This window comes from Topomyia yanbarensis, chromosome 2 (genome assembly GCF_030247195.1).
Source record: "Topomyia yanbarensis strain Yona2022 chromosome 2, ASM3024719v1, whole genome shotgun sequence".
NCBI lineage: Eukaryota > Metazoa > Arthropoda > Insecta > Diptera > Culicidae > Topomyia > Topomyia yanbarensis.
Window position 1 is genome coordinate 380,626,131 of NC_080671.1, and position 72,089 is coordinate 380,698,219.

The 72,089-nt window shown below is 36.1% G+C and overlaps 1 protein-coding gene across 1 annotated transcript; it reads right to left on the bottom strand.

The window, feature by feature from the left end:
• Window positions 1–22,894: 22,894 nt before the first annotated feature.
• Window positions 22,895–23,692, bottom strand: LOC131680789 (uncharacterized). The gene has a single exon (XM_058961500.1). It carries the CDS (start codon window positions 23,690–23,692, stop codon window positions 22,895–22,897), a length of 798 nt encoding a protein of 265 aa, XP_058817483.1.
• Between the last annotated feature and the right edge of the window lie 48,397 nt (window positions 23,693–72,089).

Sequence of the window (72,089 nt, forward strand, 5' to 3'; positions counted from 1 at the left end):
TGTGTTGTGGTGGTGAAAAGTCTCCATCTGTCAAAACTTTTCCGAACCGCACATGTAGCATCATCTTCGGTCCTGCATTTGCTAAATTACAGAAGTGAGCCCCGTTGCCCAAATTGGGGACCATAATTAATAACTTGGCTCATTTGAGGGTTACCGAGTGTAGAGTTGAATGAAATGGTACCTAGTGATAGACGGGTTCTTGGAGAAGATTCTCATGCGATGAGCTGGGGTCTTCGTACTCTTAGGAAATGCCCGATAGAATTGGAATTTAGGTACATATTGTGGTTATCACTAATTTATACTTCGTCATCTAAAGTAATTTTCAGAAGGCTTATAACTACGCAAAAAAGGGTAAACGTAATAAGTTCTACGTTTGTGTCACAAATGTTTTATTTTTAGCTTTTTCTTTTTTATAAGCGTAAAATAAAAAAAAACGCATGGCAAAAGCAGTTTTTTATATCGTATATTATTATATCGTTTAAAGTAAACAGATGACAATGACGAACCTCGATGTCGCGGTGCGGCTACGGCTTTTAGAACGAAATTATCATGAAACACATTTTTCGCTCGGCAGCCCTTCGCTTCCCGCGCACTTTTTAATTCTTCGAAAGACAAAAATCTACATTGGGCAGAACCGCGGTGCTGTTACTAAAGGCATACCATATCCTATTGGAGGTGAACAAGAAAAAAAAAATCAATCTACTTTTCCAACGTGTTTCTTTTCACGGTTTCCCCCTTCACTTTTTTGTCATGACGATGCGAGCGTGTTTTTCCAGTGTCGGCGTTTATAATTTAAATATTTATCTTGTCCCAGAACAGATGAAACGAGCTCACCTCTCTTTGTGCTACCAAGAAGGAAGATAGCTTAGTTGCGAAAGCAGCCGACAAATCTTCAACCAGATCGGTCCGGGCGGTAGTTCAGATTTCACTGGAATTTGACAACTGAACTGTGGCACATCAGGTGGCCAAAAATAGTATAAAAGCGATTTCCTCTGATTTCAGTTTCTGTTAGCATTTCGCTAGAATGTCAGAGTACTTATTGTAGTTATTGACATTAAAAAGTACGTTGTATGAACTGTAGTTATATTCTAATGTATATTTTGAAATCTCACGCATAAAAATTCTTAAAAAATCAATGAACGAGAAATTCGTAATTTAAAATTAAAAACATTTAAGAGTGCAATTTGCATCACACACATCGGCAACTTGTGTGTCCCAACTTATCCCAGGCTGAAATCAATTTCGAAACAAAGCTTCAGGTGTATGTATTCTAACAAATTCCGAAGAAATTTGCTGATAATACTATTTCTTTCATTCCAGAGCGATTTGATTTTTTTAAACATCAAGAAAAAGTATCGTCCTATATTTATGTCCTTTTCAATAGTTGGCTTGAATAGGTTTTAATATCTCTAAAAATTCTTATAAAAGCAAACAAAAAATAAAAGCTACAAAATAATACGAAATACCAAAATTGGAAAGTTAAAATTCAGTTGTATTGTTGTATAAATTAATTGTATAGTTTCCACAATATTTTTTTACCGCCGGTATGTACGCCACCCGGCTATAGTGAAGCCACTGAAAATGAAAAATTGCAACGTCACTGCATCAAGTTCCCATCTGTTTATTGGTGATAGGCGTCGGTAACAATTGCTCTATTGGTATGAGGGATTGTATCACCAATGGGATCGTTTCAAGGCTTGGAATAAATTATTTAAAAATATATCAAAAGAGCATTATTCCAGGAAATATTCTAATCCGAGCGATCTTTTCGATACGCCAATATGTGCGAAGGCAGTTGAAAGATAATTCTCGCGCACTTTTTCAGATAGACGTATCCAACAATGAGAGATTCGTTTTGTGTACTCTTTCCTTCGATGTGTGCGGCGTCACTATAAATGTTTTCGCTACTTTTACAGCCCAAGTAACAATTCAGGTTTTATAGCACGCTACAAGTGCAATCTAAGTTTTATCAGTTGCTATAAAACTATCACAAATCCACAATTGTTACTAGGTAGTACATATGAGTTACTATAAAATACAGAAAAATATTCAGCTAAGCCTTCGGTTAAGCGCCTTTTAACTACTGCCATCAAATTCTATAGTCACCACATCCACTTTGTTCGCCCCCGCCAGTTTACTTAATCAGTTTTAGGACATGATTCATTCCTTTAAATCATTTTATCCAAATTATTATTAATTTAATACAATTTAATTTGTTTTGTTCTTGTAACTTTTATTAATGGTGTTTAATTTTTCTTTTTATTCATTTTATCCTGTTTAATTTTTCTTTTCTTAATTCATTTTATCAGTGAATAGATCGTGGTTTTCATACTATTCATTTTAATGATTTTGGTAATTTTATCCATATTATTTATTTGTTTTAATCTTTTTACCGGGTGTTTGGTTCATGGTTAAGAACCTCTCGAGGGATGATTGACTGTCATATTTGGATAAAAAATCGTTCTACATATGGGTGATGCGAAGTGATCAAGGCACGTGTAATCGACCTACACGGATTTGAACAAAATTTAGAGGAATTGTTCATCTAGGACCAATATATAAAAACCCAAATTTTTGTGACAATTGAACCACCCCTCGGGTCATGGGAGCACCCCACGTTTTGGCAAAATTGCCAAAACCCTTGATTTTCTTTTGATCATATCTCCGGTTCTATTTACTCTAGAATCAAACCATAAGATGGCTTTTGAAGAAAATTGTTCAAGGAGTCTATAAAAAATATTATTTTTTGCCGACAGTGTTGCCAACTATACTATACAAATAAATATTAAAAATTAATTTTTCTCTCAATACGTATATTTTAATTTTGAAAATTTTAATGCCATCGCGTTCTTCAGACATTTTTACATAAAAAACACTTATCAGCCCAATATAATATGAGCGCATCCTGAGATATACCGTTTTGAAGAGAAAAAACCGCAATTTCCCATATAACATCGAAAGCGCGCAACACCAAAAAACCAACTTGAGTATTCCGAGTTCAAACATAATTTTTCGTGAAGTAGACGAGAAATGATGAAAAACTACGTATATGGTTTGCTTCTAGCAGATCAGGGTCGATTTTTATGAGAGTTTGAAGAATTTCTCAATTTTGGTCAATAAAAATGGATTTTTATATGAGAAAATCTGAGTTTTTTCTTTCAAAACGGTATATCTCAGGATGCGCTCATATTTTATTGGGCTGATAAGTGTTTTTTATGTAAAAATGTCTGAGGAACGCGATGGCATTAAAATTTTCAAAATTAAAATATACGTATTGAGAGAAAAATTAACTTTTAATATTTAACTGAAAAAATTGCACAGTTGACAACACTGTCGACAAAAAATAATATTTTTTATAGACTCCTTGAACAATTTTCTTCAAAAGCCATCTTGTGGTTTGATTCTAGAGTAAATAGAACCGGAGATATGATCAAAAGAAAATCAAGGGTTTTGGCAATTTGCCAAAACGGGGGGTGCTCCCATGACCCGAGGGGTGGTTCAATTGACACAAAAATTTGGGTTTTTATATATTATCCCTAGATGAACAATTCCTCCAAATTTTGTTCAAATCCGTGAAGGTCGATTTCAAGTTTGCATCTTTTGTTGATCACTTCGCGTGGAATGACCCATATACCATCAAATCTCAACCGTTACTTAGTTATCGATTTTTTTTGTGTTAAAAACTTTGTTGTCTTAAAATAGCTCAAGCTCAAAAACTATGCTTTGTATTTCAAAACTTTTAGATTCATTCGATAGATGAGAAAATTTAACATTAAATGATGTCCTCACATGTTCCAGCTAATGAGGTTAAGTGACCTTTTCACAGTATTTTTTTTTAAATTAAAATCTTAATAGTTAACATCACCATTTTAATAATTCAGATTGTTAGGCTTCAAGAGCTGCGTAATTTGTTCTTTGACATGATACACTTATATTTTCTTGTTTTCATGTGTTTGGATTATGGAACTTGGATATTTTTATCTCATTTTCACTAATACTAGCTCTTATTGAAAAAGTATGGCACTTATTGTACCTTTTCTTACTTTCATTCGAAAGCCAGGGAAATTTTGCAGAGAAAAATGTATTGAAACCTTTCAGTGAAGTGAATTTGGTATTCTTTCAGAAGTTAATTAGTTTAAAGTCAGTGTTATTATTAGCATTTTCGATATCATCTCAAAATAGTAAATAATAAACATCTCCATTATTATCATGGAATTAATGCATTTCAGCAAGTTCTACAACTTTTGCTTTAACTCCATGCAATAATCTCTTTTAGTTTCAAAACAACGATTTCGAACCCACTACATTTGTGGTGATGTCATGCTGTGTTAAATTTTAAATTGCAGCGAAATGAAAAGCGATAGGAATAAAGCGTAAAATAACAAGTTATAGAGAATGTTAAGGGGCACCAAATTAACAATAGTAACGATAAATTTAGTTATATAATAAATAATTACAAAACTCTCCAAAACGCTAGTATTGAGTTATTTTACTAGTAAAAAGTCATTTAGTACACTTAGCTAAAAGATATTTGTACATACATCGAAGGCAAATTTTCTCAGCTTTCCAATGAAATCCTTGGAAATAATGATATTAAGCATATTTTTTTAAAATTAAAGTCTTTTAAGCACTTGCAAGTCGATTACAGGAAAAGTTTAGTAATTAAATTACAAAGAAACGAGAAGAGATAGGAATATGATGTTGAAGAACAAATTATGAATCGTTCTAAAACCCAACTTTCGAATAATAGATATTCCTATAATCATGATTCAATATTTTGAGAAAATTAACAAGAACCTCATAAAAACACCATCTTTTAACTACTTTACAACTAAAAGATAATTAAAACTATATAACTGAAAGATATGAGAACACCATTCAATAGGAAATTTTCTCACCTTTCTAATGGAACTGAAAGATTTAAAGAATAAAGTATACTTTTTAAGTTAGAGGTATTTTAAAATAAATAAGTTTTTTACACAAAAAGTTCAATAACTCTGTAACGGTTGAGATTTGATGGTATGTGTGGAACGATTTTTTTCTCCAAATATGACAGTCAATCAGCCCTCGAGAGGTTCTTAATCATGAACCAAACACCCTGTTTTCGTTTAATTTTGAATTTCATTTAATTTACTGATTTCATGCATTTAATTGATCTGATTCGTTTTATTAATTTTATCTATTTAATTTATTTCATCAATTTTATTCATTTCGTTTTTTTTTTGTTGCTTTATTTATTTTATTCAGTTGACCTATTTAATTAATTTAATTCATTTTATTACTTTGATTCACTTTATTCATGCTTATTCTTGTTGATTGAATCTATAAATTTCATTTAATTAAGTTTATCAATGTAATTTATTTAAAAATATAATTCATTTAACTAAACTGTTTAATTTGTTTAATTAAATTAATTTATTTAATTTCATTAATTAAATTAATTTATTTAATTTATTCCATTTCCTATTTGGTTTGAAATTTCGATTTTGTAATGAACACATTATGTAATACGTAATCATCGCCTTTATTAAAAGCCAGTGAAAAATTCGGTTTGAAATGACTTTGAGTTTGAAACTACTTTAAAATTGAAACTAGTTTTAATTTTCTTAACAAGTTGAAAATTTTCGGCGGGGTCCGGATCCCCCGGATTCTTCTCCTGGGTCCGCCTCTAGTTTCAAGTGTTTCAGCGACACATAGCTTCTAAAGTTCGTGGCTGTCGATCCATTGTATGTATGTGAATATTCAATATACATTTCCATCGTTATATTGAACAGCCATCGAATCGTAGTTTGGACAAATGAGAAAGGCACAGTTGCACCACTAGGCGGATTAAAACAGGTTTTCCATGCACTCTTTCACGTAAATTTCCCGGTTTATGGTGTTGGTTGCATTGAAAATGTCGTTTTTTACAGCTCAGGTGCAGCCTGCCAAATCAGATATTTCTGTGTGATCCTCGACAGCTTGCTAGAATGCTTAAAAATGCTACTTTTCCTATTGGGTTGCAATTACGCTGGTGACAGTTTGGCCACTTTTTTCGCTAACTCTGCTTGCAAGTAATTCGGATGTAGGTGATATGCGAGTGAAATGCGTCAAGTTCAAGTCGATCACATTTTGGTGGTAAACCTTTTTAAATCTCTAGGAAATTTTTAGTGGTTTTGAAAGGAACCGATTTATCAATAATTCAATGTTTATTCAGGTGTAGGTATTGCATGGATTCGTTCGGATCTGTGTCTGGTTTTACGTTGAGGAAAAAAATCAATGGAGGTAGAACTTAAAGAGAGAAAAAATGAACCAACAAGGAATAATAAATAGATAAAATGGAACAAAAAGAGAAAACTGAAAATGACGTTTGAAATAATCGAAAAAAAATAATAACATGCAAATAGTCAAAAACCTACCAATATCCAAAATAGAAAAAATGGACTTAATTAAAACAATAGAGAAGTTTAAATTTGAAAGCTTGTAAAAAAATTAGAAACGGCAGCATAAAATAGATTGAATAATTGAATCAATCAATTTAAACGGAAGAAATTTAAAAGGAAATTAGACAAAAATTGAAGAAATCGAAAAATATTGCAATTTTTTTTAAAATAATGAAAAATGAGTAAACGACAAAATGAAAAATAAAACATCATAAGCATAGAAAAAGGAAAAACAACAAAAGGAAGAAAAACGAACACAAACAGATAATGATTTTTATTTGCTACAAAAAGTTAACGAATATAGAACTAAAAAAATAGTCCGCTGAATTAGACGTAGAAATAACAGTAACACAAAATGATTAAACAATAAAACAAAACAAAGGAAATGTAAGGAATGAAAAAAGAAAAATGGAGAAAATGCTAAAAATCTTTCAATAATAAATATGGGCAAATTATTTTTAAATGAACTAATTTATAACTGAATAAGTGCAAAGGAAAATATAGAAATAAATTGGACGGAATTGATTGAAGAAGAAATAGAAGAATAAAAAGAAGAAATAGCCCAAAAACAGACAAAAGAGCAATCATAGAAAACATGTGAAATAAAAATAGTTTAAATGCGTAAAAATGAAAATGTTCCGCGAAAAGGGAAAAATAGGAATATGACAATAAAGGGAAAAATAGGAAAATTAAAAAATATATAGGTTCAATAAATAATCAACTCATATCAAGTAAACGCAGAAAAAATTTAAAATTTCATGCACAACATACAAAAAAAATGATGGGAAAAATGTTAAAAGGATAAAAGGAACAAAATAGAAAACTTGAAATTCAAAATTGTTTAAATGAGCAAAAAAGAAAAATGTGAAATGTAATGAAAATAAATACTAAAGAAAAATGAAAGGATAATAAAAAAAAAATCCATACAAAAGAAAAACACAAATTTTAAAAATTGTGAAGAGAAATTCACAATACGAAAAAGAACAAAACGAAATAAGTAAAGAAATGGTTTAATGAAAATGAGAGAGACCTAAATATGAAAAATATGAAAAAGAGCAGATTTTTTTTAATTCGTTTATTTGGCACGGCTCAAGGCGTTAGCTTCACGGAGCCGTGGGTCTTTTATATATTTACATGATGTTAACAATAAAAATTACAAACAATTAAGGCTAAGATCGATCCCATACGCGCGACTTGCCATTGCGCGCGGAGATCCGTTTTCGTGTCGGGGAAATCCTTGCATTCACGTCAACTATATCAAGGGGGTCATTTGTATCTTTGTCGTCTTCGAACATGTCCGGGTCATCATCGGGGTTACTGCCTTGATGTTCGTGATCAGATGTTGTTTCTAACTTCGCTAGTAGCTCCCTCGTTGCTAGAATTAGCTGTTGAGTTTGCGGTACTTGACGCGGCTTTCGCAGTTGTCATTATTGCTTGAACAGCAGCCACAAATTTGGCAACCGTTTGTGGCTCAGGGAATGATATTGGAGACTGACTGTTGATATTTCTTTCTGTAGATGAGTTTTTCTTAGCGGTTTCTGGGCAGGGTTGTCCGTAATGTGCCGTTTGTTCACAGAACTGGCACGTGTTAGTTTGTCCCTGATATGTACATAGAGTACGCTGTATAATGGTATCACCCCCTTCTGTTGTGTACTGCAGGGTAGGGTAGGAGGGAATGGGTTGGTCTACCCGCATTCTCACCACAAAAACACCTGGAAAGTAGTTCCTCCACGTATCCTTCGTGATTGATTCCACTTCTCCGAAATACGACATGAATCTTTTAATGGCCACTTTGCAAGTACGTGGTGCCAAATCATGTAATTTAACTTCCACGTTTCCGTTATCCATATACACAGGGATCTTGATTTTTGCGGTGTCACAATCCAGAACGTGTTTCAAGTTGTTTTGCGAAATTTGCGAAATGAATCTTTTTGCCTGGGCGAATTTGTTGAACGTTATCAGCACCGCGTGTCTGACGTGCTCCAACTGAATGAAACTGACGTCTAAAAACCGAAGCTGCATTTTCTCCTTCAGCAAATGTTCCACATCACCAATACTCGGTCTTATGCGGAAAGACCGGAAGTCAATGGCCACCGTGTTGACCCGAAGAATCACATTTTGTTGTCGAGACTCAGTCATCTTGATAGAATAATAGTAACGGTTCCCTTTGTTCTTCAGACAAAGCACACAAGAAAAAAGCAACTGCTTGCGCTGGCTTGGGTAGCAGCAGAGAGCACACTAGTATTGTGACTGATGCCTTTGGTGGTTGAGAATAGACTGATTAAAGAGCAGATTGAGAAATACTAATGAAAATGAAAAAATGAACAAATAAAACTATTGATAAAATGAAAAAAATTAACAAACCTTAAAAATAAAACGAATCCGGAAAAATCTAACAAATTTAAAAAACGTAGGACGAATTTAAAAAAATGCAGTAAAAATGATTAAAATAGAGAAAGGAAAATAAGGAGCAAAATATATAAAACAAATTGTAAAATAACCACAAATGGAGCAAAAAGAAAAAAATAAAAAACCTTGATGAAACGAAAAAAGAATCAATAAATTTTTTTGTATAGCCAAATATAATAAAATGTTATTCTTATTTATACGAAAACTTTGACGGACTCCTCAGAATGTAACATTTATGAAAAAATATAACTTTGCAAGTTTTAATAAGGGGGGAGGGGGAAAAGGGTTTTGGCACAAAAAAAACATTTTTGCGATTTTTTTTAAACTTTGCATGAAGCGAATTGATAAAAACTTTTGTACATTATAGTGCATCATTTCAATAACATGCTGTAATTTTTCCATGCAAAAATAACGACAAACGACTTGGTGACGAAGCTTATTGTAGAACGTCTCTGTAAAAATATGATTTGCGGTGGTACCTGCCATTCAAAAACTACTTAACCGATTTCTTTCCAACTTTGCATACACATATAAAAAATACCTAACCCCTACGCTGAGTTTTCGAGATAAATTTTCAATTAAGGCAAAATCTGTCCAAACTATGAAAAATTTGGCATCTGGGCTATATTGTGACACTTGTCACAATATGAAGGGAGGCTTTGAGAAACACAAAAAATCGCAATGCCCTACACTAACTTCGAAAGCTTTACTTTGAAAAAGTTACAAAATACTCCTAACTGAAAAATATTATTTGTTAATTTGGTAGAAAACATTCCCAGTTGGACGAACGCGAAAAAAATTCCTCCAAATTATTTTGGTTTGATGATGATAATTACATTCTATGGGTTGTTTTTAAATCTAAGTATTATTAGTTCATCTTTAAGATCTCCAAATTAATCAAAATTCACAGTTGAGAAAATGTCATCGAAAACTATTCATAATTCCACGATTGCGAAGAGGAACCGGGAGAAATGATGCATTTTTAATTGAATTGCGTTGCGTTGCGTAAGCACGGTATACTTCGTAGATTGCAGACTGATGACTCTCATTTCCAGCCAGACAACTTGAGGAGCGTTGTTTGGGAATAACAATTGAACCAGTCCAAGCGAGAGTTTCGCTTGAGAGCCACCATTGCGGACCACGACCATCTTTACCGTAACTTGGGATGAGAAAGGAAGTGTTGATGTGGTACTTACTTAACGGAAGGCCCCGAATCAGTGACACTTCCACAAGTACCACGGATTGGGTAGTGGGAGGATTGTTAGTCAGGATTCGATGCGACTGAGACTATGTTTTCGTGCATGTTTGAATAGTTTATTGACTGTAGGATACGTAAATCTTCTAGGCGTTTAAACTCTGGCTAATCGTTTATTGAGATTGTTTCATCGAAAACAACTTGAACTCCGGACAGCCGGCTGTCGGGAGTGTTGTCGACAATGTAAAATGCAATGTAAATGCGTTTAAAAGTGGCATGGTGGAACATTCAAAAATTATGTCACGCAAAGATTACCCAATACTAACTAGGCACAAATCCCCGACTATGTCCGGGGAACGTGCCATTTGAGCCAATATATTCTGATTCCAATACTAACTAACTCTCTGTCATATTACCACGTCATTTTTCTTCTTGGTCTAATACGAATCAAATTCTTTTAGTTTTGTAGTGGCACTTTTATGCCGCTACTCGCAAAAGTGTTCATGTTCTATGGAATTTCCTATATACATGGCGCAATCGTGCGTAAAACGGCCGTTTCCAAATAGTACGTACTTATTCTTAGCTCAGTATAATTGACTGATGAAATAATGGACTAAAAGTAAAGCATTAAATATGACCATAAAACATTTGTTCCTCGTGCTGAAATGATTGCCGCAAATTGGTAATTGGATTTGAATTGATCTTGCGAATTGTCAATTCTCCACCCTCATACATAATTCAAAAGTTATTCACTCAGACAAGACCATGCGTATTTCCCACCCGCATTAAAGACCTAGTGGATTCGTTTCCTAGTTGGTCAAATAAACACTAAACAAACAAATAAATTAGTTTGTTCAGTCCAAAGAAATGTCAGCTCGATTGGCATCAACCGGCGGATATGTGTTCCCTTACAGTGCCATCAAATGAAAGTACATTTAAAATTACATACGACAAAATAGGTGCAATTCAGAATATAACGAAATGAAGATTGAAGATGCGTTTTATGTATATAAAAAGGTTTGTTTGTAAATTTTTAGTTTGAAGTATAAAATAAATAGTTTTCAATATATGTCGGAAAATAATGGTGCCAAATTTAATTGGACACAGCTTAAAGATTTTATTTCTTGGTAACAGTATGTTTTATCATATTAGAATAACCAAAATGTAAAAAATCAAGTAGCAATAGGTCGAATGCAGATTATACTCGGATTTCTTTTCAAATCATTGTCAAATCTATGGAAATTAGGGCAATTAAAAGTTTATTATGTTTCTCTATTGTAGGGTAATAAGCAAAACTCGAACGTTCTGACAGAGAAATTTTCCTAATAATGACATTGCTGAGCATTCGTTCAGAAAATAAATCTAGTTGCGTCCTTCTCAAATGGTAAAAGTCGCAGTTTTAATTCACTTTTTAATGCAGACTGCAGACTTTATCAATTATTTTTTGAAGTGCGATTGCGGTAATAGCTCCCACACCGCATCCGCGGGAAAAAGTGTCTCACCACACCGCAGTCCTTGCGGTGCGGGTGCGGTAAATACCGCGCGGTAATTACCGCAACCGCGACGAACCCTACTATTGTCTATAATAGGCTAGTAGAGGCAAAGGTTTTTCGGTGTTGCGTTGAAAAGATCTCTTCAAAACAACTTATCGCAACTGATAATTTAACAATATTTCCCGAATGACTAATGACTTCACTTCGATCACTTAATATGTACGTATTAGCGCAAATTACACAATTTTGAAGGCACGGCGAAAAAAACACATCAGTCTCATACGATGGTAACCCGCTCTGAGGAGTCCCAGCCGGGCACGGGAGTTTCAGGTAGTAAATAACACGCTCCTTCACGGTGAGTGTTCGCACTTGCCTGGCGCTTAAGTGAAGGTTGCTAATATCCCTTTTTCCGTCCGCCACCCCTCCCGTTAAAGATAAGAATTTCCAACATGACGAAATGTTTCTATTTGAACCGTATAGCTTAAGCAAAACAATAAACCACTGTTTTTGAAACCCATCCACAGATGGCAAAGTTTCGATTTACACTGCGAAACAAAATAAAAACAAATGGCGGCAGCAGAACGAAAAAATTGGCGAAAGTTTGGGGTTTTTGCAAACATTTGGTGAAGAAATTTTCGGAAAAAAAGGAAAGGGGCTTCACAGTTTAAACCCGAAGTTTGTTCGGAGAACTAAGGTAACATTTTGTCAGATCTCGACGGTTCATGCATTTTGAAACCACATGGCATTAGTAATGCAGCATAACACAAAAAAATTCGATCTCCGAAATTTTTTCAAAAAATTCTGAGTCCTTGATACTAATTTTTTTTTTAAATTTGCTTTTAAAGGATTTCGTTGACACTAGATGCTGATATTTCATGTTATTTTGAGACGTATTTTGACGAAAAAAAAATTATTTTTTTTCGAATATTAAAAAATCAATGTTCGAACGGAGAACCCCATTAATGGTATCCGATTGAGCTAAAAAATTGCATAGATTCCTTTTTCGCTGTTGTAAGCATTCTATATAAAACCTAATTCGAGAATTTAAGACAAGTTTGCACATGTGTACAAAATTTCGTGCACGCGTTCAACATCAAACATGCTTTACTTTTATGTACAGGTTTGCCTCTAACATCGAACCCAAGCGAACGATGTGCAAAATTAGGTTTAAACATCGTGTGCGTACAACGGGAGCGTACACAAGAAAGATACACACAAAACAAAAACGAGATAACACTAATGATAATGAGTGAGAGAAAGAGAAAACTAGTATCAAAAACCTGTGTGTACGAACACCGCGTACGTACTTGGGGTTCGGCTGTACAGGCGAACAAGTGCACGTGTTTTTGTACGCATTAGCGTGTTCGAGTTTGCACACGAAATGCGGGTTTAAGATGAGCTCAGAACTAGAGCGAACATGGTGTTCAATGTTCTGGTTTTTATTGATATTTTTGTTATCTAGTTATCCATAAAAATTTTGTTTTTAAATTGTGAAGCTCCGTTCCATTTTTTTCAAAAAATTCTTTACAAGGGTTTCCTGGGTCTTCAAAGTTTTGCCATTTTTTTTCGTTCTGCTCCCCGATTTTCTGTTGCACAGTGTAATTGGACGAATTGTTTTGTTATAACAGGAAGGCCATGAGCTTCTTAAGGAAAATGCTTATTAACATAATATGCGGAATATCAATTGTCCCCATCAATTGTCAAGTACTAATACGCTTGCTTCCCGTATGCCTTGTACGAGATTTTTTATAGTATTAATCGTACCGACAAAGATTTTGGTTCGTAATGTTTATTATGAATTGATGCGTATTTTGGATTTATTGGTCGACAATCAAACTAGACATACTTTTTATAATACATCATTGAACACTGTTCACAGCATTGCCCGACATATGCGAAACCACAACGTCACTAACGAGACCAGGTAATATTCAAACAGATGGATATTCGATTTCGCCTAGGAGGTTTGTCCGGATTCTGCCCGGCACAGAAGACCTACAACACCGTGTCGCCTCCTGATAACGTGAACAAAATACCTTTTTCGATGATAAAGTTCAAACCTATTCTCTTATCATGTAGCAATAAAACCCCAGATCCAGACAGAATCAAATTAAACTTGTTGAATAATCTACCAGACTCTGCCAAAAGACGTTTGTTAAGTTTAATTAAAAAAAAAAATTGAGGAAAACGTTGTCCTATACGATTGGAAACAAGTGAGAGTCATTGTCATCCAAAAACCAGGAAAATCAGCCTCCTATCACAACTCGTATCGTCCGATTGTAATACTGTATTCGAAAATTTAACGATAAAATGATCCTATTCCATCTTGATAATTTCTGAAAGAAAAGAAGAAAATTTGATTTTTTTTTTGGTATGAAGAAATTATTTCATTACATCAAACCTATAACATTTTATGACACATTTGTCAGAGAAAAAACAAGCATTACTATTTTTTAAAAATAATAATATGTGTTGGAGTTATGGTGTTTCGCTCGAATTCTTTTTTCAATTTAAGCGGCTTGCAGTGATCACGATTCAAGTTCAGCTGATCAACCAAAATTCTAAAACTCAAAAAAATCCGTTAGTATATTAGTTTTTGCTCGCACCTTAATGATTATTTGAATAAATTATATTTATTTTAATTGCTATCAACACCTTCGCTTCGATCGTAAGAAACAGTTTTGTAACAGCTATAGCATGATACCGAAAATACCGATCCTTATTTTATTCTGTACCAGTAGTTCGGTACCAAGAAAGGGTCGGCATTCCCCGGTTATTTGATACCGGTATTATTGGTACCCCAACCCCAATAGACACAATACTTGTTTATTGCTTACAAAAATTCAAAATTTCTTTTGTTACCAAGTTTAATTAATTAGCTTTTATTTGGTTAAATAAAATGTTACAAAAAATAGACTGATTACTTCGTTGATAACTTTTGAAATAATAGTATAATGAAGTAGAAAAATGCATATATCTTCTTACCAAAACAGTTTCTGATCCAATAGAGGGGCACGTGCACCACCACCTGCCTCTCATGCCCCTCCATGCTACTCACCACAAAAAACGAATGCGGCTTGATTTTCATATTCCTATTCATTGCTTTTTGTCTTTTTCATGTATAAAGACTCCGGATTGACTCCCAACCAAATCCTAAGTAGGATTTAAAAAAACAGTGATTAAAAAACTATCGTCGTGCGGGGCTACTTTGGATATGTGGAGCTATTTTGCACACTTTAGTTTTTCAATATTTTCTAACAAACGCACTTTTATTAGTTTTATTATACTTTTGGCATTTGTAGAGCCATGTCTTTTAACGATGTTGCGTATGTCTTTTGTCATTTTTTCCATTTTTCTTAATACTGTTTACCAAAACAAACAAAACACTTCAAGGCTCGATAAAATAGAAAATCTTAAGTGTCCTGAGACCATATGCTGTTTTTCGGAAAGAAGATGAAAATTATGAAAAATGGCGTTTTCCGTTTGTTTCTAGTACGTCAGGATCGGACTTTACGAGCATTTGGTGATCTTCGTGTCTTCAAAACAGTTGTTTCAATATCATTTTCAACAGCTTCAACGACGATCTTCCCAAGTGTCTAAATGTTTTGAGTTCATTCTTCATTATTTCCAGGTGGATTAACCACCAAAATTATTTTTTTCAAGAGATGCTCTGTATTGTGGTTGTGAAATAATGTGATCATGGCCGTGAAAAATCTGGTTTCGAGCCTTTATTTCAGAATGCTTGATTTAAAAAGTGCATTACTTCAGAACGTGGCCTTGTGTACAAATTACGCTATCAATTTAGCACTCAAATGTACGTCATAAATAGCCCCTTATTTCACTTTCTTTATTTTGCGAAATGTTTAATCCCATCATGTGAATATTTTTATAATTGATAATACAAAAATCTTTAAATACTCTTAGAAACCAATTCTAACATACTAGAACTATTCGGAAAATGCCGTTATTAAATTAAAATGAATCCCTCATTTTAGAACATGCAATAAATGGGTGATGTTTTATTATTGAAAAAAAATCAATGATATCAGTATAAATTAATGATATTCCAATAAAAGTAAATGAAATTAATTAATTTTTATTTTATATCGAAATCAAGAAGATATGATCCATCGATTTTTAAAGGAGTTATAATTCGTCAAAATAGAGAAAAATGATAAAAAAGTGCGCAAAAAAGCCTCGCACTACGGTACTCTTCATTGGAATTGTGTTTCCTACAGCTCAATCCTTCCATATGTTGGTTTGGCCGGTAATAATCGACATCTCTGAGATAAAGACTAATCCCGATCATTGATTAATGACAGCAATCATAATCAATATTTCACAGCCAGTAACGAATAACTTGCAAACAGATGCTAGTGTGGCAACATTGTTTCTAGCTTACGATTCCTTTGTTATTGATGGCCAATAAATTTGCAATATTTTTCCTCCTCCTCCTCGCCTGTCTCTCTGGAAGAGGAAGCAACAATGGCAGTCCGTCACGATTCATTACACCTCGAGGGAGTTCCGACCGTATTCAAATACGATCCATTTTGCTCCGGGGAACTCTCTCGAGCCGACAACCCCGACTCTCCGGTACCCACCTCGGTGCCTCCGGTACCACGAGGCAGCTTCCCTTCGTACAACTTTCCACGCCGAACAGCAGCGCCAATAACTCATCAAAGCATATTTTCACAATGCCTTTGAACCTGCCAGACTCCTGTCTGTAATAACGATGCCGCGAACATTTTTCATTTTTCTGTCGTGACACTATGCTGGCTCTCTATCGCTCTGCTATGGTGTGGTGTCACCCCCTCGAGTACACGCCGGCCGTTCACTCGATGTTGACGTTCGACGTCTCACGACACAACAATGGCGAAAAAATGATGTCGCAATTGACTTTCTGTTTGCTTAAGTGTAGCATCGATCCCCGTTGTTCCGCTAGGGAATTGGGTTGCGTAGGGCTGCTGGAAGTAATGTCAATTTTTCAATATAATTAATATTTATAAAAGACGAAAAATACAGAATAGTCGGTGACATGTTGATCTAAGCAGCAGGATTCATGTCGATGGTAAGGAAATAATCGAATCAGCATAGAAAACATATCGCATTTCTGTCGGTACATAAATGGAGAACCCAATGAGGAATACAATGTGAACGTTGCGTTCGTGTTTTATCCAGCACTCAGCTTCCTTCGGAAACGCATCGATATGAAAATGATGTCAATTCTGGATTGAATCTGAAAGCCAATTATCGCGATATGGATTATTAATAGCTGCTAGCTTCGGGCATTGAAATCGATTTCTTATTTTTTTTTGTTCGGAACGTGCTGCTATTTCTCTTTCTTTGTTCTCAGTTATTGCATTTTTTAAGTGGGCAAATTTGAATAAAATTTTCCGAAGAGATAGGAAAATATAAAAATGAAATCATTAATTATTATTCGTAATTATTATATTAATAAATGTCCATTCGGTATCAATTTAACACACGACTGTTCGTATACGGTACTTTCAAGAAAGAATAAAGCAGCAAACATTTCATTGATAATTTGTTAGTATACATTTTATGGGCAACGAATCTATTTTCACTTTATTCATGTTGTCACCTTATATATAGAAAATCGCTGGATAAAAAAATACATTTTGAATTTGAGATTTAAATTTAAACCATCATTGTTCAACGAATTGGGTCATTGTAAATTAATTAACTCGATTCGAGTGTTCCTTTGGCTCAAACCAGGCCCGTTCTCAGAAAACTCTGAAGGAGGGGTTAGTTTTTTTCGTTACTTATAAAAGAAAGATATACAAACCCTCATCCTTTGAAGATTTTTTTTTTTCGAGGCCTGAATAGCCGAGTTTTGTGTATCAATCAACTCGGCTCAATAAACTAGGTCTACGCCTGTTATCAAAAAGAAATCTTTAACAGACACCACTGCTTGTTGGCTCGTGGTAGTGTCAGATTCTTGCTGTAGTGATTTGTGGCAATTCTACCGACTAACGGTAGACGGTGCTATTTTTATATTGTGTGAATCGTTCGTGTTTTTTTACATTACTGCTGTTTCCCGCTTGCTGACCAACCTTCGTGGTTAGATTGACTTGCTCAGGTCTGGCCGATCCAGAGGTGCTAACCGTAATGACTTACATCTCTGCACAACTACTTCCTTCTCGGCGCTACTAGTTCCTATTTATCTGCTAGCTGGTGCTGAGAGTTCCCAGGCGGCGGAATTTCTCCCGATACCAACGCCCGTTTTCGTGAGCCATTTATCTCTCAGCCACTCCGAAAGAGATATCAGAACCGACAGTGACAATTTTTTAAACAACGTTATTCGATTGACTCCGACTTATCTGCTGTTATTATCTCGCTGAGCGATCTTTGCTGTGCAACTGGTTTACTCACAATTATTGCCAATATCGAAACGTGCAACGATCCAGAGAGGCCAACCAACTTAATTTACATTCCTTTACAACGCCCTCGCCGGGTATTTTTCAACGACTTGTTTCTAGAGGGACCGAAATTAAATGACATTTTATGTGTCAAAACGTAAATATATTTTTTTCCTGATCAGGAAATTATGTTATTTTCAAAAGTAATTCAACTATCATAAGAGAGGTTTGAATCTCCAAAAGGCTGAGCCTTTGCGCACGGGCCTGACTCAAACACAAGTATTTCATAATGTTCTGGGTATATTGGTTAATGGGCGGTTATTACTCGCTTTGCGTTCGATGGAAATCGATTAACTCTGCTTGCTTAGATCCTGTGAAGCAGTATTCACAGGAATGGAGCAAACAGAATTATACCAACTTAATCGATTTCCATCGAATGCAGACCGAGTAATTATCGCACGTTTTATTTCAATTTGATCCCACCATTTTTTGTGTAACATATCGTCGTTGTGCCATTTTTGCAGAAGAAAAACTAACAAATAGAAAAGCATAAAAAATTCAAAAGGATTAAGAACGGAAAACAGCCTGGGGCTACATCTAAAAATATATCGATTGTTTTTGCGATGAGAATATGAAATAGTTCTAAAATAATTTACTCAATACAACGAGTAAAATTATTACAGTGAACATGATGGTATGATGTTAAATGCCGGAAATTGGTATCTGGTTTTCGATCCCTCTCGCGAATCGTCAATTCTCAACCCTAACCAACATAGACAATTCAATAATCATCCTTCCACTCAAACATGACCATGCGTATTTCCCACGCATATTTAATGCCCTGTCAATTAGTTCCCTACTTGGTCAAATAACACTAAACAAGCAAGTAGTTTGCTCAATCGACAGATATATTCACTGTCAAAGAACCCCATTAATGTCAAACAAGGACCTTTTTCTTTTTCCTAGTTGATGTAATGTACTATATAATCCAATGTATCTATTAGGCATTTGGTTTAAAGAATGAATTTCACATAGACTAGCGAAAATGTCGAAATTTGTAGAAGATGTCACTGATTCATTTTTTCCGTAGTGTGTTGACAAGGCAGTTTCAGTTAAAACCCGATAGGATTGACGTCCCTTGCAGAACTTCAGGCCAATTATATTTCCTAGGGCAATGTGTACAGAGGGCGAAGTACGTCGATGGAAAATTAACCCATTCATGCCCATGTTGTTTGTGGACAACAACGTTTTTAAACAGCTATAACTTTTGATTGAGGCAAGATTTGCTCACAAAAACAAGAAGGGCTAATAAATGTGACTATTGGCTTTCATTTGAGTATTAACGGTTACAAGGAACAGCTCTAGAACTGAAGTTATTGTAATTAGTCTGATTGAACTCCGATGGAGCAGTGCTGCCAGGGACCGTTTACGTTGACGACGGAAAATGAATTTTTCATATAACTTCTTTATGTTGCAATATTAGTGAAAATTGATAAAACTTATCAATTTAGACTATTTTTGGCTACGTTTTCCACGCAATTGGACTATTGTAAATATTCTAGGAGAATTGCAGTTTATTTATTTATTTATCGCACGCATCAACAGGCCGCACTCGGCCCCAATGATGGAAACTTAAATTAATTACATTTAAAAAACTGCAGGAATCGCTTTCTTAAAGTTATCCCAGACAAATGAAAGTCGAACAAGTGCGACACACGATTGAAGAGGCGTTGTAGTCCCGTGATAGCGGCATTAGCTGTTTGAATAGTTCGTCGAAACGGCACTCTCAGAAGAACGTTTCCGCGTAACGTTCTGGACCTTGCTTGGATGTTGACTCGCTCTAATAAATCTGGAGAATCGATGCGTCCTGACAGAAGATCAGAGATGAATAAGGCTCTTGCAGTTTCTCTACGGCGCTGAAGGGTATCGAGCTGGATGAGTTGACACCGACTCTCGTAGCTTGGTAGACGAAAAGGATCGCGCCAAGGCAGGCGTCGAAGAGCATACCGTATAAATTTTCGTTGAACGCCTTCAATTCGATCGCTGCTGTTCATGTAATTCGGGTTCCATACTGACGAACAATACTCCAGCGTGGAGCGCACTAAAGAGCAGTAGAGGCTTTTGAGACAATAAATGTCTGTGAAGGATTTAGCCGTACGGAAGATGAAGCCCAGGCTTCGCGATGCTTTACCAACAACATACGAAATGTGATTCTTAAATGTAAGTTTCGAATCTAACAGCACTCCAAGATCCTTAACGCAGCTCACCCGGGAAACAAGAGCTCCAGACAAGTTATATTCAAACTCAATGGGATCCTTTTTTCTGGAGAACGATATCACAGAACATTTCGCCGGATTCAGATTCATTCGGTTGTTTTCACACCATCTGCTGAAAGTGTCAAATTGCTGCTGCAAATAAAGTGCGTCCGTTCGGCTCTTAATTCTGTTGAAAATTTTCAGGTCATCTGCATACGACAACCGTGGCCCTTTCAGCTGATAGTTTACATCGTTGAAATAGAGAGTGAATATCAAAGGTCCGAGATGACTTCCTTGCGGAATTCCAGACGTTGCGGAGAATAGTTTGGAGTATGCATCACCTATGTTCACACTGAGTTGACGGCCAACGAGATAGGATTGGAACCATCGCAGGAGTGATCCACTGAAGCCAAGTTTTTCCAATTTAGCGATTGCGATATCGTGATTGATTTTGTCAAAAGCTGCAGATAAGTCAGTATGTATAACATCAGTTTGTTGACTCGCATCGAACCCTTCGGACACAAAAGAGGTTAGAGATAGTAGATTCGTCGACGTCGATCGATTCGGCATGAATCCATGTTGGTCTTTAGAAATATATTCCTTACAGTGAAAAAACACTGACTCCACCACGACTAACTCAAAGAGCTTGGAAATGGCACAGAGCGCAGAAATTCCTCTATAATTGTCAATGTTCCTCTTATCACCTTTTTTGTGGACAGGAAAGATGAAAGCTGCTTTCCACAATTGAGGAAAAATCGCGGTTGTCAGTGACATTTTGAATAGTTGACAGAGTGGTTCCACCAAACCAGATATACACTTTTTCAAAAACACAGCAGGGACACCATCTGGCCCGGGAGATGACGATGCTTTAAGCTTGGATGCTGCTGATACAATATCCGAGTGCTCTACACGAATCTCATTCACTGACCGTTCGAGTTGGGCCACGCCGCTAGCTGCAACGTCAATCTGCTGCGAGGACAATGTCTCACTGACGAACACACTCGCAAATTTAGAGGCAAACAATTTGCATATGGCTTGTGAATCATGACCAGCTTCGCCATTCAAAAACATTGCAGAAGGCAAGCCGGTTTCTTTCCGCTGGTCATTGACGTATCTCCAAAACGATTTAGGATCCGACTTAAGCTTACGTTGCATTTTTCGTTGATAGTTTGAAAAACAAAAACTGTTCAGTTTTTTAAAATCGTTATTGAGCCTTACATAATAAGCTCTCAGTGACAAGGTACGGCGTTTGGTAAACTTTCGTAATGCTGCTCTTTTCGCAGTTTTTAGCTGACGTAGCTCGGCTGTCTGCCAGGGGGATTGATCACTTCGTTGATTACACTTTGGGACATGACGATCGATAAGGTAGCTCATTATATGGCAGAACGTTTCAGCGGCGGAGTTCACATCATCCTTACTTAGCACAGAATCCCAGTTAATACTTTGTAAAATATTCAAAATGCTGCTATAGTCGGCCCGCTTATAATTGTAACACACGGTGGGCGCGTGGCTCGAAAACTTCATAGGCGGTACGTCCTGGAGTGTAAGATGAAGAGGCGGATGGTGGCGAACATACTTTACTAGCGGGGCGAGGGCGGTGGAAATATGCGGCGATTGATCTCTGGCATTAACGAAGCATAGATCTAAAATCCGGTCGTTCTCGTTCGTTGTGCTGTTAATCTGCAGAAGTGTAGCCGTGCTATAGCCATCCAGAAGAGTAATGCTGCCAGGATGAAAAACTGATTCGTCTGGGTCGGGTTGTAGAAATCCGTTATGAATGGAACGCCACTTTATTGTAGAAAGGTTGAAATCGCCGAGGATCATGATTTCGTCAGTGGGTTGCGCCATCGCAACAACAGAAGTCAATGATTCAGAATGAGAATCAACTAGTGCAGAGTCGCGAATTTTATCGGGAGGGAAATAAACCACACATATATATAATGTTCGATTTCCCAATTTTATCGCTGCCCATACTTGTTCGATGCTGCTCCAAGCATCATTTGTTATATGTTGAACTTTTAATCCACGACGCACAGCGAGCAAAACACCGCCTCCGGAGGATTTGTGGCTGTTGAGAGGATTCCGGTCACATCTGAGAACCTCGTAGTCAGAGCAAATCACCTGGCTGGAGAGGGTCTGCTCATTTAGCCATGTTTCTGTCAATGCGATAATGTCGTAACAGCAGTCCGAGGTAGCTAGGCGATAGGTATTTGCACAGGAATTCATGCCACCCACATTTTGATAGTATAAGTGGATGGGTGACGATGTTAGACACGGAAGGCTGACCGGCACTCCTTGATTCCGTCGTCTGGAATGCACACCGGGGCGACTGGAATGACTGCTAACAGCAGAAGGCGCGGGTGAACTGCATGAATTGGTAGCACCCGTGATGGAAGTTGGAGTGCTCCTCAGGAGGTTTCCAGCTGACGGCTGACATCGATGACTTATTAATTGACAGTCGGAAGCATTCGAGCTAGAACAAGCAGTTCCATCAGGAAAAACGGTTGATTCATCAAAATTATTTTTAAAATACTTGCCAAAGAGGGCAATTTGGAAGTCCCCCTCTCCATTCCCAGACACAGGGCCGGGACGACTGAAGATACTGCTGACTGCGAGAGGCACGACTGTGCTGGGAGGATTGGGGGATTCCATATTGCTTTCTACGGTGCGTCCCGGTTGCCGTTGATCAACAGGCGAATTGTCGGTGCGTAGTCTAAAATAACTGCTATTTGCGATGGATTTATCCCAGTCGAGGTGTTTTCCGAAACCCCTGCTTCCCATCATTAGTACGTTCTTGCCGAAAGTCGATGAACTCGCGGAAATACATCCCATCCGGCCAAGTTTCGGCATTGAGGGCCATTTCACGAGGTTTAGGGTCAACACCAATTTTGAAAGAAATGAAATTAAGCCCGCTCAAATTTGCGTCTTTTTTCACTAACTTCTTCACTTCGACCGGATCGTCCGTTGAAAGGCACTCCTTAACCATAGCACCAACCTCGTCTTCAGAAACGGTGGTGGCAATTCGCGACAAATAAATCCAGCATTTACTAGTAGCGGGTTGAACAGTGATTGTGGGTACCTTTGCTACATCACCCTTTTTCTTGCCACACGTTAGGCTGGGGACATCGGATTTAGAAAGAGATTTATTATCCTCGGTCTCGCGAGCACGTTTGGCTCCAGCTCTATTTGGAACGGGCCATGATATGGGAGTTGCAGGCAATGTCGTTGCGGATTCCACTGATTTTCTGGTTTTCTCCATTTCAGCCTTTAATGCTTCAAGCGCTGTTTTATGTGTGTCGGTCAACAAACGGAACGCTTCGCTCAATGCTGTAAAAGCTGCATTCACTGCGGAGGATTTCATCAAATCCACACAGGTGTCGCAGAGCCAGAATATATTCGCTGAGTCGTTAATCATGTCCAATTTTGGACGAGTGAGCGTTGAACACGATAGATGCATGATTCTGTCGCAGAATCCTTGGCATTTCAGCTGATTCAAAGTGGTTACCGGCTCGGAGCACTGCAGGCAGATCGAATCCATTGCGAATCGCCTACAGGTAGGCAACAGTAGCTACTTCGTGAATAAGCTTTCCCGATATGCATCCACGGTTTCACCACAAGGATTCTATCACTACCGACGACACTTTGGGAGAACAAAATGTTTGTCAATTGTCACCGCACGACCGAGAATCACAAATTATGAGTCAATTGATCAATAACTGCAGCTTAGGCGAGGGCACAAACTCTATTCTAAATGAAAAATCACTGAATATACACAAAAAAACGATCCAAAATACGCGAACAAAAATAAACAAACTGATTCACAACAGTGTTACCAGAAAAAAAAAGTGAGCATTAGAACGTAAAAATTGAGCAGCTTCTAGCACTGCAAGGAAAGCACCTACCTTTATGAAAAAAGGTTTTTGGAGTTTCTCGACCCCACCGTTTTAAAGAAAAAATAGTTTTGAAACCCTACATGCACTAGAAAAAAGTTGGACATGAAAGGGTTAAACAGTCGGAAAACGTTTAATGGTTTTTTTTTCAGTTTCGAATTAAGTATGACTTTTATTAAAAAATGCGCAAAATAATTTTCGGCAAATCTTTCAAAACCGACGGATAAAACAGAATGTCCAACCTATTTCGGGCAAAGCTATCAATATTGAGCACAACCAGCACATTATAGTTTTGTGAATTTTACATATAAGTTCGCTACAGATTTGTCTGTAATATGATTCGAAGTCATGTTAGGAAGGTAATGGACGGAAATTTTTTTCTCTTGTCTCTGTGAAATCAGTTGACGTTAAGTTTTTAAAGGCGACGGACGGTGGATTGTTCCGCACACTGAATGTGTAGGTCGGTTTACTGAACTGACATTTTTTAGGGAATTCAGCCACCGCTTTCTATCGTACAACAATACGAAGAACTTATTTGAGTATTTGTTCCTTTGCCAACCGTAAGCACTTCCGATAGTTGTAAGAATATCGAAAAACTCTATTTACGAAAGATTCGACCGAAGTTCGTTCGTGTTTGACTGTCACTAATTTTTGTAAATTTCTGTCGCAGCTCTTAAACTGTATTGTATATTCATGAAATCAGTTGACGCTAATTTAATAGCAAGAAATATCTTAAAAGCTAACATTGAGATCCAGCGTCACCCAAAAAAAATATTTTAAGGCCCCCGTCGGGCAATCCGCCATTTTTCGTGTTTTTTTGCGGTTTTTTATTTTATTTTCAAAGAAAATGACAAAATATGGAAAAAAGAAAAAAATCACGACCTAGATAATTGTTTTTACTATGATTTGGCCGAAATGGAAAATTCAAAATTTTCCAACTCGGAAAACTGTGAGCTTTTTCCGGTTGAAAAAGCACACAGTTTTTGCAATCATGTGTTTAAAATTTTGATTTTTCCAATACAACATAGCTAAACAATTTTTCTAGGACGTGATTTTCTCCGATTTTGCATATTTTCCGCTTTTCATTGAAAAATTTCCATTTTACTAGAAGCAGTTATTCCACCCGCACAGACACAACTAAAGTAAAATTTGTATGTATAGGTGCGCAAAAGTGGAGCAATATTTTTAACCTGCTGTTTCTTCGATATTTCCTACAAAACTACCCAAGTGTTGCATATGTACGGATTCGTTAGAAACCAAGGAATCTGATGGTACAAAGAAAAAATCGTTTTGGAAAACTTCATAACAGCGTTTTTCAATTTTCCTCGCGATACGCAGTGTACCGTCGCACGCGAAACAGCGTGGAAAGATACGAAAAGAAAAACAAGTGTACTAAAAGTTATCCTTGGGTTGATGCAGATGGCGTGCTACGAAAGCTCGAAATATCGAAAGCTTTTAGCACAACTGTTTTTGAGTAATTCTGAATGTAGAAATAGTTGAAAATGATTTCAAATAAATTTCTTCATTGACACTTGATGATTTTCGATTCTCTTGGGAGATCTATGATATTTTATTATTTTACGAGACTGAAACAAATCGCGATGCTATTTTATCTTTATACGCCAAATAATGGAAAAACATTTTCTATTTTGAATTTGCATGTTGACATTTGATGATTTTGAAACCGATGATCGTTTGAAACCAACGGTTTTGTGTTGAATTGATAACACATATTTAAAAACATCTTTGGCTTTATTCCAAACAATAATGGAGGCTAGCCATATTGAAAATTATTTAGAAGCCCATGTGCCAGAGGTAAATAATCATTATATTGATTTGAGCAAACTGATTGCTAGCATATATTCATAGCATAAAGTAATAAAGCTCAAAAGAAATATAGTACGTAGTTTTCGAAACGAAATCATTCTTTTATCATGATTTATTATAAGGGTGCAATATTTTGGTGCTTCTTGTAGCTAGTATGAGTAATTTAATAAAAAAAATTATAAATTTATGGTATCAATTGGAAAGAAATCGGCAATCGAAGCTTTTTAGTAGATTTCTCCACAAACGAAGCTTTATATGTGATTTCTAAAATACAAACAGGGCAACTATCAATGCTGTAACGCAAAATTTTCATTTCATTTACCCCCTCCCTCTTCTCAGGGTTATTGGTTATTTCCTTGGTAAATAAGTCACGAATAAGATGTCCAATATTTTTTTCTTCTGTATAAATAGATTTGGTATGTTTCAGGTTACTTTTTTACACCATATTTCACAAAATGTTGAAATTTTTCATTGTCCCTCCCTCAATACAAGTGTGACATGATTTATAATTAGCCCCTACACCAAGCTTTCGGGTAGTACTAATTTAGCACAAACCCTGTGCTTTTCTACTGCGCAGAACAAGCGACGATATAATGCGTACGACGGAAAAATTGATAAACACTGTTATGAAGTTTTTCAAGTCAAATTTTACTTGCTACCATTAGTTTCCTCGGATTCTTACGAATCCATTGGTATACTATACTTGGGTAGTTTTATGGGAAAAGCGAGAGAAAAAGCGGGTTGAAGAAATCATTCATTTCATTCGCGTGCACGCATACATTCATATGAGTATCGTATATGCGTATTATATTGATATCCTCAATTCTGCAGATAAGAAGAAAAAGAAGCGCGACGGGGGCCTTAAGGTAGCCTTTGAGGAATTCCACGAAGATCCGTCCGAAAATCTTTAAAATCGTGACCAACCATCTTAGATTCCAATGAAACTTCACACGTTTCACCGTCATACAAGACTAAATATTTTCCACAGGTAATAAGATTATTTGACTCAAGAGCAACTTTTCAAAAGGGCGTTTCTACGTTTCTACGTGTATGAATTTCAAATTTTTTTGTTCGATTACTGTATTTTATACAGCAAAACTATCTGAGAACGAGTTACAGGGAATGAATACTTCTGTCTGAAAAAAATATACACTGAAAAAAATGTTGTGTCATTTTTCAAAAAAACAAAAAATTATGATAAAAATTTAAATTGCGAAAAACCCATTTTTTTAATTTTTTATATTTTGTTACCAAAACCTAAAGAGAAAAGAAACATTTTGAATGTGATTGCATGATGGAGAAAAAATCGGTAAAAAAGTTTTCCCTAACAATAACTTCGTACATGTTTTTAAATTCCATACTAATAGACATACAAAATTGTAATTCTATTACAGAATACAATTCTAAGCACCATTTAAAATCAAAATGCATTTAACAAAAATATTCCAAAATGCGACAGTTTTCGAGATATTTGAAATTTTGCTCCTTCAAAAACAATTAATTCGTGTAATTATGCTCTTTTTAAAAGTTATTCGCGTTACCCCATCAAAAAATGTCAAAAATTTAATGTTTATCGTTTTAAAGACGTAAAAGCAACTTTTTAGTGTATTTGGATCCTGGAGAAGCTTTCAATAAAAAAGTTTTCCTAACAACAACTTTTGACATTTTTTTATAATTCTTACTATTTGCAGTCAAAAATACAATTTTCTTTTTGAATATGATTCTAAACACCATTTTGAATCGAAATGCTCTTAACAAAAATTATCTAAAATGTAGTAGTTCTCGAGATATTTTAACTTTTGTTTTAACAACACAATTATTTTGTTTTATTATGACCTTTTCATAAGTTAGTCGCGTTTCTCCATCAACAATAATAGGTTTTTCAAAAGGCCCGTAAACTTTCCTGCAACTTTCTCTTTGACATCAAGGCGATATTGTGAAACATTTCAAAGTTACATGAAAACAACCAACATATGATTCAGCTATATAATTTAGTCAACAGACCCTATGATTGAAATATATTTTGGTTGCTTTCAAGTAACTTTCAAATGGTTTACAATATCGCCTTGATGTCAAAGAGAAAGTTGCACGAAAGTTTACGGGCCTTTTGAAAAACCTATTATTGTTGATGGAGAAACGCGACTAACTTATGAAAAGGTCGTAATAAAACAAAATAATTGTGTTGTTAAAACAAAAGTTAAAATATCTCGAGAACTACTACGTTTTAGAAAATTTTTGTTAAGAGAATTTCAATTTAAAATGGCGTTAAGAATCATATTCAAAAATAAAATTGTATTCTTGACTGTAAATAGTAAGAATTATAAAAAAATGTCAAAAGTTGTTGTTAAGAAAACTTTTTTATTGAAAGCTTCTCCATGATCCAAATACACTAAGTAGGTTGCTTTTACGTCTTTAAAACGAAAAACATTAAATTTTTGACATTTTATGATGGGGTAACGCGAATAACTTTTAAAAAGAGCATAATTACACGAATTAATTGTTTTTGAAGTAGCAAAATTTCAAATATCTCGAAAACTATCGCATTTTGGAATATTTTTGTTAAATGCATTTTGATTTTAAATGGTGCTTAGAATTATATTCTGTAATAAAATTACAATTTTGTATGTCAATTAGTATGAAATTTAGAAACATGTACGAAGTTATTGTTAGAAAAACTTTTTTACCGATTTTTTCTCCATCAAGCAATTACAATCAAAATATTTCTTTTCTCTTTAAGTTTTGGTAACAAAATATAAAAAAATTAAAAAATGGGTTTTTTCGCAATTTAAATTTTTATCATAAATTTTTGTTTTTTTTTGAAAAATGACACAACATTTTTTTCAGTGCATATTTTTTTCGGACAGAAGTATTCATTCCCTGTAACTTGTTCTCAGATAGTTTTGCTGTATAAAATACAGTAATCGAACAAAAAAATTTTGAAATTCATGCACGTAGAAACGTTTACGTCCTTTTGAAAAATTACTCTTGTATCAAAATATTCCAATTGCCAGAGAATATCATGGAGATTCATACAGCGAACACACCTGCAAAGTTTCGTTCGAATCGACGATGGTCATATTTTGCGGTCGGCCGGTTTCTCATGGAATCCCTCCTTTATGGGATTTGACAAATTTTGAATTTGAGTTGAAACTTGAGTTCGGAAAGGCAGATTTTAATTTCTTTTTGATAAAAAACTGTCTTAAAAATGTATGCTTGCATTAACTCGAGATTTTTTTAAAACGTTACCTCTCTTTTAATTTTTGAACGGAGATTAAAAAAAAATTAAACATTTTTTCACTATCGAATTGCACCAGATCTCGACGTTCCATGCAGTTCAAATTTTGCAAAGGGAACTTTTACAATATGCTGCATCTGTATATCATTATTAGATATCATTACATTTGAAAGACCGTCCCAAGATGCCTTTTTGATCTATTCCTGATAAAGATGTTTACACATACTTCGAAGAAAATCGGTAGCATCTAGTCATATATTATGTGAAGGTAGCTGACCACGTTTTCGCTTTACTATCGTCTGACTTTCAATTTATTATATCTCCCGTAATTTCTATACCTTCCTGCATTTTCTTTATATTTCAAATTTTAGTTTTAATATTAAATTTTCAAACTCTGGCTTTCTGTTTCAAATCATACACATTGAACTCGGTCGGGCCAAATCAAAGAGAATACGCCAAGTATTCTGAAGCTTTCGAAAAAACTGACGCAGAAATATTCCGCTGAGACAGATAAGCTCAGAATTGTGATATGCTATTTAAAGCAAGTAACTTACGTTGCCGGCGACAAGAAACACCGCGCTTACATGCCCGCTTACAAAGTTAAGATCGACGGTGTAGTCACCGATTCGAGTTTATCTTGCGTGGATCTACTAAAGCACATCACATGGCAATCACACTGCACGGGACAATGCGGTGTATCCCTTCAAACTCGTATCGGGTAATCTTTGATGGGAAAGTCAACATTACCATGCTACGCGTACAACCATACTCCTAGGAATCTCAGGCTAAAAGCTTGTACATCACACTTTTGCACCACTGTGCACTACTCAACTATTATTTGCAAGATCTTGCAAATAATAGTTGAGTAGTGCACAGTGGCGCAACAGTGTTATGTACAAGCTAAATTTTGCTACCCACCACACCCATGTATATGAGAAACAGAACATAGACCATCCGATCGTTGGTAAACGACACATTGACGAAGAACGATAGACTATATAACCCTTGAAAAAGGCCAAAATCGTGGCCGAAACGTTGGGCAGTACAAAATAGCCGTTCTTATATTATAGACCGAAAAAGCCGAACATCCGTAAAACCATCGTCCGGTCGCTTTTCTTACTCATTTATTAATAAAATTACGAATCAATCTTTGCTTTATCAATAATGTCCATAAAGTTGTGAACTGGTTCACATAAGCTAAAGTGAACTAAAAAAGGCGTAGCTTACTAAAGGAAAATAGTGCATAATTTCAAAACACATGATTGTTCATGGTCCTGTTTCCACATTCTAGAATTGGTTCGTAAAATATCAACATTTCGTTTTCTGATTTTCATCGACTTTAACAAAGTTACAGAAAATCAAGTACGTGGACATTTCCATAGTCTCACCTCTTTTCATGGATAATCGTGTGGTTTTATGTATCCATTACCCTATATACCTATATAGTTCACGTGGTATGTGGATGGTCCGTCCTTAGTACAATTTCACATAGATTTCTACGAGTTTATTTTGTATATATTTCGATTCGAAAAAAACAGGCAGGAAAATTGGATAATTTGGAACCCATCATAAGCCAGCTTTCTAATAATTTTTCTCTTCCGGAGATTATAGCAGTTTTTTTATTTCTTTGATATTTATTAGGAGAATTAAATATAATATTTTCCTTATAGCTTGGAATATTCTAAAAGAACACAAATGCATTTAACGTCAAAAATTAATTGTAAAACAAATGAGTTTATATACACTACCAGTCAAAAGTTTAAGTTCACTTACTTTTTTTTGAATTTTACATAATTGAGTAGGTTTCTCAGAAGGCTGTCGAGCACGTGCGTCTTCACTATATCATGTTGCCACACGCTGCTGGTCAGAGTGTAGAAGGGGTTTTGACGCCTTTGGGTGACGCGTAGATCACAAACAATCTTGTTATGACAGGTTGTATTCTTTTGATGTGTCGATTGCATAATACGTGTAATATCTTAGTGCTACGAGAGCACGCTCAAAAATTTTATTCCAAATAGTTTTTTTTTATATTTTTTGTATTAAAAGGTAAGTAGATTTTTTTATATATATTGAAAATCGTACCTGTCGAAAAAATATCTATTCAAATTAACCTACACACCTAGAAAAAATAGTGTAAATTTACGTCTCCTGACCATGACATATACGAGCATCAAAAATGACTTAATTTTACGTTTGATTTTAATTTTACATGACGTTTAATTTCGTAAATCATGTAATTTTACTCCACATACAGCGTTTGTTCTGAATGGTAGGAAGTGTAATTTTATGTCATTGCGCATGTAAAGTATATTTTTCGTGTAAAATTAAATGGATCACGGTAATGTTCTGTCATTTCGTAAATTACGGTTTGTTGAATTGTGTCATGTTTGCAATTACGTCAACGATAAAATTCAGATTTTTTTGGTGTGTAATTAGAAAATTATCATCTCATTATATAAAAGTGAAAAAACTACACATTTTATGTGTCTATGGTAGAGAAATGGATCGAAAAATAATTATAAATAATAATAATTAATAACAATAAATGCAGAAAACCGCACCTTTTTGAATATTACATTAACATTGTAGGGTGAACTTAAACTTTTGACTGGTAGTGTAACTTTGTACATATTTGCAATACATACAATGTTCCACATGTTGATTTACCTTCTAAAGGCTGCTTCACATCAAATTTCATCACGGAACATAACGATGCAGAAAATTACCTAGTAGACCGATCGCTTCAACACTATAACCGTACGTTCGCATCTTACGCTTCACCCTCCGGAAATCGCGCTTATGACCCACTGAACGAACAGCCGCTGGTGTCCTAAGACGATTTTGCTAGATTTTCAGAGCAGCGCGCACTCAGTGCACTAGCGCAACTGCCGGAAGGTTAATTCCACTTCCGCACAACATTTGACTGCAGATTCTTCTCTACGGAAAATCACTTTTTCTTCATGTCTTCCTCAGGTTTGACCTCCTTGGAATGCTTCCGTAGCGCATGCTTCATAATTACCCAATATTTTTCGATGGGCCTTAGCTCTTGCGCGTTGAAAGGGTTCATGTCCGTAGATACGAAAGTGACCCCGTTGGCTTCGTATAACTCCAAGACAACATTTGAAACACGAAACTGAACCCAGTCAGAAAATCCCTGGGGCCCTCGTGTTGCATCAAAACAGGAAGCAGACATTTCTTTAGATACTCCTTGCGGTAGATCTCCTCGTTTGCAGTCACGAACGGAGTGGTCACATGAGCGGATCGCTTGCCGAATCATGTATTTATTAGCAAAGTTTGAAAGGCTGTGGAGATCAGTAGCTGCATTTTCTTTATATTTCAAATTTTAATTTTAATATTCAATTTTCAGACTCTGACCTTCTGTTTCAAATCATACACATTGAACTCGGTCGGGCCTAATCAAAGAGAATCTGCTAAGTGTTCTAAAGATTTCGAAAGAACTGACGCAGAAATATTCCGCTGAAACAGACACCTCGTAAGTTTACCCAGATAAGCTCAGAATTGTGATATTCTGTTTTAAGCAAGTGACTTACGTTACCGGCGGCAAGAAACACCGCGCTTACATGCCCGCTCACAAAGTTAAGATCGACGGTGTAGTCACCGATTCGAGTTTATCTTGCGTGGATCTACTAAAGCACATCACATGGCAAGTCAACATTACCATGCTACGCATACAACCATACTCCTAGGAATCTCACTGTGCGCTACTCAACTATTATTTGCAAGATCTTGCAGTAGCCCCGGAAGCTGCCGGAAGTCCGCCTTGACGTAAGTCTCATTATTCATTATATGACAATGAAGCTTCGTCAGCATCTGGGTGCACAGTTTCCAGGCCCTGGACTTTCCCACCGCATTTAGCCATTCGTCATGATTTGGAGCCTTCTGCACCTTGTACGTATGCATTCCCTCCAAGGCTCTCTGAACGAAAGACTTGGACAGATTCAACTTTTTGGCCATATCCCTGCCCGAAGCATTGGGATTCCGCTTAAATGCTTTCACCACACACTTGTGATCCTGATCACTGATAGAACATTCATTCTAGCCGCATTTCTCCTTCCGTTCGATGCTCAGAGTTTGGTAGTAACGTTTAATCACTCGACTCATCGTTGACTGCACGATTGCAAGTTGGTTTCCGATGTCCCTATGAGAGAGTTTTCCAGGTTCTTGGGCAAAATCAATGCGCAACGTTGCTTTTCGGGTGCCAACATTTTTTTCAATTGTAGGAAAACTGACAGTGATACAAATACACTCAAAACTACCTCTACCCAAATTTTCATGATTAAATACCCAATGGGTTATTTTCTACAGCCTTCCTTTAAGTAGGTATCCCGTCCTAAGTACCGCTGAAGATGGTCGTGGTTGGCACATAACAGTTGTCATGCTTTTGATTTATGATGAGTTAGACTACCTGTGAACTTTTTCTCCTTACTGCGTGTTTAAGCTAGAAAAAGCACATATCGGCATCAAGCATACTCAAATATACTCACATAAACTTTATCACGTAGGCATTTCGAACAAAAAACCGGAGAAAAAAATAAGGGTGGTGTTGGTGTTACCCTCAGTGCCTGGAGAATGTCACTTTTTCCAAATTTTTGCAACAAAATTTTGGTTTCATACCGGGAAAACAGATTGAAATTGTAGGGGGTCGGCGTAGCGCAGTTGTTAAATCGATTGCCTTGTACGCAGCGCACCTAGGTTCGAGTCCCGACCTCGCACATAGGGTGAGAAATTTTTCATAAGAGATTTTTCTAATCCGAAGAGGCGAATGACCTTATGGTTAAAACCTCTATATTCGAAATAAAAACAGATTGAAATTGTGATTTAAACGGAAGTAATTTTGTGAAAAATCAATGTTGAAGGTGAACATGAAGCTCAACGTAGCAGAAGTTATTGCGGTGCAATTCCACCGTTTACGTCATGCGGTACTGATAATGTTTAAAACATTAATCAAGCAGAATCATCATTTTATACGGTATCCCAACGCATGTGAATGTTCATGTTGAAATAAAGATACATGCCTGGCACCACGTAATAGTACCTCGCTATACGGAGAGGTGAATAGTGTTAAGGACGATACTAGGAGGAACTTCTTCACAGGACTTCGCAAACGGCGTTCGTGTAGTGAGAATGCTTTCGACAAAACCTATTCCCTCCTACTTGATCTTCACATGAAAATCACCTCAAGGTGTTAAATATTCTCAACGAACACTACTCACGTACCCAGGGCAAATTGCTACATGCCAATATTGTGATCAGCCGCTACACCACGGAAAACCTTGCACCGAGACTGCTAAAGAAATTCCACCTTCTACGACCAAATATACAATCATCGTATGCTAAACCACAACCGGTTGCAAAATCAACGACAGCGGACCAGACAGTAACATCCAACGCCAGCAATACAGAATCAAATACCGATGAGGAAAGATTTTTCAACAGCGACCCGTAACTACAAGAAACCAACAAGAACATCGGACCGTGAGCATCATGAATGCAGTACCGATGACGACATGGACGTAAACGAAAATACGAGAGAAGACGGACCGAATGACCCCCAAGGTGCGGCAGACAACGCACCCTTTCTTTCACCACCACACGGCAAAAATCCGTTCATAAATTCGTGAACAATAGGTCACGATTTTGTGAACTGAACGATTTACGAAAACCATGATCAAGCTCCTGAAAGTATGAATAATAATCCTCGTATTCATGAAACTATTTGTGTTTTCTAAAAACCAGCTCGCTCCGAATATATACATGGCGTTACATTAGAATGTTTGGTTAGGTTACTGTTGTTGTTCCCTGGACATGTTTAGTTTTTGTTGCGATTCTTGTCCGTGATTTGGGAATACACAGTCGACAGTCAAACGTTGTTCATGATTTCAAGAGCTTATTCGTAATTCTTGTGAATTCTCATGGCGTTAGTGGGATCTTCGTGATTTTTATTCACGTTATCGTGATATTTTAGTCATGAGCAGAGTGATTCATGTTCGTGATTTCAGGATCTTTGTCGCGGTTTTTGTAACTTCTGTTCATATCGTGATATTTTAGTCATGAATAGAGCAACTCATGTTCATGATTTCAGAATCTTTGTCACGATTTTAAATATTTTTGTCACGAGTTGTGTGATTTGTGTTCATGATTTCAGGATCTTAGTCGAGATTTTTGTAACTTCTGTTCATGTTATCGTGATATTTTAGTCATAAAGCAATTAGCGGTTTAGCGAAATTCGCTGTAACCCAATCAATATGGGTATTTTCGGAATGGTTTTGACGAGTAGGAGACAAACGTCGATATTTGGCATCATTTTAAAATTCGAGATGGCGACTTCTGTTTCACCGAACTTCCCGCATGAAAAATGTGGGCAATCATCCAAAACTTCCTCAAATATAAGATCTAATCATAAACCAGCAAAATGCAAAATATTTTTATGTGTTCATCCAGAAGAGTGCGGTGAGAATGGTAGAGAGAGAAGAAAGAGACGTATGTGGTGTTAGTTGGGGGTTTGAATTGATTCAAATTAAACACATTGCTTAAATTCAAGTAAATTCAACTATTTAATTAAAACTATTTGCACTACAATTCAACTTCCAAAAATATCCATATTGATTGGGTTATAGCGAATTTCGTTAAATCGGAAATTGCCATCTTGGATTTCAAAATGGCATCAAAAATCAATTATTGAAACCTACTCGTTAATATCATTCCGAAAACACTCATATTGACTGGGTTATTGTGAATGTGGCTAACCCTGAAGCCGCCATTTTGGAATTCAAAATGGCATCAAACATCGACCTTTGTCTACTACTCGCCAAGACCATTCCGAAAATACACCTATTGATTTGGGTATAGCGAATTGCGCTAAACCGGAAGTCGCCATCTATGATTTCAAAATGGTATCAAAAATCAATTTCTGGCACCTACTCTTCAAGGCCATTCCGAAAATATCCATATTGATTGGGTTATAGCGAATTTCGCTAAACCGGAAGTCGCCATCTTGGATTTCAAAATGGCGTCAAACATCAATTTCTGGCAGCTACTTGTCAAGTCCATTCCAAAAATACAGTGATTCCGTTTTTGGCATGCTCACTTTTTGGCACATTCCGATTTCGGCAACAAATTGGTTCCGTTTTTGGCAACATTTTTGTTGTCTTTTAAAAATGTGCAATAGATAAGTTTTTGTATCAATTGATGTAACATTTGACTTTATTTCCAAACATGGGAGTCATATTAACCCTCAAAGGCACAAATCTTTTTTTTTAATTTTGTGAAAATTGATTCCTAGTTTCAATAATTACTGAGATAATTTTGAGATGTTTTTCGCAATGTTGTTTTAAAACATCGTTATTCATTTAAGGGTTACTTATATTTTGCACTATACGTGTTGTATTTAATGACTACAATAAGTATAGAGATGTATTATTTATGTTTAATATAACTGGTAATAGTGAAACTAGTGTCTGACTGAATCAATATTTATTGTAAGACCCAGAGTCTGTGCACTTTAAGAGTCAAGTGCATGGGAATGCGCTACACTGCATAATAAGACTAGTTCTTAAGTAAATTTTCAATTGAACCTTAGTTAAATTGCGAGACTCTTCGTCTTTGGATTACTACAACGTCAATACAAAACTAAATTTTCAGTACATATCGAAAGCTGACCATAGTGCGTCCCAAAGGCGTATTTAGGAATACAAAACTGATAACCCCCAAACAGTTTTGTTCAGCTTTGTGATGTCTGGCAAATTTGTTAGCTTTCTGCGATTTTTTCAAATGAATTGAATAAGGGCGGTTCTTGCGGTTGGGGTGTTCAAAGTATCGACTGTTTAGATGAGTGAAGTTTACCTGCGCAATGTCCTACAATATTATAACACGAATGAATTGAAGCAAGTTTGCTGAATAAACAAGGCTATCTATAATGGTCAATTTGTTATGATTTTTTAAGATTTAAGGTAGGGTGACTCTTGAAAAATACGGTTGCTTACATTATATTTTGATATATTAATTTCTCGCAAATACATTGTTCTAGAGATTTTACGAACTTTTGTTGGAGCCCATTTTCGCCATAGCACTGTTTTTCAATCCCTTTTGTTTGAACAGTTGCAAGTGATTTTTACAACAAAAATAGTTTTTTTCAAACCTAACTATCTTCAAACATTACAATTTGATTTTCATTCTATCAATTCCATCTAGAAGATCGACGATTATGGAGAACAATTTTTTTTTTATTTTTAAAAGAGCTATGTTTTTTAAACAAAATTGTTCATTAATACTCACGAAAGAAAAGATTACAATCCCAAGAGCGAATGTCACAACTTTTTTCACTTTGTTTGAGCGAGATAAAGAGATCAAGTTAGGAATTTTGAACATCTCTAACAGTATTCAATACATATTACTTATTGCTCTCACTGCACTGCACTGTATATAAATCTATATGTAAAACACGATCGGGAAAATGAGCGAAAAGGCTTTTTTGACTGATTCGTATCTACTTGCTCAACGGTCAGCCCTTTATAACCACCAAACATATCAGACAGTTCGAAATATACCACTGCACAGTACAGAACTAATGTTTTTTACATCACAAATAAATTGGTGTTCGCGTTAATTTGCATGTTCGAACAATTCGCGTGTTTCATTGCAAGTGCTCGAGAATCCCGGGTCTTACGCGCGAACACACTTTTTGAAGTTTTTTTTATTATTGTATATTTTCGAAGATTAAGGAATAAAACATTTATTTCTAGATATATTTTTTTTCATAAAAAAAGTTTAAATTCATTTTTCGAGTATTTTTTTAAATGTCATATAGCGCCATCTACGTAAATTATAAAATATAAATATCTTCAGTACACGTGTTAAAAATATCAAACAAACAACTTTGCTGAAGAAAGTTTTTGAGAGCGCACGTCTGTCAAAAGATAGAACTGTTCTAAATCAGTTTCTACTTATCTAGATCAAAACCACAGTTGCCAAAATAATGATCATTTCCAACTAAGATACTTTTCTAAAGACACTAATCCTCCAAGATACATATCCAGGGCGCTAGAGGTTTTGAGCGCCGAAAGTAGCATTCTGCCCATCTGTACGACGTCTGAATTTGATAAAAACATGAATAAAATTGAATTTGCTAATTTTTCTCTTCCATCTCATTCCGCTACATTTCACATATGATTAAAAAAATCCTTGAAACATTTTTGAAATCGTGATTTGAAAATCCAAACTTTAAAAATAAGGTTCCATTTTTGGCATGGTTCCAGTTTTGGCAACTGAAAAAAATAAAATTTGTTGACAAAAATGGAATCCTACTGTAATGAGCACAATATATATTTCTGTAGGAATTCTTCTACTTAACATTTTTATGGAACATTGTTAATTTGTAAAAAATTGCTGAGAAAAGTTATTAACAAAAGAAGCAGCATGACTTCAAAACAAGTAGATTTTATTATTGATCATGGTAACTTTTCTCAGCGAATTTCTTTAATTCTACTCTCTGAGGAGTGCCAGCCATGGAGTAGAATGCACATATGGGAGCAACACACATCGGAGTAAAGAGGTTTATTGCGAAAGAGAAGAGCGGTGGTTCGCATGATGAGTGCAAAGAGCGTTTTTATTCTCCTCTTTATTTGCTCTGAGGTGCATTACATCCCTGATTCCACAAACATATTCATTAGAAGAATACCTGTACAAATATAAAGTGTTATTAATTGTTTGATGACGTGAACTCTTGAGAATTTATTTTCAATCTTAACCGATTTTCCATGCTAACTTCCATATAAACTTCGACATTTTTGGGAGGGCCCGAAGACACAACCGATCGGTACCAAAGTTTGTACAATTACTAAGGACCATAAAAGGAATCAGTAGAGCCTGGTGTAGTTTGTATTCTGCAGGAAATAATTTCATTCATATAAATTTGAACCAGCACTGCTCAAACATAACTACCACCCGCCACTCAAAACATTTGATCTGTTTAATTTCCCCGCTAGATACCAATCAATTAAATTAATCTAAATAGGTGGCGGGTGGCAGTTGTGTGTGACCTCGTTTCTGCGTCATGCGAGCATTTACTGTAGGATTTATAACAGACTCAATATAGACTGACATGTTAATTTCAAAAAATGAATCTTAAAACATGTGCGGCGATGTGATGACGGACGAATTACCATGCAATGCAATAATTCACAAGAATTACAAATCCACTGACTAGCAAATTTCCACTGAAGATCCTTAACCTAGTCAGCTTTCCCTAATCTGCATTAACGACGACCGCACTTCAGCAGACACCGTTTTCCAAGGACTGCTACGCCAGGCCATGAATAACCACCCCGATTGACTGTGGTGGTGGAAGCCAGACCGCTAATTGTCGCATTCGAATGTAGCGAAGGCATGCCAACAGATAGCGACAAAAACAACCATTCAGCCACAACACTTTAATCGCTCTATCATTAGTCGACAGGCAGGACCCGAGCCGAGGGTACTGCAATTACAGGACGATTATTTTCATATCAGTTACGCGGCACAGGGACCTCGCGTGCTCGTACAGTGACCGACCGGTAGACCGTGGCCAGCTGCAGTGTATGTAACTTAAAAAGTCAAAACATCCACCCTTAACCCTCGACCGCACACGGCTCTAGACCCACTTGACTCCGTACTGTTGATGAACGTTTGATGTTGAGTTTAATACAACGGAAGGTCAGCGTGGATGGGGAGGCGGAAAAATTGTGAAAGGCAGACATACAATTTGACGAAATGGTGTAAAAAAATCCTGAACGATCGACCCAAATGGGTTAGGCTAACATATCGACATGTAAATGCGCCCCTTCCCTGTACCCAGCGTAGTACTATAGGCACGGCACATCAATGAAAACCGCAAATTCAACCCCAAAGCTCGCATCTGTTGGGAATGCATTTCTGTGGATGGATGCATAGGCTGAGCAGAGTTGAATTTTTTTTTTCATCGAACTGTGCTCTCCACCTACCTACGAGCGGTAAGCGTTTCAGGTTGACCCACCTGGTGTCCTTCAACCCCCTACTCCTACAACCGACCAATCCTGGCCGAGGGTGGTGGGCTCGCTGACCACTTCAATCAACGCAATATTTAAACTCTTGCCCCTGATGCACCGACACAAAAAAGCCATTCGCTTCCATCCTCACCAGGAACAGCAGCTTTCAAATGAATTGTGTATCGATTATACCATTAATCGTTGCTATCCTCCGATCAGTGCCTGCCCCCCTGCCCACCGGAGACGAGCGGATTCCGGGCAGGGAATTATGCAATTCTCCACTGGGGGATACAACATAGAATGCCGGCCATTTCAAACTTAAGTCAATATCGATATGGACGTCGGTTCGTTCGGGGTCGGGTAAATATTTTATTTTTCAATTAATCCAGAGTGAACGATTGTATGGAATGATAAGTGACCAGACCATTTAGGTAGCGCACTCTGACAGACACATACACACACGAACACGTCGACTAGCACTTGGGAAGTGGTGTGGTAGGGAGCGTCCCGCGAGAGGCCCAATTGATGTCCCTTCGGAATATATGGAAAATTATATTGTATCGTCCTCTATATTGAATATGGTTATTAATTTTGTTCGGTATCAAACGGTTTCTAGTCACTGATGATTTGCCGGTTCGGTGGTGGAATTTCACGAATTTATTAAGGATTAGAGAAAACGAAAAAAAAACATAGAAAATTGACTCGCAATAGTAATTTGTTGACGGCAAATAGTTAAAACTGATATAAGAGAATAGGTAGGTGCCTTTTCTCATTTACTACTATCACATGAGCGACCGAAAATAAAAGTCGCAAGGATAGAAAATGCTTCGCAAAACCCGTTTCAAACATATTAAAATATAAAAATCGGAAATAAACTTCAAGTAAAAGTAAAAATAGGACAGAAATCCTTCAACATAAGAATCGCTTAAAAAGTTCTCACCCGTAAAATTCGGCAAGGATGAAACTCCGGTATAAAAATCGTTTAAAAATAAATAAATCGTTCATAGGAGTATCCGTATATCTTGATGTTCAAGGTTAAAAGTCGGCTATCAAAAACTTTTACTTTGTAAAAATCGGATATATTTTTTCCGGTTTTTTGCTGAAGGTTTTTTTATTCGACTCTTACAAAGTAATTTCCCAGTCCGAATTTTATGCTTGAGGTTTACATCCGGTTTTTATATTCTAATATATTTGAAACTGGTTTTAAGAAGCACGTTCTATCCTTGATACTTTTATTTTCGGTCGCTCAAATCTATCAAACCATTCCGAAGAATATATTGGAGAACACACCCAATCTTGTTTTTGGGAGTGCGGTATTCGAAATTAGGGCATCTAAATAATATTTTTGTAAAAAACAGAAATTAAGACAGCTACAAACTCAATTTTTTTTCGATTGCTACGTAATCAGCAACTCAGTAAATATGCAACATTTTTTTCCAATGGAAATAAATTCTATTCTATTCTATTCTAACCCTTACACAGCCAGTATTGGAAAACACTGCAGTTATTCTTTGGTGTTTTTCTTTACAACATTAATATGTCAAGTATATTATAATATGTCGCAAATATTAAAACAACCAGGCATACTGTGCAGAGTTGGGTTTGAAGATGTTTCAATATTATATGGCAATTGCATTATACATTTAACAGTTATGTGTCCAACAAAAAAAAACACCTTTAACAGGCCAACGAGGGTACCCGGGTACCCACAAATTGAAATGCTTATAACTATGGCTTCCTTTAACCGATTTGGACACTTTTAGATATTTTGGATTCAGGAACTTTTTGATTCTGTACAATAGAACCGGAATAATGGATCTGGTTTTTGGTAATCCGGATTTTCCGGAGTAATGTTCCAGTACTAGGATATGATTAGCAAATTTTAATAATGTACTAGCAATATGATATTAAAACTCTTCAAATTGTCTCGGAAGTCTGTTTTTCATTGTTACGGGACCCTATGGCAATTTGAAAAATGGAATTGGATGGAATGGCCACTCACGGCCCCACAGGAACCTGCTCCGGAATGTCCGTTCCGGGGTCAAATAATCAAATGGTTCCAAAACCACGAGATACAGCCTACTGATGCAATTCCAAGAATTTTGATACCCATATTGCTAGTATTCCATTGAAGTTCGCATATAGTACCCCAGCACTGGAACCTGCTTCCGGAAACCCGGATTTCCGGGAACCGAATGAAGTAACCCGATTCATTTTTACCAAGTCCAAAAGTGGATGAGTTCCGGAATCCAAAACGGCCAAAAGTATCGAAATCGGTTGGATATTACCTTAGTTACGAGCATTTTAGTTTTGTGGGTACCCGGGTACCCACGTCGGCCTGTTACGTAGTAAAAAAATGCAGGAGCCCCTCCTCACTCCCACCCTTACTATATCAACAATATTTTTAACCCAAAAGCTTGACTTAGTGGACTTCTAAGATGTCACAAAGTTTCATTTTCCAGCTATGGATAAAACATGGGAATTTAATTAATTGAAACTTAAAAAGGTACCCGGGTACCGCGTCGGACACACAACGGTTAATGAAAAAATTCAACCAGCGAATCGTTTTGAAATTTGAATGAGGAAGAAACGAGGACAACCGTACCGACCGTTTCTGTTTATAAGGGGTTTATAACGTTGGGAGTGACTTTGCTAAGAAGGTTAATGTTACTTCTTTCGTCCTTTGGGATGAGACCGAGGTATTTACACCTTGCCCTGGCTCAATAAGCCTAGGTTCCCGAGCAGAAGAAAATAACTGCGGAATACTAAATTTAGGCATCAATACCAACGACTGTTTACCACAATATGATATTAATGAGCTCTACATAAGAGGTAAAATACCGAAAAAAAATGCACAGATATATTCTACAAATAACTATTTGATACTAAAACGAGTTATTATAATACCTGAATAATCATAAAACATTTTTCGACCTTCCAGTAACAAAATTCACTCTATGGAGGTATTCAATAAGGTATTGATTTGGTATTTCAAAAAATCCCTGGAATACATAAATAATACTAAAATAAAGTATTATACCTCATTGAGGTATTAGGCAGGTATTGAAAAATGTTTCTTCAATACCTGCTTAATACCATAATGAGGTATAATAATCAATTCATATCAAGTTTTGGTATGAATACCAAAAAATAGTATGCTCGGGTTATTGCCCAGTTATTTTCTCCTGGTCGGGTTAAAGCGACTTTACTCGCTCTCCTCCAAACTAAAGCTGATCTCGGTTATAGATTCGAGTCGCTCTAGGTTTGCTCTAATATTACCAAAAGCCACATAAAAATGACAGTTCAGAGCGAACCTAGAGTGATTTCGAACCAAAAATTAAATCAGCATTAGCATGTACCTGTACTTTAAACTTTCATTGTCCTTAGGGGAAAATTTCAAGAAAAATATATATGTGATTATTTCCTAGTTTTGTTAATTAAGTATAAATAGATTGGAGCACGGTAGAATGGTTATTTTCGTTCAGTTGATGACTAACAGAAAGAAAACAATTTCTTTTTTTTCGAGAGTTGTCCTAAAACACTGCATTAGGCCAATTATAGCGGGCCGTGATTCTGAATGTGATATTCATTGTACGGTTCAGGTATGTGCGGGCGCAGGAACTCGCGATCGCGTTTATCATCGCGAAGGGCTTGAACATTTGTACGTTAACGTGCTCCATCGCGTGTGCGTTTGTATGTCGCGTGTGATAACGTGTATGTAACTTCGCGTGTATAAATTCTATTTCATAACCGTGTGCCTTTCGCATATTCGCGAGTGTTCTAGAATGATCGCGCGCGGACCGAGAATCTGATACTTGATTATTTGTGTACGGTTCAGTTTCCAGAAGAAAGTGGGTTCTTCCATATCATTAGAGTTCCCAATCATGTCGCCATAGAACGCGTGGTATGAGCTTTATTTTTTTTGATTGGTCCAACTGAATGTATGGACCTAAATTGCTAGAATGAAGGCTAAAGATTTACGGACGAGACCGATTCATGATCGCGCGCGTTTGCGGGTTCGCGTTTGAGACCGCGTTTGTAACTTCGTAAGTACTAAAACGTTCACACAATTGCCGGAGTGTTATCAAGTTTACGCGATCGCGGGCATAGGTGTGCGTAGATGATCGCGAAGGGCTTAAGCGTTCGTATGTTGACGTGTTTGTCGCGTGTATGTGGCTTCGCGTGTATAAATTCGATTTTGAAACCCTGCGGCCATTCATATGTTCGCGGACCGTCATTCTGATCTTTAGTTTTCGGTGTACGGATCACATTCTGACAGGGAGAGAGTTACCCCATATCACTAGAGTTTCCGGTCATGTCGCCATGGAACGTTTTGTCTAGTGGATATGGGAGTTATTTTTCAATTTTTTTTAATTAACAAGGCCCTAGATTGTTGGTACCGAGGTTAGAGACTTCCAGACGATCCCGATTCATGATGGCGCGAGCGCGGGAGTTTGTAGGTTGACGCTTGAGATCGCGTTGGTAAGTTTATGAGTGCTGAGATTTTCACCTTATCACCGGGGTGTAATCATGTTTGCGAGTTCGTGGGCGTAGGTTGCTTGAAAAATCGCGAGGGGCTCTAACGTTTGTGCGCTGACGTGATTTTGTAACGTGTGTTCTTGAATGGTCGCGCGAACCGTGAGTCTGATATTAAATTTTCGGTGCGCGGTTAGAATTCTGGCAGAGAGTGGGATCGTTTATATCGATAGAGTTCCCGGTCATGTCGCCATGAGACGTGTTGTCTAATAGGTATGAGCGTATTTTCTTGTTTCGATTTCTCCTCGTCAGTAACTAGCACCATCTGGGTGTCCAGTTAGACTATGTATCTGAACTAGTATCCAAATTAGCACTAGTTAGACACTAAATTCCAAAAAGTCACACGTCTTGCGTGAACACTAAACCACTGGCTTATACCGAGTGATGTCTCGATAGTAAGCACATAAGCACATAGTCTCGATAAAACAAAAAAAACCATACTTCATGTAAGGCATGTGCCCTCATGCACAAAGAAATTGGTCTTGTCCAAAATTTTTCCCACTTGGGAATTTTGCACGTATTTTCTTAATTGGTCCAGCTGAAGGCATGGACCTAGGCTTCTAGGATCAAGGATAGACTTCCGGACGCGATCGATTGGTAATCGCGTGCGCGAGGGCATTTTTGTATGTTCCCGCTTGAGACCGCGTTTGAATGTGTGAGTGTTAAGACGTTCACTATCACCATCTTTGCTGACCCAGCTGAAGGCGGGTGTAGAATGGCAGTATAAGACTCGAAAAGAAGAAATAAAGGACAATATATGAGAGACGTAATAGATTAGATAGGTACAAGATACAGCTGAATTTATGATCATCACATGAAAGACATACATTAGTACTTCAAACTCTACCAATACTTCAATAGCCAACTACCACACATAGCACATCCTTTCTCAATTATCTATTTGTTACTGGTTGATTGTCGGCTATGAGAGGGTAAATAGAGGAAAGGTATAGAACAGAAAAAAGGCTCATATCAGCCCTCCCGGCCTCCTCGATACACCACTATCGAGGGGTATTGTAATCAACATCCTGAAGCGGACTTCTTATATAAATAAAATTTCTGAGTGATTGGTGGATTATTAACATGAGAACTAATTAACCTTTAGTAGTAGAACTTGGCGCAAATAGCAACTAAAAAGAGCGAAGGTCCTTATATTTAGATAACTCTATTGAATCTATTGAGAGCGATAAAGAAATATATATTACATGCATCTAAACTACTTTTAGGTGTTTGGTGATGTGGTTCACGTGGATTGGATTTCTTCAAAAACTACGTGTTTCAGTTTATTAAGTTGATCTAGTTGAGCATTAACTAGTGGCTGAACAGTATGTTTAAGAGAAGGTTCCATCCATAACAGGTTGTCATCTCTGTTTCTGAAAACAGCGAATCCGATTCGTTATAGACGAGTGTTACTCGCCATCTTCACGAGGCAGAGCGACAGAGCGATTTAAGAGATAAAAACACCCACCTTCAGTCTAATCATCTCTTATAGATGACAGTCCATTGATCCGAATCGAATGACTCGATCAATATGCTCAAGATCAAATGAGTCCCCGAACAACCGAACCAATATGTTCCCCCATTTGAAAGTAGAAACATCCATATCAGCCATCTGCCAGAACACTCGATCGAATGATTATTAGTCATGATATTCAGAGATCAATGAACCAGCACTCGCTCGGATCTCCCACTCTTATCAACCAAGCAAGAGAACGCGCCCATCAGGCTCATCACCCAAGCCAAGGGTCTAACAGAAAGAAAACAATTGATACAAAAAGATGAATATACATTAAAGAAGTTATGAGCTTAAAATGAAACTATCGGATGGAACCATAGACTCCTGACAGCAGGTTTCGTGGTCATGACTGATTCATGACCACGGAACTAGACTCCTGAGTCTAGTTCCGTGGTCATGACTGAATCGATCTAGAACATCAGCTGTCAAACCATTGTAGAAAATATAAATCGTTGGTTAATCTATACTACTTCTGCCACCTTAAAAAACAATAGGAACCAAAACGGAGTTTAGAGATGAAAGAGTTCAAATACAAATATGCGAATAATGAAAGAAGATATAATACCGATAGAATAATGTGGATAAAGAATGGAACATTCTCACCCAAATCTGTTGATTAAAGTATATATCAATTAAATCTGCATCATTTTGGTCCAAACAAGCGACTGTAGCACTCATCCTCCCAAACATAGTTCTCCGTCCAGAGATTGCGGTGTTCTTGTCCGAACTGTCCTTCTGAAATCTGCGAACAACCGCAACTGATTTAGCACCATTTTCTTCGGTCTCTCTGCACTTCACTCCCCGTACGGCTGTTTACAAAATAAATAAAATTAAACGCATAAACCAGAAAATCATTGTTGAACACTTTGACAAAAGTCGGAAAACTTTCCTATATTGCGAACCCTTTGTTCGTGACAAAACGCCACAGATGAAAAATCACATCCATCTTTCACCAAAGCTCCTTTTTGCCGGAAGTTGTTCAACATTCTTTTCCAATGGAAATAATTTAGCTAAACTAATTTGCGCATGAAATCAAAAAAACCTAATTTAAAAATGTTGGATTTGAATGCTTCCTGTTCCACTCGTCAGACATCACTCGTTTCTTTAGTTCCTTTAGGCGTTCACACATGCAGAACCGGGTAAAATTACATTATTGAAAGTTTCGGTTTTTGTTAATGTTAGCAACATTTTCAGCAAATATGGATTACCAAATTGGTCCAGAAACTGATGATCTGGCAAGTAATTTGCCGCTGAGAACATAAAACCAATCTTTTTACCCCAATGCAATAAACTCGAAGCTGTATAAGCAATATAATCTATACATTCATAAAGGCACAATGAAGGTCTGGTTAGATTTGTCAAGCTGCCACTACAGCCGGGAGGTACTGCAGTGGTAACGAGGATTCACCGAGATCGGAAATTCCTTCGCCGTGTTTTAAGTATTTGTAAGCGATTAGAGCGATGAATAGTTCGACAAGATTGATCGCACCTGTTAATATGGCACCCATCTCATTTTGATGAAACTTACACTTTCCGCTATTTTTTCCAGTCCTAGTATCTAGTGTAATGTATTTCTCAAGTAAGCGCAACGTAATTGTGTTTACTGTAAATATTTTTGTTTATTTTATTAGTTGGATAGTTATGCGTAGAATTTCTACAATAGGACAAACAGACTAGATATTTTTGAACGGATTCTTGGAACAAACTGTACGATTTGTATGTTTTCTGAAAATATACGTTAAAAGGGAATATTCAATGAATAAAAAAGGGAAAATGCTTAAAGATTAACATAGGACAATTATGCGTGAAATGGCAGTATAAATTGGAGACAATTTTAGGAGTTTGGTTTGCTTGTTTAATATTGCGCTTATCATTATAATAGAATTGTTCAAGTGCCATTACGACATTTCGAATATGCCCAGGACCTTACCAACCCATTCTTTGCACATGCGTATGAAACAAAAATGCTTTTATGATCTGTTTCTGATAAAGGTTTTTACGCATTCTTTGTGCCAGGTGTTAAGAAAATCGGTAACATCCAGCCATACAGCGAGTAAAAATTGGATGACACCATATTTGCTTTACCATTTCCTAATTTGTGTTTCAATCTTCCGTAATTTCCGTTTCTTTCAGTGCATTCTTTTAGATTTCACTTTGTGCCAGACTTGGAAAGGGCCCAGTTGATGATAATATGGGTGTCGAACCTGATTTGTCATCGATAATCCGATCGGATCGATCGGATCATATCTGCTCTTCTTGTGGATCAAAAACAATCAGCTACGTATGCTTACGATCCCGAATGAACTGACGCAGAAATATCCAGCTATTACAAATATATCGAAAAATCAACCAAGTTTGGAATTGTGATATCCTATCGAAAGCAAGCAAGTTACATTACTGGTGACACATCGTCTATACAGAACTACCGTATCTACATACCTGCTCACAAAGTAGAGATCGACGGTGTGATTGCCGGTTCGATGGTTTAGCGTGTATCTGCTGAAGCTTAAGGTATCGGGTGACCTGCTTTGCCTAATTACGTCTTATTCAACACGGATCGATGGCCTGTTCGGCTGTTTGTATCATGTTTTGCAATAAAAACAAGCAAATAGGCCATTGTGGTAATAAGACCCGGTGCACAGTGTGGCAAGCCCGGACTTAAGTCCACATATGAAGGTTATGCGATATTCTCACTAGTATTTATCTCGTATCAGCTGAGCCATCCGGGACATTTTAGCGAGATTTTAGGTGATTTGAACGTAAATTGAATTTTTGACAGCTTTTTAAAGGGTGTTTTTTGCATTATTTGACCATAGGAACGGTTATTTTCGTTTTTCAAAGAAACGGTTTATTTTATGCATTGCATTACTTCACCGAAATTATCCGCGTGATAAAGTTACAGCGTAAAATCGCCAAAAAATAAGTCACTCATTGGTTTAATTAGTGTTTAGATAATTGTTTGTCAAGATTTTTTTTATTGAATTCGAACTTTTAATGCGATAACAACAACGACGCTCGTGAATGCCCGCGATTAAACTATACTCATTCGAAAGCTTTCAATTTTCTCTTTAAAATAAGCCTATGCTAGTTTTGCGAAAACTTGCGATAAGCAGTCAAAATTAAAAAAACTGTGAATGGAGACGCATGGTTATTACTGACATTGAATTTGAATAATCACTTAATAGCTAGAATAATGATATTAATACATGCACAACTTTCAAATAACATTGAAAGCATGATCTACAAGGGTTTTACTAGTGATCAAGAGTAAGGAGCCGAGTGGGAAGTATGGTTTTTTAGGTGGTAAAAGTATTAAGAATGTTTAAAAATCGGTACATATTTTCAACCATTTGAAATGTGTCATAAAATGTTTCTGGAACTATTTTTTGCTAACTTACACAATAACTGTCAAATTGAGTGAACACAGTTGAGTTCTAGTGATTTGGTGAAACTATTTTGATCCGAGTTTGCATAGCGCTGATTTAGCTTAAGGGTATGCGATATTATCCAAATAAGACCATTTTTGAATATACGCGAAAAAAGGTTTTTGGATTTATTTTTATTTAAGATATGAAATAAGAAATCTAAGTAAATTAAAACACACGTGCGAAAAACATCGTTAACCATCTTTTTGATTAGTGAATGTAATTAAACATTCTACTAAGATACTCAAAATGTTTGTTTTGAAAATGAATGAAAATGTAGTTTTCATATCAAGTAACCCACTAATGAATTAAACGATCTAAAATTAGCCGAACACATCTTATTTGATCCGTAAAAACAAAATAGTCATTTTTGAAACCCCATAATGAGAAGTCAATCAATTCTTTTCAATATGGAAAATAAATTCCGAAATCACTATTGAAAAAATCGTTATAAAGTATAAAAAACTTACTTTTGAGCCACTCTAATTACTAAATTTCTATTTTTATTCCCAAAATAAGAATTCAGCGCACAAAAATTTCTTTAAAAAAAATTATGACGCTTCACAACAAAATAATTATTCTTGGGCCAACCTAATGTATAAGGAAAATTGTTTTTACAAGTGTTAATATCATTTTACAAGTGTTAATAAGCACAAGAAAATTAATATACACAAATTTTAAGAACGATTTCGAAAAAAAATTGAGACGCCCTAATAAATAGTACATGTTTATTTTTAAAATGTTTTAATATCAAACACGAATTCAACGTAACAAAATTACCTAAAACCGTCCTATTTGAACCGATATGGAAAAGTTTGGACTTTTGTCCACTTTTTGTTCTAAGTTGTGCCACTGTGCGATGTTGTCAAAGTCTGTTCAAATGCTCCATCTAGTAGTAGCTGTGCCAATTCGGAAACCATGAGAGGACTTTGCTTCACCTTGATTGAAGCGCACAGTTTACGATTATGTTGGATATAACAGCTGTTTTGGTGATGCTTTATTCCGTGTAGACAAGCAGTGCTCAATGTTTGTCATTCATATTGTTTCATTCGCTCTAAAGATTCATAATTATGGCAAACTGTCAAATCGACACATTCGGTTCTTGTTGGATCACATCGGGCTCATAATAATTAGTCGCACTTTTTTAGTGAATCGCAGTTCTTTAAAAAAGAAACGCGATACATTCATTCTTTTTGAAGAGTCGATTCTTTTGATCGATTCGTGATTCATTCGCCCATCTCTAGAAGACACCCAATCACAAAAACATCAACGAGAACTAAAAAATACTTTTGTTCACGATTTTTCAGTTTGTGACCACGGTGCAGCGTCTCACCCACACATGCGTCATCTTTCCCTAATTAACCTTTTTTTTAAATGTTCGTGAATATTTGACGAATTTTTTTTTTCATGACAAAAACCATTTCACAGTATTTTAGAAACGCAATTAATAAAAATGATTTCATCAAATATTGAATTGTTTACTTAGATGCAGGAAAGATTTTTAGAAATGTTCGGTATCTCTCCCCAAATTATCCTACCATTCCCCGCGTAAATGCATAAAGAATTTGAAGCATTTCCTTAAAAGACGCTCTAAGCACACTTTTGCAGAAAATATAGCAGTTCGAGGAAGCGCTGACACAAATTCGAAGTAAACAGCTCCAGGTTTTAGACTGTTGAGATCAAACAAGGAGTTTTCAACTCTTCTAGAAGCACAAAAAATTCCAACTAGCTCATCATTTCAACTCAGTGCAGCTTGGGCCTACGTTGGGCAACGGTAACTTTGTGATAATGTGGAACTTCTCCAGCACCGAGAAGAGCTTCAATTCTCACGGTACGGCATGGGATTATCCTATCAATAATAATCGATCTAGCTTTCTCCACGATCTTTGCTACAGTTTTATAGAGGTGGGCTATTGTACTGTCTATAACCTGATTTCTGTGCCATTTGTGTAGCAATAAAACTGTTAAAACGAGCGATAAAGTTTGTAATATTTTTCGCTATTTTTGTAATTCTTTGCAGCGTCTTGCATGTGAACATGTTTGTTGACACTCGTTTCCAACTTGACTTTCCAACAATAATTTAGTTGATAACTGCAAATGGGAAACTTATCCTCACTTATTTCACAAAGCAGATCAAGATTTTAGTGCCCCCTCAAGGATAGCGCTCTTGGCGGGGGCCAACCTGACCAGCCGCACGCTACGGCTCTTCACACATGATGTGTGAACTGTTCGGATTAAGTGTCTAACAGGCGCCATCTTAGGTGTTAGTTCTAATATATCGTCTAATTGGCAGCAAGTTGGTGTCAGTTACTGACGAGTGGAACACGAAACATTCAAATCCAACCTTTCTAACTCAGCAATGTTTTTAACCGGGTCAAAGGAACTTCTCGTAATCAATTTTGGAGTGCTTGAAGATGTTCTCTCGCGAGTCTGTTTGATGAAAATAAGCTCGAAAACTTGAAATTGATTTTTGATGTTAATAATGGACTCTTGAGCTTGCAGAATTTTATATTATATATGGTGAGGTTTGTCGAATAAAGAAACACGACGAACGATTTTTAGCTTAGCATATGTCATGCTTTGTCCTGTATAACATAGATATTTTATCATAGATTTATTTTTCAAAATGATCCCATCTCACTATACTCTACCTGCATCGAGTGTCAAATAGCCCATTCCATTATGAATCAATGCACTTTGTGGCACTTTGTTGCCCTTCGAAGAGAGAACATTTCCAACCAGCCGGCGGCATATCGTTCGCCGAGACAGCAGATCCCCGATTCCGTTTCAAGATCATCGGAGATTTGAGCTGTGCGATAAAAATGCACCTTTTCTTCTTCTCTGGCACATTTTGCTGAACTCATTTTCAACCGTATGTAGTACTGCGGTATGGGGGAGGTACCGCGTCGAATTTACCATTTGCAGCTGTCACTCAAAAATTTCCGACCAAGCAGAGTACATTTTAAAAAGGTGTACGATTTCTGTTGGCTGCAGAAGGTAGGACCTTATGATTTGCTTTTTCACCATACAAAGTCTTTCCATAGGATTTGTGTTTTTTTGTATTTGTTCGAATGAATCGGCGGCGTGCAGTTGCATGGCTGCAATTTGCCTTTCTGCATTTACAGCATTTCCCTATTAGAAATTTTATTCGAATATGAAAGACTCGATTTATTCAGGCAAATACCATACCACTGCCTGTCAGAAGAGTAGATCATGGTTGGATCTGAAGGCCGAATTAAAGGTCCGTCAAAAACGGTTTAACGTAGAATAGACGAACGGGACAGTAAGCTCCTGGATGCCTGCATGGCTGTTAGTGAAGGAAGAAAGCAAAGCGATAATTAAAGAATGACGGTATGGTACCAACATAAGAGGGAAATGTGCCTTTTGAGTTTGAGTCTGCTTTGATGCTGGAGATTGCTTTTGTTTTGACATGTTTTTATACACTGGTATCAAAGCCAAATCTAATCGAGCATCATAGACCCTCTTCAGAATAACAAATTCCTATTATACGGTTTGCAACTGGAGGGGTGGAAAACATCCAAGCAAAATTTGGTGTAACTTAACTGCATGAACTCGGCTGTGCCATTAGCCAGTTATTGTAGTAATATAATAGCGATATAATCATTCATGTGGAATTCTTAATTATCTCTAGGTTCACTTTCAAATTATCGAATTAAAATTGTTGTCGTAAATCAAAATGAAAAATTTAACAATCGAAATTAAAAATGTGAAAAGCGTTTTTGAGTTTACAATGCTGAAAACGATCTAATGGCGTTCGATTGAATAATAATAACTTAGTTACAACTGGCAAGCCACATCGGTAACACAAGGAATCTTCGTAGTATTTGACCTTCGGCTGAAAAAATATAGGAAAAGTAATGGTAAAATGAACATGCTAAGCTTTTCCTATTAGAATTTTGAAATTCCGAACTAATACCATACATCAAATGTCACACTTATATTCTAAGAAATTTGGAGTAAAATTCTTTCAAAAACGGATTTTTTAAAGAATTAGATACGCATTACAAAGTTATTAAAAATCAGTCAGATTTATAGCATGTCGTCGCTGTTGTGCTATCTTGTGACAAACGCCATTTTGGGGTAAACTGACTTAGATATGTCAAGTTACTGAATTTTAAAATTTCTACAAAGTTGAGTTTTCAGCAGAGGTGGGAAAATACCGGTTGAGTACCGGTACGGTAAACCAAATTTTCACATGTGTTTATGTTTCCTTTACATTGTGTGCGGTCTCATCGCTGGTTGTGTTTATACGAGACACGAAAACCAAACCGAGTTTCGTTTACACAGCACCGCGGTTTGGTTTTGATTTTCGTTTACCGGTGCACGAGTATGGGAAGGAAACACGAGAATAACAAAACCAAACTTCGGTTGTGTTGCGGTTGTGTATTCGGGTTGATGTTTATCGGCTGTGCTAGTGCTGCTAGTATTTTTATTAAGAATTCTAAACAAATTCTTTATAATATAAGGTATCTTTTTGGTAATTGAAAAAATGTCTTCAGACATATTTCTGTTCAAATAAATTATGTTCGTGGTCATGAATGGCGTTCCTTAATTCAATATTGCGACATTTTCATAATGATTTATCATCAGGAAGTTTTCAATATTGGTATGTTTGGTATGGGAAACTGCCCAAAAATCGAAAGTAAAAGGAAATTTAATAGCCTCCGCTATTTTTATACCTATGATAGCAGATCAAAATTTAAGATGACGGTATATTCAAGATATTCTGAAGAGATCTGAAATAGCGAGCTATATTCAATACTACTGGTTTTCAATAACGTTTTAATGGTAAAAAATATCATGAAACAAGGGTATTTTTGATATCGAAAAGTTGTGTAGAGATTAAAAATTGTTATTCGTCGTCATTTTGCATCCCAATATGGTGTTATTTTAACGAAAATTTAGCATTTAAAAGCATGCATATTTAAATAGGCAAATATTTCCAAGGAAACGAAATTTGAATTGCGTCGTAAATTAGAAATTCAAAATGGCGGCCTATTTATGATGATTTAACAACTAGCATGGTTATATTGTGGACCAATATCCACATTAATGATTGAAGGTCGTTTTACATGTTTTGTTGTAATGAGACAGACAACTTCGAGATTGGACACAATGCGATCAAATTTTTTTTATTCAAATTATTGCGCAACATTTTTTAAAAATTTAATTGTTCTGCAGTAGATTTACATACACACATCGACTGGTATCGCCGGAAATATTTATTCCTTAAAGAACTAAGTAGTTTTTAATGGCGGTCTATAAAATGAAAGTGTTTTTGCTATTCGTTAGTTGGTTGCTGTTCTCAATGAATTAAGTTTTTTGTAATTGAATAATTTAGTGGTAGTTTTCTCTAAACTCGAATGTACGCGACCAAACCTTCTAGATGTTTCAAAACGATGTACAGTAACAGCAAAAATAACTGAAATTCGTATTACCAGCACTCAGTAAATAAGAACCTAATCGTGAGTTTCCCCCCACTTGCGTCTGAGTTGCTTACCATATGTAAATAACACACACATACACGCAATTGCCTCTGTACAAGGATAGATGTATCAATACGATGCGCCGTAGCAGTAATAATAAGGATATATGTATACAAAATGCGAGTGTGTGCTCGAGATTATTCGAGAATCGCTTAACCAGCGCAACCAGACGTGGATTAGATCTCATTGATACGATTATTGGCGATATAAATACACGCCACTTTGAATGCATTAAGTGTTAATGTCATGTCATGTTTAATTGATTTAATTAATTTTATTGATTTCATTAATTTAATTGATTTTATTGTTTTTGTTATTTTATTGACATCGCTGATTTCATTGTTTTCTTTAATTTCAATTTTTAACAATTGTTGAACTTTTAACAACTGCTCAGAACCAGCCATTTCTATATTACCCCATTGACTCTCAACAACTAATTGAACTCAATTCAGTTGTCTATTCGGCAGCACTGCAGACGAGTTTACTGCTTCTTCTTTCAACCGAAGCACCGTGTACAGAAAAAACCAGGCCCGCTTTTCTAAAGCCAAACCGAAACCGCTGCTGAGAATACATCAACACAAGTTGAAATTCGTACACACATGTAAACGTTGCTGAGTGGTTCGGTTTGGTTTTGTAAACTGAGAGTCGGTGGAGGTTTTTCTTTCGTTTACCGTGTGAACGTAATCCAAACCGAATACGATGTGCATCACTCGTTTACACGTGTTGAGATTTTGAGAACACTACCAGTGTATGTACGTACCGGTTGGTTTTCTTACCCACCTCTGGTTTTCAGAATTTTGAAATTCTACTTGGTTACTGAGATATAGCGAAGCACGATTATGACAAGCGCCAATTTTTCGATTAAACGATTTATGCTATCTTGTGACAACAAAAAACCAGACAACAATCGTAGTATCAAGTGCACATTGAAACCAGAAAGCTTATAGCAAGACAACATATGTCTCTGATTCCTATGTAGATCTACCATAATCTTCAATTAGGTTCTTGTATTGGGATCAAATTGTTTCCCACTATAGTTTTTCTTACAAACTTCGTTGTCTTGTGTTTTCAAGATTACTGAACAAATTTCCATTTGAGATTTCCACTAGTTTTGGAAAGTATACCGAATTATCATGATGGATTATGTAAGAAGAATATTTTTTTCGCCTAGTCACCTCTCAACAATGAAATTGTTTGATATATATTGCCTCTAAATTGTTAATGAAATCAACCTATATTATTTGTATTTATTGAATAAGGAAGGAAAAGTGTGAAAATGTTGTATTCCAATCCCGATCAGAAACTCATGAAAAGAAGATTTCAAAACTATATCTGGCGTTGTTACTTGTTATAATTTTCTGTTATTTTAGCTACTAACGAAAGCTAATTTATAACACAATATATTACGAAAATTACATTCTGTTATAATCTTGTTATTTCATTATGATCGGGATAACATAAGACAACGCAACCAAGGGGTTTCCAACAGCATTGATCACATGTCACTCTCGAAAAAATTACCTAAATGACTTCTTTGTTATAGATTATTTTTTCGAAAATCCGATTAATAATTGATTACTCGATTACTGCAAAATTCCTCCATTACTTTGGATTACTTGGAACCAAAGCGAGTTCCTGTTAGAATTACTTCAGACTATTCAATTGCTTTAAGCAAAAACTCCTCAAACTTAGCAATTTTATTGGATAAACCATTAATACATTCTAGTTCTGCTGGATTATTTTCACTACAAGAACCACAACGCTTGTAAACCGACAAAGATTTAAAACAACGTTTCGGATAAATACAAACCTGTTGTTTGCTTGTTTATTTAACATCTCCTAAGCAAATTTTTTTAACAATTTTAATAATTCTATTCTATTCTACTCTATTCTAACCCTTACACAGCCAGTATTGAAAAACATCCTGGAAAACACTACAGTTAGTCATATGCCGCAAATATTAAAACGGCCAGGCCTACTGTGCTGAGTTGGGTTTGAAGACGATTCAAAATTATATGGTAATTAAATTATTCATTTAATGAATAATTTAATTAACGAATCTTTTGAATCTTATTAGAGGAAGAAACGAGGACAACCGTACCGCTGGCTAAGAAGGTTTATGTCACTCCTTTAGTCCTTTGCGATGGGACAGAGATATTTACACCTTGCCCTGGCTAATAAACGCCTTTTCCACACCGTCTGCGAATTCTTTATGAAAACCATTAAATGTATACAAGCTCATGTAGGATTGCTACTCATTGACTCTCCTAAAGATTCAGCAAATGATGGCAAAAGCCACACTATGTTAAACAAAATTTAATAATATTTTGAAAACACTACATTTGTTCTTCAAGCATATTCATAAAAAATGACAACGAAAGATATTTGCGTTGTAGCATATGGCTACTTCCAAATAGGAATGGTTTGGAGAAGTTTTATAAAGAAACAAGGAACGACCTCACCGATTTTCAGTAAAGCTGATGGACATTCCTTTAAACTGTGCCCAGCCTGCGATCCATCCCAGAGTGTCTTGATGAACTTGAAATCATGTCTATCCGTTCGCAAATAATGAAGTACTTCGGAGTATTTTCGGGTTCTCGATTGGTCTCTTTATACCCGGCCTGGCGTTGGATTGTCGCTCTCCGCACAAACGATGAAAAAAATACTTGACGATCCGAAAGCTGCGGAACCAATGTGATCTTCCTGACTGTGGACCACGGAGCAGGATATAGAACACAAAATGAAAGCCACTCAACTTAAAAAAAAACTGACAGCAGCGTAATTCACCTCCATTCTGAATCACAAAATGAACTCGAAAAGTGGTGTGCAACTCTGAACCTATCTCAGATTTATTTCGATGGACCCTCACTAAAGCTTGTGGAAGATTCAGACTTACAATGCAGACTACTCCAATATATTCACGAAATCGAAAAGTTTACCAATTAAAAAGATCACTAAATATAATAAGCAAATGATACCGACATATCCCGGAAACGTGAATGATTTCGAACTATGTATTCAATATGGTAATATGTAGTACTTACTGGTTCAATTTTGGTGGCAGATATCCTTCTCTTATATTCATAACTTACAAATTTTAGCGATCCTCTTTGTACGATCCACGGCTTATCACATAGAATTTCTTCTGAAGTTTTGACATCCTACTTTAACTGAATCATCAAGCATACATTTTCAATGACCGGCCATCTTTCGTGACTCCCAGAAATTAACGCCCAGGGGATTGTGATAGACCTTGATGTGGGCATCGAATTTTGTATCTAGTTTTCAGCTGGAATATAACTGACGACCAAGTGGATTTCTCGCTAGTACTATCGTTTAGTCATTCTTGAACGACACACCGTACCTGGTTATCCGTTGAGAGGAACCTCTTTTCACTTTTCTAGCACTTCGGGACGAGTAGATAAAAATTTGACAAATTTTTGCTATTTTCAATTTTTAATGAAAAGAAATGTCGAGAGCGAAAAATTGTTTCGCCTCCTGCGCGTATGGTTGCTATGATCGATCCCCGCAAATTTTTTAACAATTTTAATAAAAGTAAAAAAAAAGGCCAGCGGATAATCTATTTTCTTGCCTTGCTTGCAACAGAAATTCAAATGAGCTGATGTTGGCTGAGAAGCATAATACATATTTCAAACATCACGTTTTAGCTACATGGGTCTTTCCCAGGGTTTATCATTACTAGTAAACGTTATCGATGAATGTCTTGTTAATTTTTGCACGCTAATCCAGGTTCGGTTATAGGATCCAAAACCATCGATTTGCAAGGTACTTTGGACAATTTGTCTCCTTAAACTTATCAACTGGGTGTCGTGTTTTACACGAAGAAAACAAAGCTATTTTCAAGGAAGCGTGATCCAGCACAAATACAGCTTCAATGAATAGGTAAAACTAACGCTCAAGTCTTCCGGGTAATGAAAAGGCGCATACGCTAGCTAAGGTGAGCGTATTAGAAGCCAATTTTTATGAGTGACCAATTAACTTCAACAAATTTTACATTTATTTTTCTCGTCAAAAGACACTCAAAAAATCAAGTTTCGTTGAGCAGCAGAGACTAAGGAAGGTGGCTGCATTCTATTTTCTTCAGTGTCGGCGAAACTCAGTTTTAAGGGGATAGATATTGGTTGTGATTTCATTCGATTGACAAATCATTAAGCGTTGGATGCCTATTCCCAGCAAATTGGGGTTATGGAAAACAGTTTTTAAGCTTCTTGCGATAGATTATCAGGATAGCCAGCATGTTGTCTGGTTATGAGATGAGTATTGTGGTGCCAGATCCCAACTAAACGATTTCTTTTGGCTCCTGGATGTGCTGGTGATGAATATCTAAAATTTAGTCATTTCGTTTTTTCCACCTTTCTATGATCTTTACTAGGAGACTGTCAGAAAATCTAGGTCGTAAATACGATTGTATTGTCTTCGTTACATCGTACAGATTTAGACTAAAAACAAACTTAAACTTATTAAAGTTTCTGATGTTTAAATTAAACAAATGATAGACATTGTTAAAGAATTGACAGCAAACATCCAAAGGATTATTCTGGCTGTACTGCGTACGATGTGTTGGGCATCGGAAAAAATAATTCTCCGGAAAGATCTTACGGGGACGTTCAGGAAAAGTTTCAGTACAGTAATTTTACAATAATTTTCAGTAAGTTTTAGTGTTATGCTACAATACAAAAACAATAAAATTTAACGTTTTTACAGTAAATTTCAATGTAAAATAGACTTTTACAGTGAAAAAGGGGGGTGGTTATGTATCTTAACATTAAAAAAAAAAAACAATTTTTCTCCATACATTTTTTTCACGAAAACAGTAAAATTTAATGTGAATGCACTGTATCAGTTTTTTTGCTGAACAGTGAAATTTTATGTTACATGAAATTTTATTGTAAATCTACTGTGTAACTTGGCATCGAACAATGTTGAAACAGTAATAACTATAATATTTATTGTTTTATAATTGTTTGTAGGGTAAATGCTATTGTAAAATTCTATCGGGCTGTCAATAAGTCGAAAATGAAAAGTCTTTGAAGAAAGATTCGTCTGTTTCGCAGCGTAGGGAGATTGATGAGGGCAGAGTGATCTTCATATGGAGGAAGCTAAGAACGATTTTGCCAGGGTAACCGACGAACTGCAAACCTAATAAAGTTCTTCTGGATCCGTTCGATACGACGAATGTGTATGGTGTGATACGGAGCTCAAATGGTCGGTGTTAAGTCAGAGCGGACTAAGTGACAATTTATTGATTTCGAGAAAAACGAGTTTAACGTTTGAATCGCAGCATCCTTTACATTATAATCGGAAATCAGTTTTCGCCATAACTCCTGCTTACTGTCACATATTTCAAAAATGGCAAAAGTCTAATGTAGATGAAGAAGTTCCTCATCCAGTGTTATCATTTTCGCATTTTTTGATGTTTTGCAACTTAGTCCGGTCTGACTTAACACCAACCAAATAGTAACTCCATATTCTAAAATACTGCGTACCAGTGTGATATACAATGTTTTTAAACAATACACATCATTGAAATCGCGAGTGTTGCGTTTGATGAGTCCAAGTACAGCGCAGGCTTTAGCAAAAACGGAAGAATAATGTGCGGTAAATCGTAGTTTACAGGCAAAAATGACACCGAGGTCCTTGACGGATACGACTCGTCCTAAGGAAGCAGAACACATTGAGTATTCGACATCCATTTGCAATACACAACAGTCTACCATAGTTGTTATAACACGGAAAATTTTCAAATCGTCAGCATACATGACTTTAGAAGACGACAATTCACTGCAGAGGTCGTTCACAAAGAGCATAAATAGAAGAGGTCCGAGATGACTTCCTTGCAGCACGCCTCATGTAATGTGGATGGGAATCGATAAAGTAGTTCCAAATCGCACCGAGGCGCTACGGTTCGCAAGGTACAAGGAACTCCAATGAATCAGCCAGTTCGGTAGTTCAGTCCGCATTGGCTTTTCCACACGGAACACGAGGAACACGGTCGAAAGCTGTTGAGAAATCGATGTACACCACTGTAGGGATTGGGACAGAGAGCGACAGAAAATATATAAATGATACATAAATAAAATGAAAACAGTGATTGATAGGGAGAGATAGAGAGATCGAAAATAAATTTGAAACTGAAAGAGCGGAGAGAATAGATTGGAGTCCAGTAGAATAAAGCGAGGTGAATAAAGCTCGTCAGTTGTGTGATTGACTTTGAACGAGTAAGTTCAGCATCTGGGTCGTCCGGACACGACAACAACATCGATTTGTTGTCATTGTCTAATGCTGAACTACCAAAAGCCGAATGCTAATAACGACCTGGAAGTCTGGCCCCTAAAAAAAGACCAGCCGAGTGACCTTCCATGACCATAATGGTTCAAGTTTGTGGTCAATTTCTTCTGTCATCATTGTCCGCTATATCCTCCCTGTTCCTAATATGTCGTCTACGACGAATTTCGTGCCAAATGGTATTCAGAGTAGGAAGTACCCTCTCAGATTGTAATGAAACTTTCTGTACATGAAGACTTTGTCACAAAAAGCCATTTTGCATACTTTGTTTTTCCAAAAATGATCTAGCCTGTCTCTTGAAAAGGGCCAAACTTTTTTTACTTTTTTTTTTCAAATAGCTATAGTCTAAAAATGACAAATTCTACAAAAAATATTGTAGGAGTGGTTTTCACAAAATTAGTAAAATTTCCGAATAAAAATATGGAAAAAATTCTTCATTGACTCCTACACTGAAAAAAATCAATTTTTAAAATTTCATGTCGATTTACATACCGTCAATAAGTCAAGTTGGGCACTTTCAAGAAAAAAAAGTTATTTGAAAAAAACTTTTCCTTGTCCAAACTGATTTTTTTTTAAATTTGTATTTTTATGGAAAACCAAACCAATGAAAGTCATAATCATCTCAGAATCCAATAAAACTCAGTTTGTCAGAAAATGTTGTCTAATTTAGCAACTAACCATATTTTTATTAAGGGGGTAACTACTTTTTCATTTTTCATAAATCGAAATTTTTATATTACTTTATCTGAAAGTACAACTCCTTGAGAATGTTTTCCCAATTTTTTATAAAGATCCGAAAAATAGATCGAAAGTTACAGCGCTTCCAAGCGCGCTTCGTCTACCAAGAGGTAGATTTGAAATTTTAAACTCGATTATCTCGAAATGTCGTTTTACTAAAAATGGTTTTTCCGTGATCACGATTGATTGAAGTCGATCAATTTTCTTAAATTTTTTTCTATTGATCGTAATTAATTTTTCTCGTTATTTGTCTCGTTAAAGATTCTTTTTGTGTTCATAAATTTTTGTTTCATGGATAAGAATTTTTAAATAAAATTTTTAGAGCTTAAAACAGCGATTTTTTACTAAAAACATTCTCGAATGCAGGAAAAAAATTGAAATTTATTCAACTAATCGTTAAGGTACGAGGAATACTCATATCCTAATAGAATTTTTTGAGTTTTGGGATTTTAGATGATCTATTGGTCTTCAATCGTGACCACCGCAAACCAATAAAAAAGTGATTCGGGAAGAAAGCCATAACTCCACCAATTATCTATTTATGTTTATAAACATATGCTTGTTTATTTTACTGAAAAATGTACTACCAAAATATTATAAGTTTGATGTAATGAAATCATTGCTTTATTCCTTTACGTAAATTCACACTCTCTTGACATTTTTATCACTAAAAGGTATGTAACCCCTTAATCAAGAATCCCATTGAAAAGAGTTTGTGTCCAAATATTCCATTATTACTTCTTTATTTTATTGTTTAGTGCTGAGGAAGAATCAGAGAAAGAAATAACCACCACAACACTATGTATTCAATTTTACATAATTGTTTATTTATTTTTATACATAACATTTGTTTTAAAACTATCTTTATGCATGTTATTTTGTATTATTTCTATACAAGGAAAATCTTCTGAATTAGAATACCTTTTCGCCTCTACTTTGCCACCAGGAATAGGCACAAAACTGTGGAATTTTTGAGTTCCAGATATTGTTTTGGCGTTATTGTACAGCTCTTCGAGTTCTTTTGACATTTTGTTGTACTGTTCAGTGCATATGTAGCAGAAAATTAATTTTGTGATATTTTAATCAGTTTGTTCAACAGCCCAGTTATATAACTCTCGGGGAGTTATTGTGGTATTTCCATAGTCGAAAGCAAGACTGGCTCTTTTTGCTATTCGCTTGAGAATGCCACCAACAGCATCACAGGGTCCTTTTCCATGGGATGCTACAACAAATTCCATTCTGCGCATAACTCATAATTTGACTGGAATCTACACAAGCTTGCGAAGTTTTTCTTATTTTTGTATTGTACTGCTGCTCCATCAGACATAAAATAAATTTTAGAAAAGTTTGCCAATTGATTCATAAAATTTATCAGTTTTGAGAGGAACAAATGAACTGCAGTCTTCAAGTCTTCTTTTCTTCCAGTCTTACAGTCTTCCAGCCTTCCGGCTTTTAATCTTCAAATCTTTCAGTCTTCCAGTCTTCATTCAAGTTTGTCATGAATATATACCAAATTCGTTACTGATACTTTTTGCATGTACCAGGCAACTAGCAGCTGGGAAAGTGGATTCTGAGATGATTATGACTTTCATTGGTTTAGTTTTCGATAATTATACACTGAAAAAATAAATTCCGTTTGGACAAGGAAAAGTTTTTTTCGAATAACTTTATTTCCTTAAAAGTGCCCAACTTGAATTTTTGACTGTAGATAAGGAACATAATTACCTATCCTGGAACTAAATTTCATCTAAATAAAAAATGAGTTTTTTTGGTAAATCGACTTTAAATTTTTAAAATCCTTTTTTTTCAGTGTAGGAGTCAATGAAGAATTTTTTCAATATTTTTATTCGAAAATTTGACTAATTTTGTAAAAATGACTCCTACAACATTTTTTGGTAGGATTTGTCATTTTTAGACTATAGCATTTGAAAAAAATTGCTAAAAAAAGTTTGGCCCTTTTCAAAAAACAGTCCAGATCATTTTTGGAAAAACAAAGTATGCAAAGTGGCTTTTTGTGACAAAATTCTCATGTACAGAAGGTTTCATTAAAATCTGAGAAGGTGCTGCCAACATTTGTTCGAGTTGGCGCAAAATTCGTCCTACTACTAAATCCCCCTTGTGAATGTTTTTCAAAAGAATATTTTGCACACCTTCACAAAGCCGAATAATGTTTCTGCTAGTTTTGATTGTTAATATTTTTGCGTAACATGCTTACCAGAAGAGTTAAAAAAATATAATAATTAGAAGGTTCAGTCATTTTTATGTGTCAACGTTCGAAATTTAATATCGAATCATCGAAAAACACAACCAAGAATGCATGTCGGAATAACCCAGTAACAATTTATTTAATGCAAAATAAATTTTTAAAAGAAGGCACTATCCTTTTTCTTACATGACCCAGTATATCATTAACCCCTTCATACCCACGATATTTATAAACAAAAACTTGTAGCTGGATTATTTTGCGAAAAAAGGCCAAACTATGTCACCATTATTATCGTATCCCTTTCATCCCCACGGCAACAACTGGCATGCAGGTCACCATCTGCCATTTTTGCCGTGCTGTTCAATGCCACGGCCAGTTCATACATTTTGACAGATTGAAAGGATGGAGCCTAATTCAGTTTCGTTTCGAGCGGGACAGGGACAGGGAAGGGAAACAAAGGAAATCAAATGGTAAGTTAATAGTTATTTTAGGCCGCTCAATTTTTTTCATACACTCCATGCGTATAAAATCGATAGCTTTCTTTTGGATGCACAGTTTGTTTACTAACGTCGGTTAACCCTTTCGAGACTATTTTGTTCTTTTCCTTTTGCTGCTTTATTTTCTATAAAACAAATTTTTACAGCTAAAACATTTTCAATTGAGACATTTTCTCACTATTCACAGTGACGATTTCGGAAAGCCCAGATTAGTAACGACCGCTCAAACTCAGGCTAAACTAAAACTAATAAAGCAAACTGTACATCAATCTAGTCTTTTGTTTTAAATTAAATTAGTAATAACCAATTTTAAGTTAGGCATTGTGCCCCCAGAACAACATTTTTTTTGTATGAATCTAGAAATGTTCTCTGAAGTATAATTAAGAGGAAACACTCCCAATTTTCGGTTATCCGAACTTCAAGTTGCTCGATAATAATTCTGATGCTAGTGGATATGCAGTGGTAGTCTCTATTAATAGCGAGTGTCTAACTAATATTCCTTCCCTTCCCCGGGGGTGGTTATCGACCAATTTTTGAAAAAATGAAGTGCACGAAGTGCAACTACAAACAATCTATCAAAGTTAAGCTAAGCTAAGATATTTGTAAACAAAAACGTTTATACACTACTTTGGTATTTGCCAACTAAGGATACGCACAAAAAAATACGAATGTAACTATACAAAGCTTTAATCAAAAATTTTGGTTGAAAATTAAGTAAAATTCGATGCACTCAATGAGAGCATCAGAAAGCATGTGATTTTACACTTTTGTTCCTGAAATATTACATGTTATTTATTTTACAGCAATATGGGATTGAAAATACATTCAAGAGCATTGGTTTGCCGTTTAACGAAACTGAAATTTCCAATCAACGTGTAAAATTACGATAAATATCGCTGAAAAAAGCATGACAAGTTGTGTGTATTTGTGCTGGAATTTAATTTTACATTTATATTCATGCTCCAAATATGTGCATGAAAATAAATTTAAAATTACAAAATATTTTTTTCTGTGTACAGTAGTATGCGTGTGTGTTATTAAGCCGCAAGTAAAATGTCTTGTAAAATTCATATGTGGGATAAATGAAAAATTATTTAAAAAATGAGAGAAGAAATGTGAAAATCGAAATAAAATTGGTCTTCCAGTTTCGGATTTCTTCTCCATTACTTAATGGTTAATTGATTTCATTGTATCTTTGGTGGATTACGCGAATTACTTTAAAAATAAATACAATTACCCTGATTGTTATGGATTACCAATGTAATCAATTGATTACTGAATTATTTTGAAAAATCTAAGTAATTCTTGACTAAGTCTCACTATGTTGGCTTTTTGGAAACCCCTTAATAAAATGTACCATTAGCAACTATGAAACACGAAGTCATTTATAGTGAAATATTCTACTTGTTAAATTTATTCTTTTGTGTTGACGAAGAAAGATTCTAACGCTTCTAGTTAAATGCAATATCATCGCGAAAAAACGGATCACCATGTATGCATATAAGCTACAATCCTGAAAGAAGAGATAATTTGTACAAAACAAATTGACAAATTTTGCATTATGTGAGTAGTTTTTACTGTGGAAAATCGGAACCAATTCACATTTTAAGATAGATCATAAAAACTAGAAATTTTCACTATTCCCCATACGTCATCGTTTCACGGTTACCCAATGGCTCTATTTATAAAAATTGTCATATTTCACAGAACCATAAGAAGTTACCAAAAAACTTTGTTCGTCGCAAATATTAAGCATATTTGCTATAAATAGTAATAGACTACACATTTATTCGATGAACGGTAACTCATGAAAATGGAATAAATGTTTTACATTGTAAATTTATTCTGGCTCTTACAAAACCAATAAATATCGATTAAAAGAGATAATGTTATCAGAAGTCTTCCAAAATATAGAAACACGTGTAAAGAATTATAAATCGTGAAATATGAGAGAATGAGACGGTTCTATTCATGCATTATGATTTTATTATGATTGTTCTATAGTTCCTGCTTGTACACCGTTGATCTCTCCCCCCAAATTATATCCTCTTTATTATAAAAATGTGTTTGTCCTCGAAAAAACGTTTTATATAAAAGGCAGTGAGTTTCTTGGAGAATTTCATAGACAGCATCGGGAACAGGATAGATATTGAGGATGAAACCATTACTCACTTTATAACAGTTGCCTACCTACTTAATAGTCCCAAAGAGAACTGTTTAGTTGAATCCAATGCGGCATCATAACAATTTACTTTTTGTTCGCATCGGTGTCTGGGGGACTATTACAGTTAGCCTCTTTGATAGCAATTTCCTGGGGAAGACGGGCTAGTAAAAAAAACCACTACGGGACAGAGATTCGAGTTGGTCATCTAAGAGATTTCAGTAGCTGCAACACACATGCGCCTTCAACAGTTCTGTATCCAGAAATGTACGTTAGTAAATGGTAAACCTACCGTAAACGGCATGTGATGCGTGTTTCAGAAGTGTTTTTGTACTGTCGTTAGCAAAACTTGCTGCAAAAATACAAACAAACAAAAAATCTCTAAGGCTTTTAAAGAAACAATTTTGAAAAATTGTATCCTTGGATCAATTGTTATATAAATTTAAATTTTAGTATGACCTCATTAGGCATCAAATAATTTAGGCAATTTGCAAAATGTACACCCAAAATCCGACGGGTATGTTTCTGTTACTTTTGGGTAAGATTCTATTGTCTTTTCGGTAACAGACCACGCAATTGCGCATTGCGGTATTAAACTCATATTCCCGCAAAGGTAGTAAACGGTGGAATGACGAATTTCGGTTGCTGTTCATGTATGCGCATCACACAATGAAACACTTTTTCAGTATGTGTCAACCTCGGCTCTGTTCGGATGTAGGTTAATTCGGGCAATTTCTATGATAGTATTAGTACCGAGTCAAACCAACCGGAATCCTGGCGGGTCTCTGACCAAATTCAGGCTGGAACCTGTCCCAATATTGGCAGAAACCAGCAAGAGTTATGGATTTTTTACTGGGTAGGTTGGATAGTGGAATAAAAAGTTTAGGCGGTTTCCGGATCCGGTCCAGCTGCCAGATCCGGACTAGTCTCTAAATCCGGACCTCCCGGATCCAGACCAGTGCCCAAATCCGGACCAGTACCCGGATCTAGCCCATCCCCTTTTCCCCTTACCAAGTCCAGACCTGAACCAGACCCAGACTTGGTGCTTAGATCCAGACAAGTGTCTGGATCCGGACCCTCGGCTCGGATACGTGGATCCAAAGCATAGGTCTTGCTTCCCGTACATGACGGGAAGGACTATTCATGTTTTGTGCAGTCGCTACCTTGCTGTTAACGTCCGTGATAGAAAAGAAATTTCAATTTAACACCAGTCGAAATACCCCACCACTATTCCGAGTCGTTTTTTTTCTGACTGTGCTTTGAAGCCAGCCGAGTGTGAGCCGATCTTCAAATACGGAATGTGTCGTGTAGAGAAAATCGAACCTCGTTTTTGTCCACATAGTGTTCACTTCACTTGATGCGCAATACAATGACAAGCGAAGTGCTACACACTTCCAGACAATCCGACGCGATAATATTTATTGAATAAGAATAGATGAAACATGAGTGCGACGCAGAAAAGATTTGAATGTGTTGGTATTGCCGTCTGAGGATTTTTTTGTTAGGACCGTTTTGGCATGAAACGTCTTGTTATTAGAGCATTTTTTTCTTATTACCGTAAAGGTATTACGGCCGAGTTTTGGGTGTAGCGGTGGTCGCTAATGAGCGTCATGTTATGGAAATACTTAAAAAATACGTTCAACCTAAAGATAACATTATTTTTCATTTATTCAAAACCAAATTCATTAAAAATTTAATGTGATGCCATTATTGTTAGGTCGAATGCCTATTTCTTATCTTAATAGTAGCACAATAATGAAGTTACCAAACTAAGGCCACCAGTTTCGCCAATTACCAATTTTGCAAAGCATTAACCCGGAGCATTCCAGAACTATGTAGATGTGTGCATATATCTCCGGATCGTTCCTCGCCAATCCGATAAAGTTCCCTCGTTTATGGTTCATTTCCCTCTCAACTATATAGGTGCTCTAGCGAGGACCATACACTTAGCTAACAAAGGTTCGACACATTTCTCATGCCCGCAATTTTCCATACTTTAATTACAGAAACTGATGGCGAACCAGCACTTTTGACCCAAAGCCAGGAAAGCAAGTGAATGTGTTTTGTACCGTTGTGTTAAAGTGAGATTCGTTCGAGATTGTGTAAAGTGAACACCCTTTCTTTCAGTGCACTACAGTGTGCTGTTATATATTATGTAAGGTTGTAGCCTGTGTCGGAGGTGTAAGCGAATTGCAGAGCGCACCAGCAAGCGGTGAGTAGCTATGTTTAAGCTGGGATTGTGTTGTGTTGTGGATTAGGAAGAAACATTTTGGTATTCTCCGGGTCAAGCATCCGAAAGGACTATTCGTTCTGAAATTATTTTCATAATGGATTTGATATAATCTCTGGGATTTACAAAATAAAAGGCAGTCCGAGTTGTTCATATAGGTAGGTGAATAAATTCCTCTGTTCAGGGGCAGATTCTTTTTCGCCGAAATCACACTCTATACGAGCTCAAGCAACTGTCACATTGTATATGTATTCTATCAGCTGGTTGAAATCTGGTTATTCCGAATTCTGAGGTAAAAAGACTAGAGTTTCAATTTGAAAATTGATGTGGACACGATTGAAGCGGCTATGTGTGAGTACACGGAAAGAAGTGTTCTGTGAAAAATCATTTTCTAATCGGGTAGTTTTGATTTTAATAACTGGATAGAAAAATGACAATCGCTTGGTGTAAACCAACACACATTATCGGTAAAAATCAATGTAACAACCACTTTAAAAGCATAATAAACTTCCTTTTAGAGTCCTTGAAAAAGGTCCCAAACGGACCGAAACGTCGGATGAAGACACAATAGGGTTTTTGTAAACCGAAGGCTGGATAGCCAAACACATAACCTTACACCAATTAAAACATTTTTTGTGACTAACTATTTTTTATGACATTTATAGGACATGCAAAATATCGTAATTTTAATACATTGTTCGTAACAATTTAGGTAAATTCATATGTAATATATTTTAAAACTTCTTGACTATTGCGGAGATTTTAGCTACATTTGACCGAATGATATCAAAATAAACTTCTACCTTGAAGGAATGCTTAATAGCAAAACTTGAATAATTATTGGAGCATCATTCAACCTGACGTTAGTGCGTTTAATTCTTGAATACGACAAGCGAGAACTACAAATTACATTAAGAAGATAAGACAATATATCGAACGAATTAATTTACCGCTGGTTACAAAAAATTGTCGCCGCAAATAAAATAAAATCAATAAAGTAGAACTTTGCGTCAAAATATATTCACGATTTCATGTTGAATCAGAATCAGTTTCACGATTTAAATGGTAAAAGTGTAAAGAATCGATACAAAATTAAGCTCCAGTCAGTGGCACTGGGGGAGAAGGGAAGGGTCACGAGCCCCATATTCAGTCAGAGGCCGGTTTAGTAGTAGTGTTACTGTAGCGTGGACTTCTGGCGCCTTGGTGGAGTCTCGATTTAGCGCCCCTTTGGTGTTTACATTGCCTTTCATTGTCTGTTCGACTTTCAAGCAATAATTTAGTTTGCACTTGGAAATTGTTTTAACATTTATCCCGACTTACTTTATTACTTATCTTTACTTTGTTCATAAAGCAACTAAAGATTTCAGCGTCCCTTGCATACATTCCTCAATTATATTATTTCTTCACACAATATGCGTAGAAGCCGAAATATGCCGATGGAAAATTAAGTCAAACTAACACACGGATCAATAAAACACGATAACTAATTTTGAGAAAATCTTCCGAATGTTACGCAAAAAATCAAAATTATCAGTAGCTGGTTCTCCGACAGAGAAACTAATGTTTCATTAAATTTAAAAAGATAAATTCACTGCAGATTTGTCTACAACATCATTCGAAGTTACTTATTTGAAAGCAACAGATGACGTACTTTTCCGGGAAACTGTGCGTACAGATTAGTTCACTGAGCAGTAGACTGGTTCAATTTTTGACTTTTAGCTCCACCAGGCTCTACTGATTCCTTTTAAGGCTCTTAGTGATTGTGCAAATTTTGGTACCGATCGGTTGTGTCTACGGACCCTCCAAAAATTTCTAAGTTTATATGGAAATTAGTATGGAAAATCGGTGAACATAGAAAATAAATTCTTAGAAAAATCACCTCATCAATCAATTCATGAGAACACTATATAATTTTAAAAGTATTTTTCTACTGAAAACATTCGTGGAACATTGTAAGTTTGTGAAAATTCGCTGAGAAAAGTGATTAACTAAAGAAGCAGTATGACTTCAAAACAAGCGGATTTTATTTTTAATCATAGCAACCCTGTTTGAATTGCTCCATCGTAATACAAGTGTAAACTAGACTTGCCACCCACCGCTCGCGTAGGGAAGATACAGCTATTCAAACAGGGTTGCTATGATTAATAATAAAATCCACTTGTTTTGAAGTCATGATGCTTCTTTAGTTAATAACTTTTCTCAACGAATTTTTATAAACTTACAATGTTCCCCGAATGTGTTTAGTAGATGAATACCTTTTGAAATAAATAGTTTTCTGATTAATTGATTGATAAGGTGATTTTTTATGAATTTATTTTCAATTTTACCCGATTTTCCATTCAAATTTCCATATAAACTTAGAAATTTTTGGAGGGTCCGTAGACACAACCGATCTGTACCAAAATTTGCACAATTACTAAGGGCCATAAAAGTAATCAGTAGAGCCTGGTGGAGCTAAAAGTCAAAAATTGAACCAGTCTACTGAGCTGTCAATTCATTCGAAAATTTCAGCCGCCATCATACAACAGTTCGAAGAATTCATTCCAATATTTGTTTCTTCACCAACCGTTAAATTTATGTCCGCGAGGGAAGCTTATTGAAAACACTAGATTTCGAAAGAACTGATGCCGAAATATTCAGTTGTGTCAAATATCTCAAAAGTTCGCCTAGACATGCTCGGAATTGTTTCTGCTCAAATCAAGCAAATACTTACGACAAGAGTTTTATGAAGAACTACCGCGTCTACATGTCCGTCCACATAGTTGAGATCGACGGTGCGGTCACCGATTTGGTCATGCATGTGGCGAAAGGGATTGGCTGATTTAGGGACCCCTTCTTCA

What these genes read in the sequence shown, in the direction of transcription:
- LOC131680789 (XM_058961500.1), bottom strand. Translation starts at nt 23,692, where the DNA reads ATGGATTCGATCTGCCTGCAGTGCTCCGAGCCGGTAACCACTTTGAAT.